The 72,089-nt window shown below is 39.7% G+C and overlaps 2 protein-coding genes across 2 annotated transcripts in view; both read right to left on the bottom strand.

Moving 5' to 3' along the window:
- Positions 1-2,776, bottom strand: part of Snx24 (sorting nexin 24) — a 131,943-nt gene extending 129,167 nt beyond the window's left edge. Inside the window, exon 1 of the mRNA XM_051200743.1 lies at positions 2,359-2,776. Coding sequence (XP_051056700.1) covers positions 2,359-2,418 — 60 coding nt within the window. The 5' untranslated portion in view covers positions 2,419-2,776. The remainder of the gene's footprint in view (positions 1-2,358) is intronic.
- Positions 2,777-17,131: 14,355 nt separating this feature from the next.
- Positions 17,132-57,124, bottom strand: Snx2 (sorting nexin 2). The gene is made up of 15 exons (XM_051201180.1): positions 56,956-57,124; positions 46,869-46,986; positions 42,543-42,706; positions 39,772-39,838; positions 39,475-39,518; positions 37,970-38,111; positions 36,277-36,355; positions 28,703-28,778; positions 27,892-28,005; positions 27,535-27,628; positions 25,266-25,471; positions 20,354-20,497; positions 18,620-18,704; positions 18,447-18,514; positions 17,132-17,587 (listed from the first exon to the last, which is right to left on the bottom strand). Coding segments are annotated over exons 1-14 (1,443 nt in total). The 5' UTR covers positions 57,064-57,124; the 3' UTR covers positions 17,132-17,587; positions 18,447-18,512.
- Between the last annotated feature and the right edge of the window lie 14,965 nt (positions 57,125-72,089).

The following is a 72,089-nucleotide window of genomic DNA, read 5'->3' as shown; positions in this document are numbered from 1 at the left end:
CATTTGGGGCAATGTGAATCCATGTGTCCCAGGGCATAGTAACTCATGTTTAGCACAGAACACACTATTCCCTTTGGAATGAGAGCTGAAGTTTGATTGGCCATATCTGTATCCCCAGAGCATTCATCCTTTCTACTTAAACTCTCTCACTGAAGTAGTTAGAATTGAATGTCATGTTCTCCTACTATAAAAATACAATCATAATCACTAAGTAAATATACTGCAGGGAGGAAAATCAGGTTCTCTAATGAAAGAGAATCTGGCCAGATATGGTAGCACACACCTGTAAACCCAGCATCAAAGAAGCTGAGATAGGAGGATTACTTTGACTTTGAGGCCAGCCTAGGTCACACATGGAGACATGATCTCAAACAAACAGGGCCAGCAGGATAGCACAGAAGATGAAGGCATTTTTAGCTAAGCCCAAAACACGAGCTCAATTCTGGGAACCCACGTGCTGGAAGGAGAGAACTGACTCCAAGAATTATCCTCAGACTTCCACATGTATAAACTGTGGCACATACAATACACATAATCATTCAAGCAAGAGTGTGTTTGCATGTTAGCACATGTACACACACATACACACCACACTCATACACACAAACACATGTAATGCAATCTTTAACAAATAGTATGCAAAGGCAAACAATTTCAGTATTGGGCAATGAAGCTAAATTGCCATCTACTCGAAGATACTTATTTCTGCTGGTAATTAGGCTTTAGCTTGGGCTGCCTGAAGCCCAAAGCTCTTAACAAAGAAGTTATTTTACCTTTAAACCCCAAAAGAATGCCTCCGAAAGCAAGGTGCCAACAGAAGAGACGGGGTTTCTCAAATAAAATACAGCCAAAGTTTCTGCTCCTTGGAAGGAGCTGATATTTGGTGTTTGCAGTGCTGGGGACAGAACCCAAAAGCCTTGTGGATGTTACACAAGTGCTCTCTGCCACTGACCTACAATCTTTAAAAGAAGATGCAGAACAATTAATCATGTGTTATGTGCCTGGAGGATTTGCAGAAGAGAAGGTTACTGTGAGCCAGCACAGCTCCCTCTCCCCATTTACTGACCATGGCTAGCACTTTAGCCACTTTCAGAGGACACTTCTGCATCTTTTCAGACGGAGATTTAGTTTTCACTTTGAAAACTCAGGGTTTAGATGGGCTGTCACAAGACACCAGCAATATTTAGAGGAAGGAAGAAGGATTAAAACGCTGTGTCAGGATGGACAATGGTGGTGCACCCCTTTAACCCCAGCAGCCAGGACGCAGAGGCAGGTGGATCTCTGTGAGTTCGAGGCCAGCCTGGTCTACAGAGTGAGTTCAGGACAGCCAGGGCTGTTGCACAGAGAAACCCTGTCTTGAAATACAAACAAAATGCTGTGCCAGAATGACATGTTTAGTAAGTGAATAAGACGGTAATCCATCCAGGCTGTCCTCTACAGTCTTCCTCCAAACCTAAACATCCCTACAGATCCTGAAGAGAACATTGTATAGCACACTTATACAAGAAACACCAGGACACACCTTCCATCTGCTAAAGACTGACTACGCTAACCCACAGCTGACTCAGCATCTCACCTGGACAAGCAGCAGAGTGCATCACAACTATTGTTTGGTATTTCACAAGAAACTGGCCAATGACAGAAAACACAGCTGCTAGTCAACAAAGAAGAAACTACGTTTGTCAGTCTGGAATGATCTCTCTAGTCTGCTCTCCAACAACTGCAAAAAGCTAACAAACAAAAGAACAAAACAAAACTCTTGAAAGTTCTAACCAATTCTCCCGCTTGCAATGGCTATCTAACTGAAGGAGCTTAAATTTACTAGGAAATCAACCAACACTTAACTCATTTAACTTGTTACTATAAGGGTCCCAGGCTGGTCTCAGCAGTTCTACTCAGAGCAAGCCACCTGTCTCGAATTTCTAAGCAACTCTACTAAGTACAGGACACGTACTAAGGTAAAGCACCTGACTTTGCCAGTGCAGAACTAAAAAGAAGCAGTCTAAAAACCATCTTTAAAAAAATATCTAAAATTTAATCTATGTGTTACCCTGGCTAATGAACAACCAAAAGGGTTTTTTTTCTTTGCCCCCCCCCCCTTTCCCCTTTGGTAGCACGTTTTCCATCTGAACGAACCTTAGGGAACTTGCAAATCATGAAGAACCTGCAGCACAGCAAGCAGAGCGGAGGACAGCCGGGCCGCTCCGAAGCTCCCGGGGCCGTGGGCCGCAGAGGGGGAAGGGATGGAGCCCCGGGAGGCAGGAGGGGGGCTGGGGAGGGACACCCGTCTCCATGACGACCGCGCTGGCGGAGTTGGGGGTACCGCGGGAGGAGGGGGGATCCACGGGGACGGCCTACCGTGTAGCCGCGCTCCAGATCGCTGTCCTCGTGGCGAAAGGACGGGATGTAGACCTCCATGGCTGCGGCGGGGCCGCGCCACTCTCTGCTCTGCCGCACCGTGCAGGCCGCCCCGCCTCCCGCTGCCCTCCCAGCGCGCGCGCGCGCGCGGCCGGAGGTGCACGGCCGGGACCGGGGTTGGCGGCGCAGGGGGCGGCGGGCGCGGGCGTCGTGGGGCTCGGCGGGGCCGAGGCGTGGGGCCTGCAGGGCGGCGCGGATCAGCTGGGCCCGGGAGGCGGGGCTTGAGGACCGGAGTCTGCACCGGCGGGTGTGCGCGGCCACGCGGGGCGCCAGCCGGGTCTCTCTTGCCCGGCGGGCTCGGGGTCTGCGGGGCGCCACCCGAGAGTGGGAGCCAGCGGAAGACGGAAAAGGATGGTGCTTCGAGATTCAGCGCGGCTAGCTTGGGCTTTCGTGCTGACCGACGCAAACCGTGCGGACTTTCACCAGGACTCGGCTGCTGCTGCACCCCATTCAGCTAAGCCTCCCGAGCCTGGGGATGGGACTCGCATAGCCTCAAAGTGACTAGTGCTGGCTCTAGTTCCAAGACATTCACTGCCTCTAAGGAGCAGTAAGTGAACCAGATAGAAGAGGTGATTGCATACAAGCGTGGTGTCCAGACAGTGCCTTCCTCATAGTTCAGGAAACTGGTTTATTAAGTTACTCGAGGAAATCGAGTTTCCTTAGGATAGCGCAGAATAGAATTTGGAAGAAACTGTGGGACGCTCAGATGGCACACCGGTGGTGGGTTGTCAGAAGCAACACCTATCAGCTTGAGACTTCCTGAGTTTACAGTAAGTAAACAGTTGCACTCAACTCATTGTGCCCTTGAGGACAGAGGGCATTTCAACTTAAATTCTACAGATGAAAATGAAGCCTAAATCACACAGAAAGTGATCTGGCTTTAATTCCAGAACTAGAGAGGCCAAGGCAAGCAGACATGTTTGAGGTCTAGGACAGTCAGGCTTACACAGTAAGACCCTGTAAAGGGGGGAGAAAAAAAAAAAAAGAGGAGGAGGAGAAGTGTTAGAGCTAGTGAGGTGTCTCTGTGGGCCAAGGTGCTTGCTACCAAGCCTGATGACCTCCCAAATTCAATCCCTGGAACCCACATGGTAGCAAGAGAGACCTGCCTGCCATTGATTGTTCTCTGACCTCCAACATTCCCCCACCTCAGCAAATAAATAAATGCATTTTACTCCCTTTCCTCGTCAGCTTTTTGTGGACTTGACATACACTAGAATCCAAGGGGAATCCATCAGGTTGCCTGTAGAGAAATCTGTGGGGCATTTTCTTTGATTGCTAATTGGTCGCACTGTGGGCAGTGCCAGCCCTGGGCAGGAGGTCCTGGGTAGTATAAGGAAGCAAACTGGCAAGGCACGGGAGAGCAAGCCAGTAAGCAGCTATCTTTCACAGCCCTGGTCTCTGCTTCAGTTCCTGCACTTGAGTTCCTGCCATGACTTCCCTTCAGGATGGATTGATTACAACCATAAGCTGAAATTAACCATTTCCTCTCCAAGTTGCTTTTGATCACAGTGTTTTAATATGGCACTAGAAACCAAAACATGACACCTTTCTGTGGCACTATATCTGGTGCATTTCTCTGGAAGATTCTATATAATCTACACATGTATACAAAACGTATATCCCAGTAAGGAAGTGTCATGTGCACCAGTTTGCAGTGGGATTTATAGTCAGTTGTGTTTCTGGATTGTTTGTGTTTTTGATACCTTAGGTTTGGGGGTTTTGTTTGTTTTCGTAGTCAGGCTGTTTGTTTTTTAAAACAGGTTCTCACTAGGTAGCCCAAGCTGACATCAAACTCAAAATCCTCTTGCCTTTTCCCTCCCCTCTTGTGTGACAGGGATTGTAGGTTTGCACCCCCACTCCCCCCCCCCACACACACACACATAGGAGACTTCCATTACAAAGAAAAATAACCAATCTACCCCCCCTTTTTTCCCCCTTAATTTCTGTAGCTAATACTCAGGTGCTTTACCGAGTAAGAATAGAAAGCGGGCACCCTTGTCTCCTTCCTGTTCTTTGAGGAAATGCATTCACTTTTCCACTGATTATTATAGAGTTGGCTGTAGGTTTATGACTGTAGCCTTTACTGTGCTGATCTATGCCTGGCCATTGTTTATTCAGGGTTTTCACCATAAAGGGACATCCAAGGCCTTTTCTGTATCTATTGGAATGACCAAATGATTTGTCTCTTGAGTCTAATAAAACTACTGATTTACATAAAGTAGAATATTCTCATCTCCCAGATTAAATCAACATGATTGTGGCACATACTTTTTTTTCTGTGTATTGTGGTGAATTCAGTTTGCAGGTATTTTATGGAGAATTTTTGTATCAATGTTCATCAGAGACAGTGGACTATAGTTTTTTTCTTCTTTTGTTCTCACCTAGTTTGGGTCTTAGGGTAATGACAGAATACATGTTTGTTTAATTGTTTGTTTGTTTTGCTTGAGGTGGGAGGCAGAGTCTTAAGGGGCCAAGGTTAGCCTGGACAGACTCCCGGTTCCCTTGCTGGGCCAGACATGCCTGGCTTATATAGTTGGCAGTGCAGATGTCTTTCATTTGTGGAGTGAGGTGAAGAGTTTGTCTTAGTTGCTTTTCTTCCTCCCCTTTCCAACCCATGCAGCAGCTTGAGGCTTGAGGCATAGTAGTGTTTGCTCTTCTTTAAAGGTGTCATAGAATTCTTTGTCAGGAAACTGGGACTGCTTCAACCACACTGCTTTTTGGAGATCTATTTAACATGTGTCCTCTTGCTTGAATTTTGCTAGATCATTTGTGTCTAAGAACACACTAATTATTTCTAGATTGCCCACATTTTTAGACTCTCAGTTTTCAAAGTACTCCCTAATGTCCTTCTGGAGTTTGTTGGTTGGTATCTGTTCTGGTGTCCCTCCTCCCTTTTCTATGTTTATTAATTTGAGCTTTCTCTTTCTTTTGATTCATTTGGGCAGGGGCTTGACAATCTTGTCCCCCCCCTACACACACACACACACACACACCCACACACACACACCCACACACACCTAGCTTTTCTTGTGTCCTTTGCTTTGTATTGTCCTTTTAGCATCCATCCCTTAATTTCTACTTGGCTCATTATACTTTTGTTCTATCTGCTACTTTGATTCACGGCTTGTTCTTGTTCTTCTAAGACATCATTAAATTATTTATGTGAGATCTCTCTCTCTTTTTTTTGCATGTGTATATGTGATGTGCAAATACCTGCTTAGCCCCCTTCCCAGCATATCTCTACTTTTTAATAGAAGTTCTCACAGCTATAAGCCTTCTTCTTAAAACTGCCGTGGCTGTTTCCCACATGCTCTGATAAGTTGTACTTTACATCTTCATTCAATTGTAGCAGTTTTTTAATTTCTCCTCTGATTTCTCCAATTCCAAAGTGGTTTGTTAAGTCTCCATGTATTTGCCTATTTTCTGTGGTGCTTTCTGGTTCTGTTCCACTTTAATCAAGCAAGATGCAGGCATTATTCTGATTTTTTATTTGTTACTATTGGCTTTATATCTTAAAATGTGAACCTTTTAGAGAAAGTTCCTAAAGAATGTGCATTCTGCTTCTGTGTGATGGGTTATTCTGTAAACACCTATTAAGTCTATTTGACCTATTATGTCAAATAATGTTAATGTGTCTTTGTCAGCTTTTAGTTTGATTGACCTATCTGTTGACTAGATAAAGGCATACTGAACTTACCCACTATTATTATATCAGAACCTATCTGTCTTTTTATGTCTGGCTGTGTTTATGAAACTAGGGCCTTCAATATTCAATGTCTATATACTCAAAATTATTCTATATCCTGCAAGGAAGCAGATATTTCCCTTTATTAATATGTTGTGCCTTCTTTGTCTCTTTGAGTTAATTTTGGCTTGAAGTTTGTTCTATCTGTTATAAGAGTAGTGATAGCTAGTTCTAAACCTAGAATACAAGGTAGCTCTAGGTTCCCATTTACTTAGCAAATGGAAATTTACTCACTGCCACCCTTTAACATTCAGTTTCTTCATGCATCTTTGCCAGTGAGGTTTATATATTTGGAGACAACCGATGGTTGGATTGTTTCTTAATCCTGTGTTTTTTGTTTTTAACAAGGTCTTGCTCTAAATGTGTTTATGTAGTCCACTTTGGTCTCAGATTCCTGGCAATCCCTCTCCTGGGTACTGGGATTACAGACTGAGCGACCAACCATGTCTGCTAGTTGGTGTTGTCTTTTGAACTCCATATTTAGATCAGTCTGGCCTGGAACTCAAAGAGGTCTGCCTACCTCTGCCTCCCAACTGCTGTGATCAAAGGCTTGCACCACCACACCCAGTCATGATGACAGCAGTATACACTGGCAGAGCTAGCTTCATGTCCTCCGGCACTTCATTTTCCAGATGTCCAAAATGTTCTAAAGCAAGAAGACATTTTAACACGCGCCCTTGTGAAGCAATAGCCCCTGGAGGACTGCCAGGGGAACAGCACTGAGGCCTGTAGCCTACCCTGTCACAGCTCCCCTTCCTCTCCCACCCCTCCCTTTATCCTTTCCCCCTCCCCTCATCTCTTCTCCTCCCCTCCCCTCTCTTCCCTTCTCCTTCCTTCCCCTCCCCTCTCTTCTCTTCCTCTCCCCTCCCCTCTTCTCCCCTCCCTCACCCCTCCTCTCTCCTCCCCTCCTCTTCTCCCCTCCCCTCCTCTCCTACCCCTCCCCTCCCTTTATCCTTCTCCCATCCCTTCTCTCCTCTCCCACCCCTCCCCTCCCTTTATCCTTCTCCCCTCCCCTCCCCTCCCTCCCTCCCCCATTCCCCTTCCCTTTTCAGATGGAATCTCATTGCCAGCCCAGGCTGGCCTCAGACTGGCTGTCCTCCTACCTCCCCACTGCTGGGGCTACACAGGACTTTGCCATCGTGTCTAGTTTACAGTCTCTTTCTCCTCGGCTGAACTTTTGTTTTCACAGCACAAGGGCAGGCCTGTAGGTTTTTCTGTCAGGGGCCATATGAAGAAACCCAGACACTGAGCAGTCGTTCCTAACACACCAATCCTAGCCTTACCTTTACTTCCCTTGGGGGAAAACAAAAAACTTTACATGCTAAGGAAGCCCAGTCTAAAATCTGGGTAGTTCTCTACTATAAGCTGTGGGCTCAGGTGTTAGGCCTTGTCTCAGCTGTTCAAAGACTCTGGGCTGTTTTGTGTTATTTCTGTGGGCCCTGGTTTCCATGTGTGTGGAAAGATCCCTTCCAGCTAGCAATGTGAACGACTCCACCCACACACTGCTTTGGAATCTCAGCAGTCCCCACTCAAGGGAGGTCCCAAAGCCAACATATCTAAGATGTCAGTGTGGTCCACAGCCAGCTCTGGTTATAGGTGCTCAGGGATAAGAGTTAGTTGTCTGGTGGTGACAGGGCTGGTGGCTATAAGAAAAAGCTGGTCCGCTCACTGCCCACCTGCACGTTGTGTATCCTGACATGTATTCTTTCCTGTGTTCTATCGATTGAGACTTCCTTCTGTATGTACGATCCCTGCATCTTCTGCAGGGCTGGTCCAGTGGCCTTGAATCACTATAGTCTGTACTTGTCTGTTCTCATAACTTTGTTGAAGCAGATCTCACTGTGTAGCAGGATTTACTGTGTAGACTAGGCTGGGGAACTGTGAGCATCCCGCCGCTGACACATCTGGGATGACAAATGTGTCCTACTGCACCAGGCATCTTCAACCCTCTTAAAGGAGCCGCCCCTTCTTTTTCTTCGAGGTAGGTCTCATGTGGCTTAGCCCTGGCTCTGATCATCCTACCTCTTAGCATGGATATTATTGCCTCTTTCTTTTGTCCATCCTCCTTTAGTGACTGAACCCAGGGCCCGGAAGGCAAGAACTCTACCATCGGGTTCTGTCTCCAGCCCTCTCTTAGTGCTCTGAGCTCTTCCCCCTCATGCTGATCAGCAGTCTAAAACACTAAACTCAACAATCTGTTTTAGGTCCCGCCTTTCTGGTAGTTGGAGAAACTGACACTGTTTTTGTGTGTTGGCTTCATTTTTTGTTGTTGTTTGAGAGCCCTGGCTCTCCTGGACTCCCTAGGCAGACCAGGCTGGCCTTGAACTCACAGAGAAGCTACTGCCTCTGCCTCCTGGCATGGCTTCATTGAAAACTCATGATTTCCAAATCCTCACACTCAGCACTCATCCATTACTAAATGGATAGAGAATGGTTCTGGCTGCAAGCATTTTTGCACACCTGATTTCTTACCCTGAGGACAGTCATAGCAGATCTCCTGGGCAGACTGTTCTGGGAGGGAACCCTATTGTTACCTGTCATAGTGTGCTTGCGGTTGCTTTGACAAAGAACCTCAACCTAAAACAGCTTGGGGAGGAAAGGGTTTAACTGGCTTACACTTTGAGTTGTGCTTTGTTCAGCCTGGGTATGATGGGGGATGTCCTTCTGTATGCTATGGATATATGTTTCTCTTATTGGTTGATGAATAAAGCTGTTTTGGCCAATGGACAGGCAGGATTTAGTGAGGTGGAAATTCTAAACAGGGAGAGAAAGGTAATAGGCAGAATCAAGGAGATGATGCCATGTTTCTTGCTGCTGAAGAAGCAAGAGACCCAGGCATCACTAGTAAGCCAAGACCACGTAGAGATAAAAAGAAGAATAGAAATTGGTTAATAATTAAGAGAGAGCTGTATGGCCTGGCTTCTGGGAACTGAACTCAGGTCCTTTGCAAGCACATGGTATGACTGCTGAGCCATCTCTCCAGTGCCCCTCCTCCACCCCCAGCTCTGTTCCTAACAACTCTATTATGTTGTTTGGGCTGTAACACAGTGTGCTCTACAAGACCAAGAGCCTAGTCATTCCTTAAGAAACATACAGACAGTCCAGGCAGTCAGGCCACACAAGTGTGATGTGAACTACACACCAACGGAACAATCTGAATGAGCAGTTCTCAGTGCATGTAGAGACCTCTAGACCCATTCCCTTCTTCCCTTTGCTGTGTGTTTCCTGTATGTTCCTAAGAATGTCTAACTGAAATTTATGACCCAAAGTTTAGTTTCAAAGTTTACTGTCAAACATGTACATACATACACGTACACCCATAAACACATACTACATACATACACAGTGAGAAGGCTGTGAGTAGAGAGCTAGAGTAAATCTAGATTAAAATCAATGACTTGACTATGGAATAATAAGAAGGCAATTAGATAAGTTTGTTTAGTTTTATTAAAGTTACATATATATTTAAAATAGAACATTTTTCCCCTTCAAAGTATTCCTTTAGAATAGTTTATTATGTTAATTGACATTAGTAAAAATAAGTTCTGTTTATTAACAAGTAGGTAAACTCAGGTGTAGTGGTATATACCTGTAATCTCAGATTTGGGGAGGCTGAGGCAGGAGGATCACCTTGAATTTAAGTTTGATGCTGTCCTGGGCGACATAGTGAGTTTCAGGCCAGACTGGGCTAGAGAGTGAGGACCTATCACACGCAAACCAAAATGGAGTGAGTAGCTTCAACTGGATTTGTCTTTAATTAAAAACTCCCCATTTTTCCCAAACAAGGAAAATACTTAACAGCATTTGTCTTTAGTACATTTTAGACGCATGTAATAAAAAGGAAAATATACATTCTAAGTTTCATATGCACTGAAAAATTAGATGTCAAGCCACAACTTCCCTGTTGTCTATAGCCATTTATTCTTAGCAGCTTCTGAGGCAATGGTGTGAAGAAACTGGCTCTGGATCTGAAAGGACTTCCTACAACATCTGACACTTAGAACAGGAATCTTGAAGAGCTTGCCACATATCAAGGAAAAGAAATGTTTTCACATGGTTAACACACAAATTTAAGAGGATGTGCAGTCCAGCCATGATGTAGGGTTCCAAACTGCTTATCTATAATGAAAGCTGAGCAGCCCATGTCTCCTTCTGGCAGTTCAGTGGTATGTGTTACTCATAGCTGCTATTGAGTACCCAGGGCATGCACACCCAAAAGCTACAAAATCCTGTGCCCAAACTGTATCTGACTGGAGGGTAACTTGGACTTCCTTTATTCACATTCAGTTCTTTGCTGGATTCAGAGTATCAATAAGCTCCCTGTTGCACTAGTTACTCCTATACACATGACCTAACCTATGCTGTCCATATCATAGCCGGCAGCCAATGTGAGAACTGGTAAGCTATGACTAAAGATGGGATGATGGTATAAAGTACACACCAGATGTACCTTGATGCCGAACACAACATAAAATACCTCAACATCCAATATGCTGGGCCACATATTAAAATATTTTGTACAGTATGGATTAAATATTAATCTTACTTGTTACTTTTCACTTTTTAAAAGTCTGGCTATAGGGAATATAATCCTCAGTTTCCATGTTTGGCCTCCATTATTACTTAACCTTCTTTACTGCAAAGGTTGGCATGATCTTATTTATTGAGAATTTTAGGTAAGAGATAGCAATTCTGTTTGGTCTTTTATCTGTATTTTGAAACAAAGGTCACATATATTTCTATTTTCTTCATTTCAGGTTTCATGTGTATGAGTGTTTTGCCTACATATGTGTGTTTTCTTGTGTGTGTTTGTGCACTGTGTGCATGCCTGGTACCTAAGGAGGCCAGAGAAGGTGTCAGATCCCAACCCATGGAGCTAGAGTTACATTTGGGTGCTGGGAACTGAATCTGGGTCTTTTGTAAGAGCAGCATGTGCTCTTAACTGCTGAGCCATATTTCAAGCCCTGTCATATTTCTTTTAAAAAATTAATATTATGTGTACATGTCAAAGTGAGATTACTGATGTCAAAGTGAGGTTACCGGAAGAGTCCAGAAGAGAGTACCAGATTCTGGAAACTGGAGTTATAGCCAGTTGTGAACTGTGATGTGGGTGCTGGAAATTGAACTTGGGTCTGCTGGAATAGCACCAAACACTCTCAAGTGATTGGCCATCTCTCTCGTTCCCCCCCACCCCTTTAAAGTTTCTTGAGACAGCATTTCTCTGTGTAGCCCTGGCTGTGCTAGAACTCACTCTGTAGCCCATCCACCTGCTTCTGCCTCCCGAGTGCTGGGATTAAAGGTGTGCACTGCCACTGCCCGGCTCTCTAGTCCCTTTTTAAAAACAAAACTAATGTTTTACAATTCCATCTTCTAGTTTTTAATTAGTGAATATTACCTACAAAAATGTCTCGCTGTCCCTAAGTTTGTGACTGGGCTTCCTTGTCACTTTCCTTCCTTCCAACCACCCTTGTTCAAATAGGTGAAGCTTGCTCAGCCTGTCTACAGTTACTACTAAATATTTGCTGCCTCCCGGATTCAGATATGAGCACATGGATGCCCATGTGGGGAACCATAACAAGAATGGAAAAGCTGCCATTTAGCTTAGTCACAACTCTTATTGGGGCAGACGTATGAAAGTTTCTGTAATTCTTTTAGAAATCTGGATTAAGAAATCAGTTGTAAGGGATATTCAACACATTTAGACAATGAGGAGAATGCAAATTGAACTCTGCTGAAATTCTGTCTTACTCTAGTCAGAATGGTCAACAAGAAAACAAGCAGCAAATGCTGCTGGGTGCATGTGTACCCTTCGGCAGCTGGTTAAATGTAGGGGAGTCATTGCGGTTGCTTAAAAACCTAAAATGAGAATGACCACATGATCCAGCTCTACCACCCCTGAACAGATATGTCAGCATATAACACATATATACACTCCTGTTCCTCCTAGCAGTAATCACATTACACAAATTAGCTAATCAGCCCAGGTGCCCATTGATGAAGGAAGCAAGACAATGTGTTATAAATAAAACACATGTAAATAAATAAAAAATTATTCAGCCAGGAAGAAAAACGAACTTGTGAGACTTGCAGGAAAATGGACAGAGCTGGAGAGCATTGTTTTTAGTGAAATGTCAGACCATAAACACAAATACAGATATTCTCTCACATTCAAAACCCAGGTTGAAAAAGACATGAACATAGAAGCGAGGGTAGGGTGGGGTAGTTGGGTATTTGGGAATCAGAGAGGAAGACAGTACATGAGGATAAAACATGATCAACATGTATGCAAATGTCATAATGAAAACATACACTGTATGCAATAAAACAATTTTAAAATGAAAAGTCATTGAACTTCTTTAATTCTTCTGGCTTCCTTCCTTTAGAGAAAGCCAATTTCATTTGGAGGCTTAATTTACATTTCAAACCTCAAGTGAAACGCTTCAGACTCAAAGGCTTTATTAGGTCAGGGCCATGGGGAGAGATCAGCAATGGTGAAAAGGTATTTTGAAATAAATATGTCTGTGGGACAGGCTGTCTTTGATCTGATAGCTAAAGATGGCCTTGAACTTCTGGTTCTCCTATCCCCACCTGATGAGTTCTATGCCACCATATCCAATTCATGTGGTATTGCGATCAAACCCAGGGCTCTATGTGTTCGGGGCCAGCACTCTGCCAAATGATCCCCACCCCTAACAGAGATCAGTCTAAGTATGGAAAACACAAGTTGAATGGTTGAAAATAGTTCAGAACTGAAATTTAAAAGTATTTTTTCCTAGGGCTGCAGCTCAGTGATAGAATGCTATCTTGCCAATGTGATACCCTGAATTTGATTCCCTGCAATGAGAGAGAGAGAGAGAGAGAGAGAGAGAGAGAGAGAGAGAGAGAGAGAGAGAGAGAGAGGTGGGGGTATTGTTAAGACAGGATCTTGACCACAAAACCCACGCTTCCTTTAAACCTGAGGTCATCCATCCCAAGTGTTAGGACTTCAGGTGTGTGTTATCATGAGTACAGTCTGAGATACTGTACTTTTATGTTAGAAATCAAGATCACAAGCTGGGTATGGTGGCACATGCCTATCTCAGCATTTGAGAAGTTGAGGCACAAAAATCAATGTCAGCTTCAGCTACATAGGAAATGAGACTAACCTGGGCTAAATAAAAACCATTGAAAGCAGGACATCATGTGACATGCCTTTAGTCTCAGGCCAGGCAGGGCTATATATAGTGAAATCCTGTTTCAAAACAAAATGTCTGAAAGGGGGGTGAAGAGATGGCCTGAAGACACAAAACTGATTCCCAGGACCCACACTGTGGAAGAAGGGATTCCTGCAAGTAAGTTGTCATCCGCCTTCCATACAAGTGCTGTGGCACTCACACCCACACATGAATACCTAAATGAAATTATAAAAGGACTCATAAGTGTACTCATCTACTTATTTTACTTCATTAACAGACTATTATCTTTGATTTCATTCATTCATTTATTTACTTTTTTGTGAGGGAGATGGGGTGGTAGATAGGGTCTTTAAATTTGAAGCAGTTCTGTGTCTCCTGGCTAGGATCTGATTTGCTTATCAGATCATTTACACTTAACACATAATTTTAAAAAGGTTAACTATACTGAAGCTTGAGTATTTTAAATAAAATATGTAAGAAAAATATTCATGAACCAAGATTTTATTAATTTATATTTTTAAGGGTTTTATTTTTTAATTGTATGTCTGTGTGTGGGTGTATGCTTATGATGAAGGTGTCCTAAAGGACCAAAGCTGTTGGGTCTCCCTGGAGCTACCCAACCTGAGTACTGGAAACCAAATTCAGGTCCTCTTGTACAGTAGCCAGTGCTCTTGACTGATGAGCCATCTCTCTAGTCCTTTATTTATACTTCTTTTCTTTTTTAAAAAGATTTATTATGTTTGCAGCATTCTGCCTGCATGCCGGAAGAGGGCACCATATCTCATCACAGATGGTTGTGAGCCACCATGTAGTTGCTGGGAACTGAATTCAGGTCCTCTGGCAGAACAGTCAGTGAGTGTTCTTAAACTCTGAGCCATCTCTCCAGCCCTTATTATACTTTTTCTTAAAAATTATTCCTTGAACTTGTTTTAAATGTAAGAGACATACATGGGTGTGGTGGCGCACACCAAGTTACCCCATAATGCAAGAGACTAAGGCAAGAGGACCATAAGTTTGAGGTCACCTTGTGATGTATAAAAAGATGCTGTCTCAAACACACACACACACACACACACACACACACACACACACACACACACACACACACTTTAAAATCTTAAATGTAAGTGGCATGTGCAGTCATAACATAGGCCCTAAGTGACAGAAACAAGACTGGGTTTATCATTTACTGCACTGTTGTGTTGGTCTTTTTTCAAGTTTACTTATGATTACAACATTTTTAAAAAATCATTTGGAAAGAAAGCATTTTATTTTTAATTTTATGTGTATGGGTGCTTTGACTGCATGTATGCCTGTGTATGCCCACAGAGGCCAGAAGAGGGTGTTGTTTCCCTTGGAACTTGAGTTACAGATGGTTGTGAGCAGTTACATGGGTGCAGGAATTGAAACCCAGATCCACTGAGCCTGCAGCAGCCATCTCTCTAGCCCCAGGAACAAACTTCAGAAATATCCGGAGGAGATAAGATCAGTAAGTGAAGTAATTAGTGTTACAACACACTAATAGTAAATTGGACCAGAGGAGTAAAGTTTTAGTTATTTTCTAAAGCTTTGTCAAAACTGAAAACAATTGTTTGGAGCTACATAATATTCTAAATATGAAAACTTAGATATGAATAACAGTTACCTAGCTATATATAAACCATGTTTGGAATTACAACTATGGATATACTACTAGACCATCATTCGAGTGAAACCATATTCCCAATAGGTTTTTTTTTTGGTTGTTGTTGTTTTGCTTAACATTTATTTTTTTTATGTATGTGGAGGCATGTATGCCTCAGTGTACATATGGTCAGAAGACAACTTTTGGGAGTCTATTTCATCAGGTGGGACCCAGGGATCAAACTAGACTCAAGCTTGGTGGCAGGTGTCCTAATCTGCTGAGTCATCTCACTGGCCCCTGGGTTCAATATTTAGGTAGAAGAAATCTGATATGTGTTACTACAAACCACTCAAAGCTATTTTCAATGTAAGCAGTGATGTGAGGTTGCATTTTTTTCTGAAGTTTTCTTAAAAAGCAAACATTATTTTCTATCTTCTGAGATCAGTTTTACTGTTCAGTTCATTAAGCCTTTATTAGCACATGCTGTGACAGGTATTCTCCTGGGTTCTAGCAGTCCTGTGTGAATAGCACCCACCGTGGTGTTGATATTTCAACTAAACCCATACTCAGGACATGGTGAGACACTTCATATACCCAGTAAAACACAAGGTAGATGTGGTCAAGTCGTTCCAGAAAGACTTCCTTTATGTGCATACTTTTGATGGGATGGATAGAGGGTTGGAAGTGAGAGATTTTGTAGATAAGACCATCCTCAAACTCATGACACTGCCTCAGCCTCTCAAGTGCTGGGATTAGATATGTGCCACCATGTCCAACTCAAAGAAATGGATGTTTTTAGTAAGAATACTTGTTTTTTTTTTTTTTTTTTTTCTGTTGTTTTTGAGATAAGGTCTTTCTCTGTAGCCAGGCTGACCTCAAAGTCCCAAGCCCCCTGGCATAGTTTCCAAAGTTGTAGCATTACAGGTATATACCACCACACTCAGCTTAAGAAAAATTAGTAAAAACTAAAAATTAGGAGAGCCAAAGGCACTGCATGTGATCAGAATGCAACTCTTCACAAACAAGTAGAGAATCAAGAGAACCCAGTTATGATGGCATAAGTAATCCCAGGTCGGTCCTTTAGCATATGGAAAAGTGGCTGGGTGGTGGTCTGCTGATCTGCTTGGAGCCCTAGTGCTAACTATCCCAACGTGCCTGTAATAATACCATTGAACAAACACAAGGCAGTGAGAGTCAAAGGGCACTTCAATGTTTAGCTGGAAGATGCTGCAAACAAGCTCACCATTTCAAGACCCTGTGATGAGTTGACAATTATCAGCTAAATGAGCAATATATTGAACAGGCAATCTTAGAGAAGCCCAAAGAATTGTGTCATTGTCCTCTCTCCATGCACCCCTCCTCTCCTTCATGCCATGCTCTTAAGAGCCTGGCTTTGTACATGGCCAAAGACCAAGAATACAGTTTGACTGGCCACGTTCACACACCTCTTTAACAGTATATTGCTGTTACCCGATTGGGGGGAAATTAATGGTGCCAGTATAACTTCTAATTTCATCATCATTAAGCACTGCATATCAGTCATCTAATAGGACACACAAGAACTGTGAGAAGGCAGCCGAAGACACAGTATGTTTCATTTTCCTTCAAAGTTGTTTTTGCTGTCCTTGGCTACTCATTAAACCCAGATGTTTCAATAAGGTACCAATTCCTTGTCAATCATGGCTACAGATGACCTGCTTTTAGTTTAAAATAGAAATAGAAGCAACAATAAAACATTTGAAGATAACAAGATGAGCTAAAGAAAAAGAAATCCATGACACATGACTGAAACACAAACACTATCCTTTGTTTGTTTTGACTCTCTAGCTCAGTCTAGCCTCGAACTTGCAATGATCCATTTATTCCAGCTTTCCCAAGTACTGTGATTACAGGCACGATGGCATGCCCAACCTCTTCTAACTCTTAAACTGGTCATTGATAATATTCTCTTCTTTACCTAAAATGACCAAGATAACTGTTCCCTGATTTATGGTGGTTTTATAAGACAATTTGTAAGTTTCATTTAGCTATTCAATATAAGAACTTGACATTTCCTATCAATTAAAGCATTTAAGGAATGACAGTATTAACTATATACATTTAGAAGTATTTCTTCCTATTAAAAAGATCCCTAACATGTTTATATACTCAAATAATTTATTACTAATATTTCACAAGTAATATTTTATTACTTTAATCACAAAATCATAATTTCTGTACAGGAATGTATAAGTGAACATTAATCAATGCATTTGCTAATTTGCTTCATAATGAGGGTAAACATACTACAGAACATAAAAGACAAGATTGTAAAATTTCTGGCCTTGCGGTGCACTTTTTAGTGCAATTATTTAAGACACAATAGTGTTCAATTCAGCAAAATATTGCAGAATGTCATGCCACAGTCCACTTAATTCAAAGAGGGTCAGGACATGCAGCTTGTAATAAAATGTCAGAGCATATGTTTTTATATATAAAAAAACCACATGTAATTCATAAAATATATAGTGGTTTATTTAGATGGTTTCTAGATGATCTCACAGAGGAATCCAATGTCTCCTTATAACATTATTGCTAGGCAATGGCTTTGGCTTCAGGTAGGAATGCCTCCCAGTACTTTATCAGCTGTGGGCGATAATAAAAAGATATTTTCATTACGTTTTTGTCATTTGAATGCATATATCCTTTTTAAAAAGTATATACATAAACAGCTAACTCTAATTTAGTCTTTTAAAACTTATACATATAACTGTATGAACTTATGGGGATCACCTTCTTTTTCTTACTTGTTTGGGAAACGGTCTCACAGTTAACTCAGACTGGCCTTAAGTTTCAGGTTTTCATGCCTGAGCCACCCCAGTGCTGGAATTATACGTGGAGGACCACATCTTGCCTGTGTGTGGGTTTTGCTTTGTTTTCAATGACTTTTTCAGATAGGTTCTCCCTACTGTGTAGAACTGTCTGGCCTTGACTTTGTGAGTACTAGGCAGGCTGAGGCAGAAGGACATCAATTTGCAGGCTACCCTGAGGTATATACAGAGACTATCTCCAAACCAGAATGTACAACTCCATGAGTAGGTGTGTGGTATGAATGCATGTGTACCACATGTACACATCACATGTGTTCTGGGAGGCCAGAGGTGTTAGATCCACTGGAACTGGATGTGACTGCTATGTAGGTGCTGGGAATTGAAACTGGGTTCCCTCTAAGAACAGGAAGTATTCTTTAACTGCTTATATACCTCTCCAGCCACTCTGTGACCTTTTAGGGCCTAGTTTTGGGAATAGTGTACCTCTGTGTATTATTCAGTACAGGCAAATAGATCTAAGACAGTTTCCAATTACTTTAGCATTTGCCCCCCCCCCTTTTTTTTCCAGCTTTTCTCAGTATACTTGTAATTTTTCCTCTAGGTTAAAAGCCTATTAATCATCTTTAAAATAACTCTAAGAGAAACCTTAGAAACTATAAGGAAAAGGAGCTTACCTGTTGCTGTGTTTGTACTAATGACTCCAAGTACTTGATGATAACAGATTTAAAATCTTTCACTCTTTCTTTCTGTTAAAGTACAATACATTAAAAAGGACATTAGTAGAAAATTAAACTTAATTTTACCACAGAGCTGTAGCAAAATTAAGGAAAGTACAGAATTAAGATACATGCCTCAAATCTTCCCACTTCTTTTCGAATTGTTTTAGAGATCTGCTCAAAATCTCTCTCTCCTTGTTGTACTTTCGCCTCCCACTAATGAAAACAAACAGAGGGAAAATGCTTATTTTTGCCTGGAAACAATATTGTACTGTCATGATTACTCATTTAATTTAGCCAAAATACCTAAAAGAACCAAGAAAGCTCAATATTAGAAAACCCAATCTAACATAATTCAGTGGTTGAGGACAGCTTGATGGGTAAAGCACTGCTGGGTAAGCATGGAAATCAGAATGAGATCTCTAGCACCCACATAGATGCTGGGTGGGCATGGCAGCTTGCCTATAGTCCTAACACCCTGCACGCAGAGACTGAAAAACCTTGGGGAAAGTTGGCTAGCTAGGCAAACCAAATCACCAAGTTCTGGTTCAAGTGAAATAGTGTGACTCAATACATAAGGTGGAGAATGATGGAGTAAGACACCTGAACATGATACTCTGGCTTCCACATGCATGTACACACATATATGTCCATGCACATACACATATGTCCACACACATTACATATGCATACATGCATCACACACACACACACACACACACACACACACACACACACACGTGCATTTTACTTCCTCGTGGTAGAAACACATGTTAGCTTAAGTTCCATTAATAGTTCACTGCTACATTTAAGATTAGGATAATCCAATATTTAATGAACTATAATTTACTGCCAGACATGGTAGCTCTTGCCTATAATTCTAACACTGAGAAAGAGGACTGTGAATTCTAGGCCGGCCTAATGTTAAACTCCATCTAACATGGTTAGATACCATCTCAAAACTAACAATGAAAGAACTACCTTACGAATGCCCATTATACATATCTGGAGGGATTTTGAGTATAAAGTTCACTATCAAATAAATTTAAAGTCCTACAGTTCAATTTCTATACATTTCAAATATACCAACAATACTAATTCCAATAATACATGTTTATCACAATTCATATGGTCATGGAAATACTTTGGCATATGACAAACACTTCAAAAAAGTTTTTGTAATGATAAAATGACTAGATTTTTTTAAAGTGGAACTATTTATTGTCTACTGAAGACTCATCAATAATCATTAAATTCAATATGGTAACAACAAAATGTGACTAGTGACCAATGAAATAGCTAAAATAAAAATTTAAGCAATGAAATGGTATTTTCCACTATGTAACCAAAACACTGGCCCATACTCTGCAAAGAGCAGGTGTACTTATTTGTAGTAATATAAAGGTTGTCCTACCTCTTCAATTTCCTTATTGAAGCATGGCAAAAAAAGTGTATAAATTATAATAAACTTATACAAATTTATTAAAATACCATATATAATACATATATATGGGGTATAATATTGCCCAGAGAACTAAATGTGGGTAAGTATACCTTTAAAACCATTTTAGACACAAAATGAGTAACCATCTGAAGCCTAAACTATTTGAAAAGAAACGTACAAAGGTTAACCTTAGATTGCTTCCTTGCATGCTTCCTCACTCATTTCACAGTTATGAGAGGTAACAGAGGGCCCTGGAGACTGGGATGATGATAAAAATGTTAAAGGCTTCTAACTAACTCACACAACTCATAAAAATTTATGGAGAAATAGCTAAGTGCTGAATGATTCAGAAAAAAATATGAAAAATTATGCATATATGAATGACATGAAAAATCTGAGTAGAGAAAGCATTCTTAATTACCTCTCTTATTTCATTTTTAGCTTGTTGAATTTTATCTGGTTTGTTTGCCACCATCATTTTTGCCTCAGTTTCACGTTTTTTGAGCAAAGTGATTTGAGCATCTTCCCATTTCTGCCAGCATTTCATCCGATGATCAAACACACCCTGTAAGTCAATGGCATAAGGCTATTAAGCAACAGTGTAAAAATACTTTCATTACAATGTAAGTATATACTAAAATCTATAAAGAAAATGAAAATATGCATGCCAATAGCAATTTCACTAGCTTTTAGGATTTTAAATGTGGCTTGCAATAAGATGTAAAAGAGTTGTATGGCCTAAAAAAGATATATTTAATGAAAAAAACCTGATATACATTAGAAGTTCTTCTATTGAACAATACACAGAAAAGATTTAAATATTGAAAAACCAGAAACTGAAAACATAAAATGGGCCAGGCCAGCCCTACCCCTGTAATCCCAGTACCATGAAACAGAGGGAGAAGGACTGTGGCTAAGTTTGTGACCAGCTTGGTTTATATGGTGAGTTCTAAACAAGCCAGGTCTACACAGTGAGACATAGTCTCTCTCTCTCTCTCTCTCTCTCTCTCTCTCTCTCTCTCTCACACACACACACACACACACACACACACACACACACACACACACACACACGAGAGGAGGGGAGATCTCCAGTAACAGGAAGTGAAGTACAAATGTCATAGATGACTAATAGAAAAAAAAGCAAACAATACATAGCAAAGGTAAGGCCTAATAAAACGGGGAAGATGTAAGTCCTGCACATGGTGAAAAGGGACAAAGAATACAACCAGAAGGCAGAACTAAATGAAGAAACTGACAGAGGCTCTACCACAACAAGTCAACCAAATCCACACCTATTTTCAAGGGGTAGTCAGAGTAAGGCAAGTGAATGAAGAAGTGAGTGAGAGCAACTAGGGTGTGAACAAAAAGAAATGGGACAAGATGGGGCAGGATGGGAAAACCCACTATGAATTCTTTTTCTAGCTTGACACTGGATGTTAACATAATTATAAATATTTACTAACTCAGCAAATGAGCCAAATATTAACAAACTAGATGAATCAAAAGGCACTATACCAGAGATATTTTAATTTTAAAGCATATTTTAATCAAGACGCAACAAATAGTTGGGTATTGTGGTTCATGCCTGTAATGCCAATAACTGGTAAGAATCATGAATTCAAGGCTACCTTAGCCTTGATCCTACCTCAGAAAAACAAAACAACAGAACATCAGGGACTGGGCCCTAAAGAAGCACAAATCTTACTCAGTTCAAGCCTGATAAGCCTGACTTTGTATCTAGGAAGTGCCTCTTTTGTACAGTACAATTTGTTTATTTGTTTTTTTTTTTTTTTTTTTTTTTTTTTGAGACACAGTTTCTCTGTTTTGCTCTTGCTGTCCTGAAACTCACTCTGTAGACCAGGCTAGCCTTGAATTCACAAAGATCCACTTTCCTCTGCCTACTGAGTGCTGGGATTAAAGGCATGTGCCTCCACTGCCTGGAAAAATCAATAAGTCTTAAAAATATAAAAAAGAAACACAAAGAAGGGAAGAAGTAAGGTAGCAATCTGACTGTAAACAGAAAAGCCATCATTAGGCAGACAAAAGGAACATATGGTAGTTGAATAAAATAATTCTACTTTTTTTGTCAAAACACCTTATAAAATTAAGCTTGAATTGCTTGAATATGCCATGGCTTTTAGTTCCAGCACTATTTAAGCAGATGTAATGACACACACTTGTAATCACAACAGGAGGCAGGAAGCTTTCAACCATGGTTATATGGTTTCTAGGCAAGCCTGATATGTCTCAAACCCCAAAAATAAATAAATGACATATCTATGAATGTTTATCTGGAGAGTGCTCTAAAACGGACTGAGTGTAAGATGCAGGCCAAGAACAGTATGCTCCTCTTTGAGAAAGAGAGAAGAGAGGGACCTGGGGGATGTACTGACAAAAGGACAAAACAAGTAGGGATTGGAATAAAAATTAGTGTCATGTACATGTGTAGCTAGTCTTGGCTTCGGAGAGGGCAATGTGCCCTTTTGGTTATCTGAATAGTGCTGTGTGTCTAACTCTTGCCTGTCACTGGTTTTTATGACTCTGATCTCTTACCCTCCCTCAGGCAGCTGACCTGATCAACATTTTAGTAGAAGCTGACCTGAAGAGCTTTTCTGTCTTCACAAAACCTAACCACAGATCTGTGACTCTCTTAGTCTACCTTCAGCACTTCTCAGCAGTCCTTTGATACATTAAATGGAAAAGAGTTTTTGTATGAATAAAAAATTTTTTCATATAAATTTAGGTACTCCTGGATTAAACAAAGTTAAGTAACTCTTCCCATGCTCTGCTGATTGTGGCACATCTTTTGATGCCAGTATTCTCTAGAACATTTTGGAAAACATGGATGTAACTAATTTCAAAAAATGTAAAAACCTAACAAGATTTCAGGCACGGGAAGAAAGCTTTTTCCCTAGGGGTCACTACAGGCAGGCCTACCCTGGGAAGCTCTTCTCAGCATATTCTCAAAGACACTGTTAGCTTCCATCTTTGATCCACAGGTGTCTTTTCTTAAGCATTTTTATTTTGTTGCTAAAGATGTAACATTAACTTCTGTACATGTGATATGTGTGTAGGAGCATCTGTGGAGGCCAGAAGAGGGAAGGCATCTGATCCCTGAAGCTGGGTGTGAGACAGGCAGCTGTGAACCATCCAGTATAGGTGCTGCTAGGCATTGAACTCTGTTCCCCTGGAAGTGCTCTTAACTGAGAACCATCTCTCCAGCCCCCCTTTTGGGGGATTTGTTTGTTTTAAATAACAGCTCTTACATCTCTTTAAAGATAGTCAACACATGATGAGACAGAAATAGGAATCACCATCTGGTGGTGCATGCTTGTAATCTGAGTACACAGGAGGTCAAGTCAGAAGAATCCTGAGTTCAAGGCCAGCCTTGGCTATATAATACTCTCACAAACAACAATAGAATAATACCAGGTCTTGAAAACCAGGCCAAGATGAGGTTAAAAATAAAAGCTGCTAGGCTGGAGAGATGGCTTAGCAGTTAAGAGCACTAGCTGATCTTCCAGAGGACCCAGGTTCAATTCCTAGCACACATATGGCATCTATAGTTCCAGGAGAGCTGACAACTTCATATTAATGCACATAAAATAAAGTTAAAAATATATTTTAAAAAACGATAAAAGTAAAAACTGCCTAATACAATAAAGAATGCACTAAAACTGTAACAGCTCTAAACAAAAGAAAAAACTCACTGGAAGCATAAGAGGTTATATAGGTGTATATAAATTCGGTAATTTTTGTCAACACTAACAAAGCACTGTTTGGAAGTGTTGAATCCTCAAAAGCTAGCTCACAAAACATCAATAGATAGGCAGTGTGCCAAGAAAGGAGAGGAAGGTGGACTCATTAGCTCTATCAATGTTTGAAGTCAAGGTAAAGCAGAGGGTAAATAGCTGGATCTTCCTCATTACAACTTTCACCCATAACAGTAACTTAATGACACTGTGACATCACAAAATATCTTCTGAAAAATGCTGACAGACTGATAGCTAGTTTGAGAGTATGAATACTGAAGGCATTTGCAGAACACCAATTTGTAACTAGATTCCTTCTGCAACTATTCAGAAATAGGTTTCTTTAAAATCTAGTATTATATAATATAACCTGTGGTCTTAGTGTCATTTCATCTACAAATATGTGACTACACATTTGAGTGTACAGTCAGAAAATCCGTTTATTATCCAAATTCATGCTAAAGACCTCCTGAACCATTGAACCATTAAGGTAACCATCGTTCCTATTTCTCCTCCCCCCTCCCTACCTGCAGACCATGCTGGTCTTGAACTCATAGGGATTGGCCAGCCTCTGATTAAAGGCATCACCACAGCTTGGCTTTTATCCTGTTTTATTTCTTACTGTTTAGCAAGCTTTACTAACAAGAACAGAACCGATAGGCAACTTCAGTTACTGCTAGGATGAGCAAATAAATGTATGTAGTTACAATTTTTAATATGAATATGAAAATAAATGCATACTGTTTTTACTTCTTTTTTGGCAGTCCTTAGACTTCTTATATTTTTAGTTCTGAGCCTAGCCTTTAATGGCTGAACCATCTCTCCAGCACCCACCCTCCTCTTTTCCTTCAAAATTATTGGTGTTTTGCTTACATGTATGTCTATGTGAGGGTATCAGAAACTTTGGAACTGGAGTTACAGGCAGGTGTGAGCTGCCACGTGGATGCTGGGAATTGAACTCAGGTCTTCTGGAAGAGCAGCCAGTATTCAAAAACTGAGCCATCTCTCCAGCTGTCCGTCCTTAAGACTTCCAGTTTTGGCTTTGTTTGTTTGTTTTATGAGACAGAGTCTCTCTGTGGCTTTGGAGGCTGTCTTGGAACTAGCTCTTGTAGACCAGGCTGGTCACAAACTCACAGAGATCCGCCTGACTCTGCCTCCCGAGTACATGCGCCACCACCGCCTGGCCAGTTCATAGACTTCTTAAAAACTGTTTTATTGTACTATACATGTCATAAGAGAAGAAAATGCTATTTACAAGTACTCACCTAAGTTATTTCTTATGTAGTAGTGCAGTAGGATTTGATCACTTAAATCTGTATGTAGGAGGAAACCATGGCGGGGTGCCTGATTTTTTCCTACCCCCATGGGTATGAGTATGTATGTATGTGTTTTGCTATATAATCCAGATTGGCCTAGAATTTGCTATGTAAACCAGGCTGGCCCTGAACATATGATCCTCCTGCATCTGCTACCCAGGTGGTAGTATTACAGACCATTCTTATTGTGTCTAGTCTAAAATTCTAAAGCAAATGGTTTAAGCGAAAAGAATGTTAAGAAAGCTTGTAAAACAGGGCTTACTTTTACTGCAGCAATGAGCCGAATGTAATCACTAAGAAGTTCTGAGAACATGTAAAAGTCCGCAAAAGCTTGTTCTTGATGTAACTGGTCTATCTTCTCCTCAACCTCTGCAAGCTGAGACAAAGCTCTAGACAGGGCAGTGTGGTCCTCAGAGTTACCTAGCATGGCAGCACTCTTAGCGAAGGCAGCTGTGTTGGCTGAAAGCTCTGAAATTTAACAAAACAAAAACAAACAAACAAAAAAACAACAAAAATCACTTAGTATTTGTTAGTAAAATTTTAATAGTATACTCATTCTCTCTACTTTTATTTATTAGAATTTAGTAATACCTTAAATTAATATGAGACAGTTAATAGGAGAAGCTCCTTTGCTGTATGGAATCATGGCTGCAGAGCCCTAACTCAGCATGAACAAGGGCCTGTGTTTACATCCAATCCCAGCACAGCTCCACAGACCTCCAAAGAGATCACAGCTCATGTTTTCAGATGGTGAACTGTGTCTAAATAATTCAACAGCCTTCCTTCCCTTTTTTACCCCAAAGTGTTCATTTAATCTCTTTTGCAGTCTATTAAAGACCTAAGTATGTTTCTAATATAAGAAGCATGAAGATAAAAATTAAAGGGGCTGGAGAGATGGTTCCATGGTTAGAGTCTATACTGCTGTTCTGGAGAGCCCAAGCTGTAAACCCACACACGGGTACACACATGTACATATAATTAAGTATAATACTTTTTAAAAGATCACAATTAATTTATAATATACTCTTTGGCATTTAAACATTTGTCATTGAAAATAACATCTCAATTTTTCATGAAAATATTATCTACCCATAAAGAAAAACTAGATAAACTTGTAAATACACAATTTATATCAAATTAAGTCATTTTTGTTTGTTTGTGTAATGATGCTAAGAATTAGATTCTTTGAATCTTTTTTTTTTTTTTTTTTTTTAAGACAAGAGCTGGCCTGGAACTCATTATTTAGTCCAGGCTGGCCTCAAACACTTAATTTCTCCAATCAGAATTTTTAGGTTATTTTTAATATAGCCAGTTCAAGTACTTCAAACGAAGAAAACTTAGGTGTTTAAAGGCTACTAACAATGACTAAGAATTATACTTTATGAAAAATGTGTCATTACTCTATCATATGGGTGCTGGAGAAATGGCTCCGAAGTTAAGAGCACTGGCTGCTCTTCCAGAGGACCCAGGTTCAATTCCCAGCACCCACATGGCAGCTCAAAACTGTCTATAACTGCAGTTCCAGGAGATCTGGCACCCTCACACAAGCAAACATGTAGGCAAAACACCAATGCACATAAAATAAAAATAAATTTTATTACTGTTACCTTAATGAAATCTATTAAACATCACATAGTATCTTAGAAAACCATTACGAAGAGTCTTGAACACTAAAATTACCCCACCTCCAAAGTTAAAGCAAAACAAAAAACAAAAATCCAACCCAAAACCTTGTGAATTAAAAAAAAAAATTACAACTCAAAATTTCCAGCAACTTTTTATTCCTCCCAAACCTAGTTTTAAATAACATGGTTTGGACTTTGTAATATTTTTCTGTCTCTCTAGCCCAAGCTGGCCCTTCGCTTCACATATAGAGGCTGACCCTGAATCCCTGACTGCCGGGTTTATGTGGTGCTGGAGCTCAAACATGGGGCCTTCTGTTTGTTCACCAACAACTACCAAGTAGGGGACATATCCAGCCCCTAAATACTTGGAAACATAAGCAAAAAATGTGTTCAGAGTTTTTCAAGAAATAGAGGCATAATACAAATACCTTCAAGAAAAGCTATAGATATTAATTTTTAATCCCCCATGGTTCAGAGAATTGAAATCAGGGTCTAATGTATGCTAGACAAGCACTCTACCACTGAGTTAAAACTGAGCCTTATATACAAATTTTAAAATCTCAAATTATAATCAGTTACTTATCTGTTAAATTATAAATGTATCAAGAGTTGACCAGATGAGTAATAATTCTAAGGTTGAAATGAAAAGTTTTATAAGCTTTTGGTTTTTCTAATTTTAAACTAGAAATTAGCTCAAAGTATAGCAGAAAGTTTTGACTATATTGAAACAGTATTCTCCTTCTGTCTTGTGACAGTTTCACTATGTACTCTGGGCTAGTTTCAAATGCACGGCAGCTCTGCTTCAGCCTCTTAGTGCATCACACACAACCCAAACTATTCTCTACAACTACTGCCTTATCGCCCCATGGCCACTGCAGAGGGTCCACCCTAACAAGGCAAACAAACCTTTCCTATGACAGACCAAGGCTTCAACACTGGCATGAAGTTTTCGAAGTTGCTGGTCAAGATTTTCAAATTGTTGCTGCTTTTCTTCAAACCACTAAGGAAAAAAAAAAAAAAATGAGAAATGGAGCTAATTTAGGAAAAAACGAACCATTGTAAATTAGGTTACCAATAGCAAGCTACCTTCCTTGGTTTAGAACAGCAAATTAGCCATATATAACCATGGTGGTCAACTGATGTAGCTGAGAACTGAACTCAATAAGCAAATTAATATCCTATTTTCTGCTTGTACAGCTTTAAAATGCAATTGTTGGGCTCATTAATTCATTTCATTATTCAAGTCGAAAAATCAGCTCTTACAGCATCCGATTCATTCATCTTGATTGTCATTTTGTTGACAGCGTCGGCAGCCTTGTTCACCATCCTCAATATTCCTGCTCCACTTAGAGCCTGTGTATTAACTGCTCTCGGCAGCTGGAATTGAATGACAAATAAGGGCAAACAAACCGGTTAAAAGCCTAGAGATTTAACTGGGCACAAAAGGGATCCCCCTCCTAAAATAAAGAAAAGAGAGGGAAGAAAAGAGAAAAGAGGCTGTATTTTCTTCATGCTCATACATTTCAACAGTGAGATCTAATTTCTCAAATGCACTACTTGTACATTCTCAAAGGAAAACTTAAAAAATAGACTTTCCATTTGCTTTTCTTCTGCACGTTTACATTTAGATAGAACAAACGTCAAAATACATTAAGAAATTGCTAAGCTTTACTACTGGCCACCTGTCTTTGAGCACAAACAAGCTGCTGGTGAGCAAAGACGCTCCTGAAGAAACCCCCCCCCCTCCCCGCTCCCATGCTCTGTTAGGGCTATGCTTGTGAGTTTCTAGAAAATTCTGAGACTCAGGTAACGCCTTTTTAAAAATCTGCAGCAGTAACAATCAGGGCAGCAACAGCAAAATTATTTATATTTATAATCATTTGATTAAATCCAGTTCAAACTTTTTAAGAAAGGAACTATCACTAACTGAAGGTGTTTGATAGTAATTTAGTTCAGCAGAATCCAAAGTCCCAACACACAGTCTTACTGTGTTCACTGAACTAATCATTTACTGAATAGCTACTCTTGTATTAGTTATGACAAAGGTGAGTGAGTCAATTTAAAGGAGAGATACCTCTGAGCTTTCCAAGAACTGCCTTAAGTCAGGATCCTGTAGCAAGGTCGGATGCTTTACTGTTCTCTGAAGATACCTATATATTTAAGAGTTGAATTGGATCCAATTTTAGTACAGTTTTAAACTGTTTCAACAAATGAATAAACATAACTAGGTAAAAAGTATCCTCAATCTATCTCTTACTAGTCTGCACTTACTATTTAGTTAGAATTTTATATAAATTGAATAGGGTACAGTGGTACACACCTTAATCCCAGCACTTAGGAGGCAGAGGCAAGCGGATCGCTGTGAGTTTGAGGCCAGACTAGTCTAACATAGCAAGTTCTAGACCAGCTAGGTCTATATGTGAGATCCAATCTCATTTTTTAAAAAAAATACTGTGTATTATGTATACGTCCAAGTGCCTACATGTGCCACATACATGCCTGGTGGCCATGCTGGACTCAGAGGCAGTTGTGATACACCATGTGAGTACTAGGAACAAACCCACATCCTCCACAAGTGCATCGAGTACTCTTAACCTTTGAGCTATCTCTCTAGCTCCTTTGCTCACCTTTTGAAAGTGGGGACAAAATAATTTATTTACTTCTCACTGTGACATTTGAGTTACAAAAGGATGTATATGAGCTTGTGTAACAATTTGCCTTTGGGAAAAGTTAATATGTTTCCAGCTACAATTTTAGAGAAGTTAACATGACTCTCTATGTCTACTTTCTTGTCATCAAGTGTAATTACTACTATCTCCAAATCAGGAAATTGCCTATCGATAATTCTGCTTGGTGGTAAATTTAAATAACAATCAGCTTTTGGTTCTTGGTTCTGATTTGATGAAGAGTAAATTTTCTTCATAGTTTCCTCTTTTTGGGGGAGACAAATTCTCATTAAGTAGTCCAGGCTGGTCTATTTGCTATCTTCCTGTGTTAGTTCCCAAGGGCTAGAGTTATAGGTATATACTATTATGCATAGCAATTTCTCTATTTTTTAAGGTTTTATTTAATAACTAACCCAATTTTAGTCATTCTCTTCCTAGAAAAGCCTATATTTGCTTGCCATCCATAGTACATTAGCAATCATGATTTCACAGAAATGAAAAAGGTTAACCAGTTGATTTTCACTTATCTAATCCAATTTTGTTACACATGTTTTGCTCCAGGCTAGATGATGACTCAGAAGTTAAAAGAGCACTGGCTGCTCTTCCAGAGGACCTGGGTTCAATTCCTAGCACCCACATGGCAGCTGACAACTGTCTGTGTCTCCAGTTATAGGAGATCCAACACTCTCTTCTGGCCTCTGTAGGTACCAGGTACACACAGAACTGCATGTAGGCAAAACATCCATATATAGTTAAAATAAAGTTTCCCTATATTATAGTAATGTTTCTATTTTATTTCAAAATCTTCAGGGCTTGCTGGCCAGGCACTCCAGGATCAGTGAGAGACCCTGTCTCAAAAAATTAAGGTAGAGTGTGGTTTAGGAAGATACCTGATATCTCAACCTCTAAACAGACACACACACACACACACACACACACACACACACACACACACACACACACACACACACACACACACACACAGAGTTATAAAACATGCTTAGAGTTGGGCCTGGAGAGATACCTCAGCAATTAAGAGCACTGGTTGCTTTTCCAAAGGAGCTGGGTCAATTCCTAGCACACACACTGTAGCTCACAACCACCTGGAACTCCAGCTCCAGAGTATCTAATACTCTCTTCTGACATCAGCTAGTACTACACACACACACACATATGATGTACAAACATACGTGCAGGCAAAACACCCGTATACATTACAAATAAAATTTAAATTAATTAGTTTAAAACATAAAATAAGAAGGCTTGGAGTTAAAGTTTTAAATGTTATTTTTATATAAGACTCTGACTCACAATTTTAACAACAAAATTATCTTAATACTATTGATAAAGTTATTCAATTTAGACTCACACTACATGAAGCAGTCTGTATAGATTGTTGATCTCAGTGCCGGAAAACAGTAGGTGCTCACGTACAATGACAAGACATGCAGCACTCAATCTCTACAAAGCATTCCAGCCAAGTGTGGCAGCAAGTGTAATTAATCTGCAGCATTTTGAAAGTGGCCAAATGGCCAGCCTGGCCTACATAGTGAGACCCTGCTTCAAAAAGAAAAGAAAGTGGCAAACATTCTATATTTTAAGCCTAAATAAAAATACCTACCACTACTTACACTCTAAAACAACTTTCCAAAGCACATTTCATAGTTTACAAGCCTCAAACAGTAATAAAAGGACTAATCTATAATTAGGAAAGTTTGAGACATATCATATATGTACTTTCTTCTTTTAAAAAAAAGTCATCTGGGGAGTAGGGAACACATGTGCAAATGTCAGAGGACAAGGACAACTTGCTGGAGTCAGTTTTATCCTTCTATCATGTGAATTCTGAAGACCAATCTCAGGTTGTCAGGCTTGGTGGCTATTAGCTTTACCTGCAGAGCCATCTCACCAGCCCACTATTCCTTTAAGAATCACTCAATAGTATTAAACTGACACTGCAATATAATACATAAGTCTTAGGAGACTTAATTGTTTTGTTTGTTTTTAGAATAGGGTCTCATTATATAGCTTCGGCTGATCTGTAATTCGATATGTAGTCTAGGCTATCCTTGAACTCAGAGATCCACCTGGCTTAGCTTCCGGAGGGCTGGGATTAAACACACTTGGCAAGATTTAACTTTTTTTACCTTGCTAAATTCTGTTACCAAAATTCAGTTGACAGTGGATTTCATTTTTATCCTGGCACATGAAAGTTTTCTGAGGAATTAATTTCAGGAAATAATATTTGAGAAAAATACATAAAACTTTTTTCTTAAGGGCTATAGGGAAGTAAATAAGTAAATAAAAGATAGTGCCTTTTACAATGTTAAAATTAAGAACAAGGTTTTAAACAATGAATATAAACACAGGAAAACTTAGGGAGAGCATAGTGAAACCCAAGTTCAAGGGAAAAGAAAAAATAAGATACAAACAGAAAAAGAATATGATACAAAAACAAACTGAAGAAAGAAAACCAGGCAATCTCACAAAAAGAAGTGAGTATAAAAGCCAACTGAAGTTGATGCTAGCTAGCACCACACTCCTAAGAGGTGGCCAGCAGCAACTCAGATCTGCTTTAAGCAGAATGAGTTGAAAAGAATCATTTGGGCTTTCCAGTTTCTACTTGCATGTGAAGACAAAACAAAGATGGCTACATAAAATCTTTAAGATGTATAGTTAAAATCCTTCATGGAATTTACAGTTGTTATCAGAAGACAGATGATGTGCTATAAACATAACAATCATATAAATCACATAATATATAATATGGGACAAAGTGGCAAGTCCTGTGAGAAAAGAATGGGGTCCCCCCACACATGGGCACCAAGTACTTAAGATGTGGTCATGTCAATTTAGAGAGGTTACAGTGAAGCCAGGTGTCAGAACAGGCTTTTCTTGAACATTTAAACTTGAAAGGATAATGAGATTTAGGTGGGTAAAAGTTAGAAATGCCTGAAATTCAAAACAAAAGGGTCATTGTTGCTCAGAGCAAAGTGGGTGACAAAGAGACATGGAAAATACAGGTAACACAATAATGAACAGTGCAGGTCAGGTAGGGATTTGCAATCATTGTGAAGAGCTTTGGTTTTGCTGACATTAGATTGTGCAATCTGCCATAGGGTGGTTTTGTTTGTTGTGAAACCAACCGTCTCATGTAGGCAGGCTGGCCTCAAATTCTGTACCTGAGAGTGACCTTGTACTCTTGATCTCTCTCTACCTCCCAGGTGCAGTGACTATAGGCTTTTGAAACTACATCCAGCCCAAGTTGTGTTTCTATACATGCAGTATTAAAAAAAAAAAAAAAAGGAAAAAAAGGAAAAGAAAGAATTGTGTCAAGGATGGAATCAGGGAGCCCATTAGGAGAATCTGTAGCTAATTGTCTCTGGACTGTAGCCACTAGACTTGAGTCCAGGCTTCAGAAACAAGCAACAGAACTTCCTGGTAAATCAGATCACCCTGGGCAGTGACTGACCTCCAAATTCCTTGATGTTGGAGAGTAGGATTAATCATCTTAACTGTTTGGGTCTTGAAAATGAAGTTTTTTTAGGTGCTTGAAATGAACACTGATCTTAACCAATTCATTTAAAGATAACTATACACTGAAGTTACTTCTTGACCAAGGTCACATAAATATTGCAGTACAGGGCAGATTTCAAATGCAAAGTCATTCTAAATCAAACCTCTTTGAATGTCTTTGTGTCTGTCTGGCTTAAGATATACTTGCTTGCCTTTTGCCCCCACCCCCAAACCCAATTTTTTCCATACAGCCTAGGCTGGCATCAAAGATGTAGCAATCCTCCTGCCTCACTCAGACTCCCAAGTAGAATTACAAATATGAATGCCCACCTATTATACTCTTAATGAAAGTATTCTCTGCTTACTTTCCTGAATATGACAGAAGGGATGTTTGGATACTTAACTACTTTCTCTTTCTAATTTTATAAAAAAAGTTTTGTTATTGTGATTTTAGTCAAGCATACAAGTGTATGACAAACACATGGAGATGAGAGGACCACTTTGTAGAACTGGTTCTCTCAGTCCACATTTATGTGGGTTCCAAAGGACTGAACTCGGATTGCAAGGCTTACATAGCAAGCACCTTTATCTGCTGAGCCATCTCACTGGTCCAGGCAAAACAGTTAAACTGAAATCACTTCCACTTCATCTATTCTATAAATCAATTAATTACACTTAAGGTAGCATTCAACAAGTCACATTTATCAGTAAAGAAAGTGACTGCATGTACAAAGGGGATGAATTAGGGCAAAGTATGACAACTCATGAAATGACATGATACCTACTTTGTATGCTAATTTAGGAATTAATTTTCAGATAGTCAAATGAGACTTTTAAGGGACTACTGAAATTAAAAGACACATGAAGCTACCTTAATGGACTATATGATACAGTCAAACTAGAAGGACACTAAAGCATCAAATTCCACGTTGGCACAACAAATCATAATGTCTAAGCCAGCATGCCAAACTTTTCAAACTTCCTCATAGGGTGTAGGGGCACACACCTTTGACACTAGTTAGCACTTGGGAAGTAGAGGCAGGCAGATCTCTGAGTTCAGGACTTGACCTGGTCTATAGAGTACTAAGATAGACAAAGCTACAGAGACTCTGAAAAAACAAAAAAAAACTAACTAAAAGAAAAATAAAAAACAAAAGAAAAACCCAACTTACTCATAGGAAAATCAGATTAAAATATCTCTCCAAGGGTGTGGTTATAATTTCAGAATTAAGAAAAGCAAGAAAGAGTATCACAGGCCTTTATTCTTTATTCTTCCTGTGACTTCTCTTACAATGCAATCAATTCCAGTACTTACTTAAACTTCTGATATAATTTAGATTGTTTTGAGTAACTAGATTCTCTCCGAAATAATCCCACTTTTCAGACTTTCAAATTTAAAATTAGTAAACTACATATTCTTTAGATATTAAATTTATTTATTTTTAAACTTTCAAAAGTATAATTTATACTGGGCAGTGGTAGTGCATGCCTTTAATCTCAGCAATCAGGAGGCAGATCTCTCTGAGTTCGAGGCCAGCCTGGTCTACAGAGTAAGATCCAGGACTACTTGAAAAGACCCTGTCTCAAAAAAAAAAAAAAAAAAAGAATTGTACTTATTTGTGCTTTATGTTTTGTCTGCCTGTATGTTTGTGCACTTTGTGCATGTAGTGCTCACAGAGGTCAAAAGAAGGCATCTGATCCCCTGGAACTGGAGTTAGAGTGATTATGAGATGCTGGAAATTGAATGGGGGTCCTATAGAAGAACAGTCAGTGCTCTTAGCTGCTGGGGTTCCTCCTGCTCTCTTCAGCTTAAAAAAAAAAAAAGTTTAACCTGACTTTATTAAGGAATTTTCTTAAATTGTGAAAAATTTATTACTGAAGCAAAGTTGTAAGAATTAATTTGTACCACAAGACACACACACACACACACACACACACACACACACACATTCCTAAAAGCCCATTCTATCTACCTTAGCTACTGATTTCAAGGCCGAAGGTAAAATGAGAAGCAGATAAAATTAACTATGCCATTAGAAACTGTAAAGCTTCAGTGACCAGGATCATGCATGGTTCACACCTTTAATCCTAGTATTTGGAAGGCAGAGACAGGCCAACCTGGTCTACACAGTGAGTTCCAGACAAGCCAAGAGTACACAGTCAGACCCTATCTCCAAAAAAGCAAACAAAAAGGCTTGTTGTACTATAGAGTTGACTTCTAATAGCCTCACTTTTATTTTCACATTTCAGCAAAATAAGGAAAAACTATGTGTTAAGAAACTGGAGTGGGAATGTTCTAGTGTGCCATTAAAATGGTAAGCTTTAGGCCAGGTGTGGCAGTACATGCCTTTGATCCTAGTAGTGTAGGAGGCAAAGACTGATCTCTATGCTCAAGGCTAACCAGGACTACACAGTGAGACCTTGTCTCAAAAAGGAAAGGAAAAAAGCAAGTCTTTAAATCTATAGGACATGTATAATTATATACTCTAAAGGAAAATATAGCATATTATAATTAGCCTTTAATTATATAATGAATAAGCAAGGAGCAACATCACTGTCACTAAAGTCAAAATCAAGTACACAAAACTGACAGCGCACATGCATGCAGTTTTCACTGTTTAACAGTGCTTACACCAAATAATTATTCAAACAAAAATTAACTTAGGGCTAGAGATGGCTCAGTAATTATAAAAAAGTTGTACTTTGAGAAGATTCAGAACCCACATGGTGGTTTACAACCACGTGTAGCTCCAGTCTCAGGAGATCCAATCCACTCTTCTGAACTCTACAGGTACCAAGTTTCCATGTAGTGCATAATTTACAATCAGGTAAAACACTCATATATGTATGTATGTATGTATGTATGTATGTATGTATAAATGCACATATGTGTGTATATATATATATATATCATTTAAAGATTTAATTTAGATAAACTATAACTAAATTATTAGGTAAGATAGGTAAATATGGCACAATTAAAATAGTAGATATGGTGTAACTTTCTAAGCATCTAAATAATTTATACCCACTGTATTTGGAAAGGGGCTGGGCTGAAGGTATGGTTCAAGGCCTCAGAAATGTTATATAAGCATTTCACCATAGAGGACCAGTTTCCTCCCTGTTTTGCTTTTGTGTTTTGAGACTAGGTCTTTTTACGTAGGCCAGGGCATGCCATGGCTAAAAGTCCTTCTGCCAGTTTATTGACTACCAGGGTTGCAGGAATGTACACCACACACTGCTTCTCCAGACATTTTACCAGAGGTTTCTGAAGCACAGTTTCCATGTTTTCCACTTACAACTATAGTCATTTTTGGGCTCTTGGTGACTATGATATGGTCCTAGCATTAATTAATTCATTGCTTTAATGTCCTGCTTATAACATGACCTTGAAATGTGTCATGCTATTAGACAGAAGCTGAGACTAATAAAGCATGGCAGCAGAGGTGTTGTGACTTGGAATTACCTCTCCAGCGCCGCTCTTCGTTTTTCTACAAACTCAGTGGACGATGAGTCTTCTTTACCTACTTTGACTTTGGTCATACCTGTGAAGAAGTTGGATGAAATTCATAAGAATTTTAGATTATTAGGAAACAGATCATCATAATATCTTCATAATCAAAATATACTTTTAACTTTATAGTAATGCCTTATGTTGGTAACTGGGATCTTATTTAAAGAGAAACCTACTTTGAAGAATGACATCTCATGATGTGTTAATACCACTAATGAATAAATATTTACAGCAGGAACATGTAAAAAAAAAAAGTATAACTTGAGCTGTATTTGTGGGTTTTGAACTCATACTGTAAATTTATATAAAAGCTTACATAAAAATTTCATTATTTGTGGTACTTCACACTTTAAAAACAGTAATGCTTTGATATTTCAAGACTATGTTCTCCCTAGACCTGGGCTTGAACCCAAGGCCTTATGAATGCTAGATAAGTAAATACTCTACCTTTGACCTAGATCCTCAGCTTCATTTCTGCCCCTCCCCCCATTTCTTTTTAAAACGATTTCATTATTTACTTCTGTGTATGGGTGTATTTTGTTATGTACACATGCATATAGGTAATGCAGAGGCCAGATGAGGACAGCAAATCCTCTGGAGTTGGAGTTACAGGCAGTTGTGAGACAGGCGCCTAATGTGAGTCCTGGGAAACAAACTCTATCTCTTTGCAAAACTAGCAAGCTCTTTGCTGAGCTTCTCCTTAGCCCCCATTACTATATTTCAACATATGAAAAGGAGTTTAAAAAGCTACAGTCAGTGAATGTCAGTAAAGGTCTTTATGAAATGATGAAACATAGTAAATTTAATTGATGAATTTGCTACATGCTTTCCCTACAAATTTAAAACATAAGTCTTAAAAGTAGAATATAGAATATTTGGGGTCATTGAGATGGCTCAGTGTATGAAGATGCTTGCTGCTAAATATGACTACCCTGAGTTCAATCCCAGGGATCCACATAAAAGGAGAGTACCAACTTCAATAAATTTTCTTGCCCTCCATATGCACATGGTAGCAAGAGTAACACCGCCCAACACACACAGTAAATGAAGTAGCAAAAAATTTATAGTGAAGATAACAAAGGCTTCTGCTTCTTTTGAAATTTTCTGAATTTTGAAAACTAAGCCCTTACTGCTGATCACAGTAATGATTTTTGTTTTATTTCAGGCACTTGGGAAGCAGAGGCAGGAGGACCTGTGGGTTTCAGGCAGGATCCCACTAAATCTGGCTGGAAACTCAATAAGCTAAGAAGAATTTAAATAGCTCTTATACGAGCAAAGCTAAACTGAACTTCTCTTTGAGTAATATATAGCTGAGCACCAAAATAGCACCTGGCTCTTAGAGAAAACATCATTTTAACATAAGTATCACTAGGAAAGGACTCAGTAAATTGGTATTCTAATGACCCTAGAAAGTTAGTTTGATCAACTGATCAATTTCAACCCAATATTCAACAATCAGATATTTATATTTTGAACTAAAACTACAAGCTACATGTTCTTCAAGGATACAGAAGATCATCACAACACATATAAACCTGTACCTTTAGACAGGAGCCCTGATTGGGGATGATTAAGGGATACATAAACCACAACAGCTAAAATTGAGTTAGGAACAGTAAAAAGTAATGTTCTGACTTACGCTTACCTACTATACTCTTTTCTGGAGCTGGAGGCACAATGTAACCAACATGTAAATATTTGCTTGCTAATTTGCTATGCAAACCAAGAAAGTCACTGAATCTTCTTTTGACTGAAAATTCACTCTTACTGAACATGGAAAGAGAAGTCTACAAATGAAGAACAGATATTTCACATTGTTAATATAAAGTGATCATTTACAAACTAATACTGCATATAATTGCAAGTGTAGTCTGCTCTAATTTTTGAATGATTGCAGTATGGCTTATAGATAATGGCAACAACAAAACTAAAATTTAGGGTCCAAGACATAGTTTTTAAAAAGTGACTTATGGTTAGAAAACACTTGCTTTATTTTATGTTTGATCTACAACACCCTCTCTACTGTACTATTGCTAATGATTTCCCCCTTTTCTGGTTTTGAGACAGGTCTTGATATAGATTAGCTTTGAACTCACAATGCATAGGCTATTGATTCTTCAATATTTACCCATGGCCCAGACATCCCAAAAGGCAGCTCCACACAAATCGGACTGAGATCAAACTCACCAAATTTTCCCTGCTGAAGTCCCATAAGGACAGCACTTTCCTCTACTGTTTACTGCTATTGCCAGGCGCTTGCAAAAGAGCCCGAAACCATCAATTAATAAATTTCACTATGTCCCTCCCCATCTTGTCTTTCTCTAACTACAAACTTTCTGTATCATATATATATTCATGATTCCTTATGCTCAAACATTATTGATTCTCCTACCTACATTCAGAAATAACTTATTTTGATTTACTTTCAAAACTGTTTCTTCAGTATCAAGTATCAATGCCCTCCCTGGTTGTAGCTGCTTGTGTTTCTCAAGCTGGCTTAGAGCTCACTATGAACTTCCTCCTGCTGCACCTGCCCCTACCCATCTCCTGAGTGTTGACATCACAGGTGTGCACCACTTCCCGCTTGTTCTGTACACTGGAGAGTGAACCCAGGGCTTCACGAATGGTATGCAGGCACTCTACCTAACTGACCTACACTCCAGTGTAAAGTTAAGATCACTATGACAGATGGGCTTTGTGTGTCAAGACTTAATCCTTTAGTAACTGCAGTGGTCTTTAACTGAAAGTCTGGACCTGTGCTTGGGATCTTCCCAATTCACATTGAGTTAAAGACAGAGCTGTGCTAACAAATCTAATAGTGCCATACTTTTGTTTGACCCTCTCTAACAGTTCTCCTGTATGCTAAGGATGAAATCAGAAGTCCTCAACATGGTTACGCTAAGTACATAAGATGATGACTCAGTCAGGAGTCACTTACAGACAGAACTCTGGAAAGCCCAATGCCTTGACTCCTCCTTCGAGTTCCTACTCACTCCCTCACACATGTCTCACCTTACAACTACTTTGGCCATGCCTAACCTTCAGGTCTACATTAGTTCACTGCCTGCAAACTCTCGTTCTTATGCTCACATCCTCTCTACCACACAGAGTGAGGGGGCCAACACTTTAATAAAGAAGCAAAAAGCTCACCTTTGTTGTTACTCTATATGCCATGTAAGCATTCATGCCATCACCTATAAAGAAAGAAGTCAAAGAATATCATTAAAATTCATGTGCTTGCACTAGAGGAGGTAAAAGTAGACTGCTTGCCTAGTGTATATAAGAACCTGGGTTTAATTCTTGGTACCACCAAAATAATTACAAATAAATTGATTGAATTAAATGCTTTAAAACACACAAAAAAGTTTAAAAGAAAAGCACCATAACCATATAGGATATAACAATCAAGCCAATCAAAAAGAAGAACAGAAAATAATAATGACTCACCAACTTTTTCTGGATCTGACACACCAATTTCTATATCAAAAATATCTCCATTTGCTTCTTCTTCAATCTATAAAAGTATATTTTGGTGTTAAAAAGTCCATTTCTCTTGAAAGTAACCAGCAGCTGTCTAATTGGATTCATGGCCCTGTCAACAGGAGGGAATTTATGCCTAGTACTGCAGTTCTGGTCGTCTATCTGTGTCTAGAGAGGGCCTGGGCCCTAAACAGATCATACTGCTATCATTTCTCTAAACCAATATAATTTCTAACTGTATTGTAAATACTTATCCTTATACCACAAATAGGTGTAGCTCTCACCCATCATCAAAGAAGCTTCTTTTTGCAAAAGATGGAGACTATTATAGAGATCCACACTAGTCAACATATAGAGGAGAGACTGCCGCATTCCCAGCCCAACTGATAGATTACAAAACTGTCATTAGAGCCCCTGCCCTATAATTTCCAATCCTGAATAACTAAAAAGAACTCATTATCTATACCAGCAGAAGCTTACATACTTGAAGAAATCATATGTAAAACAAATTTTAACAGAATGATTTCTCTAGTTATCTAATAAAAATAAATACATATTTTCCTCGACAACAATAAAGGTCCTGTAAAACTCAATTTTCAAAATTAACAAGCGAAAAAATTAACTTGATGGGACTACATAAAGGACCTTTTGAAAGCAATTTAAAAATAAATATTTTGGGGTCAGCAGTTAAGACAACTGACAGCTCCTCCAGAGGACCCGGGTTCAATTCCAAGCACTACATGGCAGCCTCACAACTGTCTTTAACTCCAGTTCCAGGTTACCTGACACCCTCATACAGACACACACAGAGGCAAAGCACCCATGCATATGAAATAACAATAAATATATTTAAAAAAATTATAAACAACAATAAAAAATTTCAGCCAGGTCATGGTAGTTGATGCCTTTGACCCCAGGACTTAGGAAGAGGGGGGCAGGTGAATCTCTGAGATAAAAGCCTCTTTTATATAGTGAGTTCCAAGACAGCCAGGCTACACAGAGAAACCCTGATTAAAACAAACAAACAAACAACAAAACAAACAAAACCCAAGAATTTCAAATATTTTTGTTACAGAAAGAGTTTTTAGAGAAGTCAGCCAGGAGTATAACTCAGTGTGCCTGCCTAGTGCAAGCAATGCCTGGATTCTATGCACAACACTAAACAAAAAGCAAAAATCAAAGGACAAGAAATCTCACAGTATTAAGTCTCCAAAATGTCAAGGCAATATTAGCAATATAAAGCTGTAACAAAAGCATGTTTCTCTAGCCATCTTCCTTTTCAGAGTCACTTTCTTATAGACACTGTGATTCAGAAAAATGTATTAACTGTTAAGTGGACAGTTCAATAAACTCTCACAAAATGAATTCACCTTTGTATCCAAAACCCAAATGAGAAATGCAAGCAACAAGTATATCCCCAAAGGCCCTCTTAAGAGCCTGCCTTCCAGTCACACCTTCTTTATCTGGCCAACATAGCTGACAGTCTGATACCTAATTTACATATACTGTTCACTAATTTTATCTGTTTTTAATGTTCATATCATGGAATCAGACATTGTGAGTACTCATTTATTTATATCTTACTACTTTTCATTTGTATTATTTTGGGGAAGCTATTCACCTTTGTATATAGTCAGTATTTAATTGTGATTACACTGGCTATAAATTTCTACTTGAGAATAATTTTTAAATACCATGATTTTTTAATTCTTCTCTAACTGTCCTGCTTCTTAATAATTCTATCCTTTATAAAGTAAAAGAATTATCAGGTCACAAGGAAACAACTTTTATTACTTTTATTGATATGTACCTCTCTCTTTTAAAACTAAAAGCTTGAGGCAATTCAAAAAGATAAAGTCTTGGGCTAGGCCTATAGCTCAAAGGTAAAACAGTTGCCTATCATGCAAGAGCCCCTGGGTCCAATCCTCAGTGCTGTAAAAATAAACAGATGCCAGATAGCAATCTTAAGTACCAATAGTATTCACTACATGCTCTGTCAAAGAAAATTACTCATAATGCCACTTTCAGTACTTTCCCCCATCACCTGTCCAACACAAGAACCCGCAGAGGCCTATACTGTTATCATAAGACCACAAATGACAAAATACCCCAATTTAATCATCAAACAGCCTTCTTTTTTTTGGTAGCTCTGGGGATAGAATCTAGGGTCATGAGCATATGAGGCAATCACTCTACCACTGAACTACACTCCCACTTCAAACTCTTTGATTAAGAAGGTTAAGTGGTAGAGTTCAGAGGGGTGGGACATTTAGAGAAGCTAAGACAGGAACACTGCTGTGAGTTTTATAGCCAGCTGAGATACTATTGAGTCCCAGGCCAGCATGGGCTATAGAGTAAAAAGGACCCTGTCTCAAAAATCAAACAACAAAAACAATGTACATAATATGCTAGGTCAATCTCTTGAGAGAAAGAGATTTAACACCAGGTGCCCCTATGCTTCCCGCCCCCACCATCCCCCACCCTCTGTTTTAACACCCGGTATCACTATTGTAGAAACAGGCTGTCTTCTAACAAACAGAGATCTACTTGACTCTGCCTCCCAAAGACTGAGATTATAGACATGTGCCACCACAACTTTCTTCTTAGTATAGTTTTGCCATCTAAAATGTCTGAAAGGCTTTAATTAGGAATAATTTAATAAGAGAAAAGTTCTGGAAAACGAACAAAAATATGTATTCTTTCCACAATAACCTAGAATTATAAACATCTCTCCTTACCTCTTCCCTGGATCTATCAAAGATCACTGGAGCAGAAATACTCTTTGATTCCATTCTAGGAGCAATGAGTGCAGTAGGTGTGACAGGGGTGACTGCAGGAGAAGGCTCAGAGGAGATGATAGGCTCTCTTTCTGGACTGTCCAAAGAAACTTCTTCTGTGGCTTCTAGACATAAATTAAACAAGTTAATCAAGGAAATTACAGCATATGGCAGTTCATGAAATATAAAAAACATACCTACAAACAAGTCTCAAAAGTATCATAATTTATAAGTTATCACTACAAGGGACTTTATTGTACCTAATTATTTAGTTGTTTATGAAAACTTTACAACAGGAACTATGTTGATTTTATAAAGAATTATATTAAGTCAGCTTAATTATCTATACTAGGAGAAAAACAATGATGTGACTAATTCCATATTCATTTGTGTTTGAACTGGTAATACAGCTTACATGTAATAACTTACCTTTATTTTATTCAGGTTAATATGATTGTTCATATATGAAAACAAATTTTATGTAAGACTGCCTTTAACTATCCCAATTGGGATTAAAAATCTGTTATGAAAAACACTCACCAAGTTAGTAATCTAAAGCAATTAATTGCCAAAGATTACTGAGTATTAGTTGAATATACAAATATGGCACAAAGCAAAGAGATGTTTAAGTTTTAATTTTAAATGCTCATTCTCTTGAAATATTTAAAATTAAACATATTTAAAATCAAACCACATCAATAAACTGAAGTCTACAGACTAATACTGTGCTAAATGCAATGAAGAAACACAAAGAAATGGAAAAAAAATCATACCTGCCCTCAGGGAGTTTATAATCTAGTTGAGAAAACAAGACATGTGGAATGTTAAACAATAATAAAAGACTTAAGAGAATAATAAAGAATGTTATAAGACACTCAATCACTATATGAACAGTAGAACAAACACTTTAATTTGAGCAGACACAGGAGTAAATACTTCAGGGTAGGGAAAATCAGAAATAGTCTGTGACTCTGACTTGAGATTGTTTAAATAGATACAGGAAGAAGTTGAGGAAAAATTCCATGCAAACAGAATAATAGCATAAGTAGAAAAAAAAAAGAAAGATAGAAAAGACTAGGACAGTGAAATTTAATCAGTGAGCCTAAGACAAAACAGCACAACAGCCCTGCTGGCTTACAGAACTGATACCAAGAAGATGAAATTATAAGGCAAACAAGGGATCAGACCAATGGTTTTCAGCCTTGGTTCCTGGATTCTTGGAATTTGGAGAAAGTACTAATTGTGGTCAGTGAGTCACTTTAAGCAGTCAACTTGAAATTACACAGCTTGACATGCTATCAAATTACTTGGACTGTCTACATAATATTGACAAGATAACTAGTATGGATCTCTTCATATTTTTGTAATAAAAGAAAATTATTAATAACTAAAATCTTCCAAACTATGGTAACCAAAGGGGAAACTACAAAATACAGATACAACAGACTACACATGCCCCGACAGTTTAGATCCACTTCAAGCTTTGTAGACTGCTAGCATTTGCATTTATTTATCTATTTATTTATTTTAATGAAATGAAAACAGGGCAAGAGAATGGTTCATTGGGTAAATGTGCTTTTCATAAGCCTGATAACCTGAATTTGATCCTTGGGACCCAGATGGTAGAAAGAGAGCTAACTTCTACAAGTTATCCTCTGACCTCCGTGCACATGTTGTGGTATGTGTATGTGTGTGTGCGCACACACACACACACACAAATGTAATAGGAAAAATTTTAAAGAGATGAAAGTAAACAACAATAAGTTTGATATGGTGGTGCTGGCCTTTAATCCCAGCACTTGGGAGACAGAGATCGGTAGATCCCTATCTATGAGTTTGAGGCTTGATCTACATAGTAAGACCCCTGTATCAAAAACAAAAAAAACAGTCAACACTGTTTGAAAGTAAAAAGTAGTACATCAAAAGTAGGTGTGACGGGCTGAAGGGATGGCTCAGCAGTTAAGATCACTGGCTACTCTTCCAGTTCCCAGAGCCCCCATGGCAGCTCATAATCATTCATAACTCCAGTTCCAGGGAATCTAGTGCCTCTGTAGGCACTGCATGTACTGGTGCACATATACAAATGCAGAAAAATTACACACACACATGAAAATAATCTTTAAAGAAACTGAGCTATGAGAACAGAAGTAGCAAAGGCCATCCACCCCATGAACCCAGAAGGGTTGTGATACAGCCACAACGCACAAATAATGACAAACCAACAAAAGATTCCACTGACACTGGTTTAAACTCAGTGGTTCTCAACCTGTGAGTTGTGACCATGTCATATATTGAATATTTTTTACATTAGGATTCATAACAGTAGCAAAATTAGAGTTATAAAGTAGCATTGAAATAATTTTATGGTTGGGAGACACTACAACACGAGAAACTGTACTAAAAGGCCACAGCATTAGGAAGTCTAAAGCCATCCAATGTTTTTCAATAACATTTTACTATACTGATAAAAAGTTTTCTGTGCTTGTACTAGTAGCTGCTTCAGCTACAAAGGACCAGAAACTTAAGTAAGGTTAAGCATAATCTAAGCAATTAATATGGGAAGATAAGAAATCAAATGGACAGGCTTAGATTAAGCATACTGATGATCTGCCTTAAATTTGTTTTTTTGTTTGGTTTTTCAGACATGGTCTCAGCAGGCAATGGTGGCGCATGACTAGGGAAGCAGAAGCAGAGGCAGGAAGATCTCTGTGAGTTTGAGGTCAGCCTGGTCTACAGAGCGAGTTCTAGACAGGCTCCAAAGCTATAGAGAAACCCTGTCTCATAAAAAACAAAAACAAGATTAAAAAAAAAAAAAAAATACCACAGTGAAGTTAAACTGTAAAGCATAAAAATTATTTTATTTAAAATTTTTGTTGTGTGAGTAGTGCATGGCGTATGTATGTATGGTAGTGCAGGATACGTGCCACAGAGTACATGTAGAGGTCAAAGGGCAATTGTTTTCCTGAGGGTTTACCAGCTCAAACTCAAAAAAGTGTTGTACAGAAAGAACTTCATCCACTGATTCCTTCTCACCAACCCCAAATTATTTAGTATTTTAAACAAATACTGACAATTCACTGTTGCCCTTTCTTCCTTCCTCTTTCTTCCCTCCATCCCTCCCTCCCTCCCTCTCTTCTTTCTTTCTTTCTTTTCTTTCACACAGGGTCTTGCTATGGATCCCTAACCTTGTTATTCATTATGTAGCCTAGGCTAGCCTCACACTATTAACAATCTTTGTCATAGATTAGTTGTCAAATACAAAAATATTTACTATTTTAATTTTGTGTCAATATTAAAATTTTAATTTTTGCTTTTCAATATTAAAATGTTAACTTAAATCTTATTTATTTATTTATCTGGTTTTTCAAGACAGGGTTTCTCTGTGAAGCTGTCTTGGAACTAGCTCTTGTAGACCATGCTGGCCTCGAACTCACAGAGATCCGCCTGCTTCTGCCTCCCGAGTGCTGGGATTAAAGGGGTGTGCCACCAATGCCAAGCCCATTAACTAAAATCTTAACTTAATTTTAAGGCATAATTACTTATAAAAGTCAAGCATTTTTTTTCTAAGTTAGAATGGATTACACCAAATTCTATCCTTATAACTAGAACACATTCAAACACCAACTTATCTAACAGCAAACCTGTAACAAGGTGATTTTTTTTTTAATTTTTTATATGTATGGGTGTTTTGCCTGCAGGTATGTCTATTCTGGCCACCAGAGGCCAGAAGAAGGCATCAAATCCCGTGGAACTGGAGTTAACAAATGTCTGTGAGCCACCATGTGGGTGCTAGGAATCAAACCTAGGTCCCTTTGGAAGAGCTGCTGAGGCATCTCTCTAGCCCCCATATAGCGATTTTTAAATTCATACTCTGATTTTGCTTTGTGACAACTTGTAAGTAACAATAACAACCAAAACAATAGTCACTGCTATCTACTAAGAATATGGTCATTTCAAATTCTTAAAGCTAAAGGGAAGTTTTGCTTCTCTTAATGGTCTGTGTGTATTTCTTACAGAGTGATCTAACTACATAGTCCCTATCCTGCTAAGTTTTTGTTTTGTTTTGGGTTGTTTACTGATCTCACCTTACAAGCTAGGCTAACCTTGAACTCACAACAATCTTAATGCCTCAATATCCATAATGCTAAGATTACAGGCACCAACTATGCTCAGATTCACTTTTTAGGGTGGTACAAGAGCTCCCATTATGACACAGAATTTCAGTTGCCATAAGGAGTAATCTAATAGCATATAATATTATATAATTGCCTATTACTGTGAAATTACCTGCAAAAAGATCTTCTCTGTCATCGTCTAGCATGACTTCTACAGGTTTGGAGCCATTGGAGTTTGCACTAAGATCTTCTGCAGGAAGACTGGCTGGTTCAGGAGATGATGGACTTGACTGTGAAAAGAACAATAGTAGACAATGGACTAGAATGTTTCTTTGCTTTTTCACTGTATCTCATAAACTAAAGAAATACAGAATTCCCTTGATTAGGGAGGAAAAGAACACCCACTTAGATTCTTTTCTAAGGTTCAAAATACACTTTAGTTCATCCCCTTTGCTCAACAGCCACTTAACTCAAGTGTCATCCCTTTTAGAAGCACCAATTTATCATATTTGTTATAATTACAAATCCATAGTATCCAGAATACAACCAAATTCCGAACAAGTCCCTTGATTTTAAGAGTCAATGCTTTGGGGGCTAGAGAGATGGCTTAGGGGTTAAGAGCACTGATTGTTTTTCCAGAGGACCCAGGTTCAATTCTTAGCACTCACATGGCAGCTCAATGTAACTCTAAGATCTGACACTCACACAGACACAGGTGCTTGTAAAATATCAATATATATAGAATAAAATGAATAGATTATTTTTTTTTAAAAAAAGTCAGTGCTTTTTTTATGATCATGGTTGTTTTTTCCATCACCTCTGACCTCTAAAAGCATGCTATGGAACACACAGATCTAATACTAGATGAATTATGAATATAGCCATTTCTAAGATTCTATACTTTCAAACTAAAGCTATGCCATCTCTCAAAATACTCTTTTTTTTGAGACAAGGAGTCTCATATGTAGCATAGCCTAGGATAGCCTCGTACTCTCATGCCTCAGCCTCCCATGCACTTGTGTGAAGGTGTGTACTACACTCATCTGGAAAATTAATGACTCTTATCTTTTTTAATTAGGTCCAGTTATGTAACCCAGGCAAATCTAGAAAACACTCCTGCCTCACCCTTTCAAATTCTGGGAATATTAGGACTCTATCAAACCCAGCTGTTTTGCCTACTTAATGATATGCCTATATGAAACTCGTCTGTACTGGTCTGTATAGTAAATCACTCATTGTAATATATTTTCCCAGTTTTATTAACCTAATATAGATAAACCAGCAAAGACATGCCCAGAGATATGGTTCCATGGAGTGACAAGACTAACTGACACAGGTCTCAAGCATTTTGTAAAAAGAAGCAAACAAAATTAGTTGGTTTTTTTTGTTGTTGTTGTTGTTGTTTTGTTGCTTTTTCAAGACAGGGCTTCTCTGTATAGCCCTAAATGTCCTGGGACTTACTATATAGACCAGGGTGGCCTTAAAGTTGGAAGAAATCTACCTGCCTCTGCCTCCCAGGTCTTTGTACACCACCACCACCCAGCTTGCTTGCTTGCTTGCTTGCTTCTTTCCTTTCTTTTTTCAAGACTTTTTCTGTGTAGGCCTGGCTGTCCTGCAATTCACTCAGTAGACCAAGCCAGCATCAAACTCTGAGACTTGCCTGCCTCTGCTCCAGAGCAATGGGATTATCACCCAGAGGTTTGTCTAGGAGGGAGAGTCAGATTTAAACTACAGATATTTCCAGCAGTCTACATTAATAATAGACCTACAATAGAAATTCTTAATTTCATATGGCAATTTTTTTTTCTTCTTTAGTAATAAGTAAACTTTTTATGGGATAAGTATCTTTTTGTTTTTGTGGTGGTACAGACTGAACCTAAAGCCCTGTACTCATACCTGGCAAACACTCTCCTATCAAACCTCACCTATATTCCTCTAATCATCTTTTGATATCATTCATCTTCTGGACATGGTAGTACATGTCTGTAATCTCAGTACTTTGTTGAGGCAGAGGAAGGAGATTAGTAGTTTAAGCCATCTCTGACTACAAAGCAAGTTTGAGGCTAGTCTGAACTACATGAGGTCACATCTTGGAACAGAAACAAGTAAGCTAGAAAGATGGCTCAGTGGTTAAGAGTTTTGACTCACATTCAATTCCCTGTATCCACATGGGCAGCTGGCCTCTGTGGGCACCCACATGCACATGTGCATACAAACACTACAATCAGTCATGTGTGGTGGGGCACTCATACCATCCTAACACTGGGAAAGCTGAGGTAGGATTACTAGTTTCAGAGCAGCCTAGATAGACTACATAGTGAGACAGAAATAGAGTTAAAAAAAAAAAAAAAAAAAAAAAAAAAACCCCAAAGCCTTAATCTTTGTGACTCTGCATTCTGCAGATACCAAGCATGACACCAAAAGCATCAGCATGGAAGTAGAAGCTAGGCATACTGACAAACTTCTGAGACTGTAGCATGGAGTAAGACTAAAGCTATAGGGTCACAAGCTAAAGTTCTCTCTGGGCCACGAGGCAAGACCCTATTTTTATTTATTTACACTGTCATACCTGCAGACAATGCATTATGATAACACACCTCCAATGCTGAGTAGGAAAAAAATAAATATGCACACACATGCACACACAATTATGATTCTACTCATTCAAACTCCAGAACAGGAACTCTAGAGAGATTAATTGCTATACTAAGGTTAGAGGCTCAGAAAATGGAGGGAAAGCACCTGAAGTGTACAAGATATCTTTCTAAAATAATGAAAATATTCTAAAACTGACTATGGTAATAGATACATATATTTCACTATCCTAAAAACCACTGAAATGTACATACTAATGGGTGAACAATAAAACACAGAAGCTGTACCTTCACAATGCTATTCAGACAAAAAGGTATAGGGAAGCATGGTGGCTCATGCTTGCAATACCAGAACTTGGGAGGCGATGGCAGGAAAACCAATGAAAGCCTATGCCCAGCCTGGGCTATGTGAGACCCAGAAGGAAGGAAGGAAGGAGGGAGGGAGGGAGGGAGGGAAGGAGACAAGACAGACTCAGTGGACAGGATGCTTGCTGTCAATCCTGATGACCTAAATTTGATCCTTAGAACCCACTTAATAGAGACAACCAACTCCCATAAGACACACACACACACACACACACACACACACACACACACACACACACCACAGATTGTAAACAAAAATAAAAACAAGACTTCTAGGTGAGACAGAGGATTAGAAGCCCCATTAGTGTGATAGTAAAAGAAAAACAGAGCACCACATAATAATGTCTACTCCTTCAAGATACAATTGTTATAAAATAATTTCTTAAGCCGGGTACAAAAAAGAAGCAGGTAGAAATGACTGTGACCAGTATCCAACTGACCCATACAATTCTCAAAGTCTGTGGTAAACACACACAAATACAAATTTTGTTAAAGCTTAAAAATCAAGGCTGTAGAAAGATGACTTGATGGTTAAGAGCACTGGCTGCTCTTGCAGAGAACCTGGGCTCAGTTCCCTGCATCCACATCATCAAGTAGCTTACAACTACCTGTAGCTCCACTTCCAAGAAATCCAATGATCTCTTCCAGTCTCTGTGGACACAAAGCTTGGATGAGGTGGAAAACACCCATACACATTAAAATAAATAAATTAAATAAAGAACAACAAAGCAGGATCCATCTATTTGCTACCTCCAAGAAATGTGCTTCACCATCAGACAAATAAAATATTAAAGTAAAAGAATTGGAAAACCATTCCAAGGAAAGAAAAGCAGGAAATACGTGTTAATCTGTTAACATATGACAAAACAGATGTCAATCCAGAAGATAAAGTCACTTCATACTGACAAGGGAGCAATCCACCAGGATCAAACATATGCACAGAACATGGGTGCATACAATTCATACAACAAATACCACTAGATATAAGACCAAATTAACCTCAACACAGTAGTAGTGACCTTAACACCCTAGTCTCACCAATAAGACAGGTCATCCCACCAAAACAAACAAATAAACAACAAACAAACGAAATAAAGAACCAATTCCATGCAGTTGTTCACTTACCTCTCTCTACGTTTGTATTGTTGCATATGCAGCTGCATACACACACACACACACACACACACACACACACACACACACACACACTTACTTTAAAAAATAAAAATAAAGCCTGGGGGGGGGTGGTAGTGCATACTTTTAAGTATATCTCTGTGAGTTTGAGGCCAGCCTGGTCTACAGAGCAAGTGCCAGGACAGCCAGGGCTGTTACACAGAGAAACCCTGTCATGGGGGGAAAAAATATACATGCTTTTCAGTAGTAACCCATGGAACTTTCTCTTGAATAGATCCTATTAGAACACAAATTGGGAAAACTAGAATAGCTTTTTGTTGTTTCCAACCTGGGCCACAATGTAATGAAGCAGAAATCAATAGCAAGAGAAAGTACAGAAAATACATAAACTCATGGGAATTAAACAACACCCAACTGAATGATAAATGGGTCATTGAAGAAATAAACATGGAAATTTAATAATTCTAAGAACTGGATGAAAATGTAAAGAACATGTTAAATTATGGGATGTAATGAAAGCAGTCCTAAGAGCAAAGTTCCTAACAACCAGAGCCTATACAATAAAAAAAAAAAAAAAGAGAGAGAGAGAGGATTCTCACATACCCTAAATACCCTGGAAAAACAAGAACAAGGCAAATCCCAAAACAGATTGGAAAATAAATAAATCCAAGAAATAAATAACAGGAAATTTTGAAGATTAAAAAAAAATCAATGAAGAGTTGATTCTTTGAAATGATAGCCAAGATTAACATTTAGCCAACTAAAAGAACAAGAGAGATTAATAAAATTAGAGATGAAAAGGTAGAAATTACAACAGAAACTAATGAAAGTCAAAATTGGTGGTGCATGCCTTTAACCCTAGCACTCAGAAAGCAGGCAGACTAAGTTTGAGGCCAGCCTGGTCTCAACAGAGCAATTTCCAGGACAGCCAAGGCTACATATGGAAACCCTGTTTTGAAAAAAATTAATAAAAAAGAAAGTCAGAAAATCTGGGCTGATGAGACGACTCAACAGGTAAAGGGGTTCTCAGGCAAGCCCCAAAACCCATTTCCCAGGACCTACATAATTTGTCACCGTGTATGTAGCATACATCCCAACCCCAAATACAACGGAAAAGGATTAGCCATAAAAATCATAAGGATATACATTAAGAGCCACAGCTCAGCAGATAAGAGCATTTTCTGCCCTTCCAGAGGACCCAGGTTCCATTCCAGAATCCATTATCAGGTGGCACATAAGACCTGTAACTCTAGATCCAAGAGATCTCATGTTCTTTCCTGGCCTCCACATGAACCCACATACATGGAGTTCACTCATCCACACAGATACACATAAAAACAATAAAAATAAATACTTTTTAAATTTAAAATATTTATATTCCAGTCTGGCGGTAGTGACACTTGCCTTTAATCCCAGCACTTGGGAGGCAGAGGCAGAGACAGGCAGATCTCTGTGAGTTCAAGGCCAGCCTGGTCTAAAAGAGCTAGTTCCAGGACAGCTAGGATACACAGAGGAACCCTGTCTTGAAAACCCAAGGGAACACAAAACAAAACTTATATTCCACTAAAATTGAAAATCAGGAGGAATTTATTTCTAGATGCCTATGACCTGATTGTAAAACTAAGAAGAGATAAATAACATAACCAGGTCTGTAACAAGCAAGATTTAGACAGCAACAAAAAAAGAAAAAAAAAAAATCTTCCAGCTAAAAGAAATCAGCCCCAGATGTATTCACTACAGAATTCTACCAACCTTTTAAGAAGAATCAACAACAATTATTCACAAAGTAGTCCATAAAATAGAGAAGGAAAGAATGCTTCCATACACTTCTTATGACACTGGTGTTATGTTAGTGGTATAACCAGACAAAAACACAACAACAAATTATAGACAAGTCTCCCTGATGAACACAGAAACAAAAATTCTCAGTAAAATAATTGCAAACCAAATTCAAAATCACACTGAAAAGGTAATTTGAGGATTGGAGAGATGGCTCAGACAGAGGCTATGAGCATTTGTTGTTCTTGCAGAGGAACCTAGGTTCCACCAGAACCCACAACTACCTGTAACTACAGTTACTCCAGATGCCTTCTTATGACCTCTGAACATATGACCCACACTCAGTACACATACATGAATGCAGCCACCCCCTCAAAAAAAAAACTCTAAAACCCTCATATACAAAAAGTAAATAAGATCAAGTTAGTTTCATTTCAGACAAGCAGGGATGGTTCAATATATAAATTAGTAAATGCTGTGTATAGCATGAATGGATTCAAGGAAAGAAATCGCATGATTAACTCAATAGATGTAGAAAAGGTTTTTGACAAAATCATCCATGATAAAAGAGATTAATAATGGAAGGAATATATCTCAACATAATAAAAGTTACATACAATGCGCCTATAGCCAACATCATGATAAATGGAGGTAAACTCAAATAATTTGCACTAATATCAGAAACAACAAGGATATTCACTAACATTCCTGCTAGAGCAGTAAGTCAAGAGAATGAAATAAAATGAATACAAATAGGAATGAAGTCAAATTATCTTTATTTGCAGGTGATAAGCTTTTATGTAATAGACCCTATCTAAAGAATCCACCAGAAAATTTCTGGCTCTGACAAATACTTCTAGTAATGTGCCAGGATAAACTGATGACAAAAATCAGTGGTTTTCCTATTTATTAATAACAAACATGCTAAGCAAGAAATCAGAAAAACAGTCCCATCAAAAATCTCTAAAAATTAGTAAGTAAATGTAAACATATCTTAGAATAAACCTAGCCAAGAAAGTAAAGGACCTCTACAAAAAAAAAAAAAAAAAAAAAAAAAAAAAAAAAAAAAAAAAAACAAATTTGAAGACATTAAGAAATGAGATGGCTTACCTCAAATTTCAACAGAAGTACTATTATGATCTATCTTTCAAAAGGCAACGTCAGATACAATGCAACCCCTAATAAAACCCCAGTAACATTCTTCACAGAAATATAAAGAACAAAGAGGTTCAAATGGAAGCATCACAGACTGGAAAGCAAGAAAAGAGCAATGTTGCAATCATACCTGATTTCAAGTTATGCTACAAAACATGGTAAGAGCACAAAACAAGCATGTAGACAGATGGAACAGAATAGAGGGCCCATGAAACTACAGCCTCCTGATTAATATTTTTTTTAATTTACATTTATTGAGCCGCCAATATGGAGGTCAAGGGACAATGTGTAGGGAGTTGGTTCCCTCCTTGGTTCCTGCCTTGGGGTCACCAGGCTTGATGGCAAGTATCTTTACACACCATCTCACCAGCTCCTAGCCACCAGACTTTCAACTAAGATGTCTAAACTACATACCACTGAAGACAACCTTTTCAACATGTGAGACTGGGAAAATTGGCTATCTACACATGAAAGAACAAAAGTGAATCTGTTACTCATCTAGAACAAAAACTGACTCTCAATGCATTAAAGACCCAATACAAGACTGAAGCGCTGAGACTATTAGAGGAAAAACACGGGAAGTACCAGCACAAGGATTTTCTGGAAAGGACACCACTAACTCAGGAAACAATGCTAACTTTACAAATGGGATTTCAGAAAATTTAAAACCTTCTGCACAACAAAGGAAGCAACTGAGTGAAGACACAGCCTACAGAATCAGAAAAAAAAAATCTTTATACACCAGACAGAATATACAGAACACATACACACACAAAAAAAATCAAACATCTCAGTCAATAAATGGGTTGATAGGCCAGGCCTGGTGGTGGCACACCTTTAATCCCAGGACTCTGGAGGCAAAGGCAAGAGGTTCTCTATGAATTCGAGGCCAGTGTGGTCTACATATTGAATCCCTGATCTATACATTGAGTTTTGAGACAGTGAAAGCCTGTCTCAAAGCAAACAGACAAACGATAGGCTTCTAAATAAACTGTATCTACAATTCGAAGACACTGATCTGGGGCTGGGAATGTTGCTCAACATGTTCAACCTAAGTACAGGGAAAATGCCACTCTACAGCCAGGAGTGGTGGTACATGTTTGTAATGTTAGCACTCAGGCTCCGCCAAGAGGAGTTCCAAGCCAGCCTAGGCTACAAAGGGAGATCTGGTTTCAAAAGAAAAAAAGCATTTGTTAGACATATAGAATTCCAGTCAGGTGCAGGCATTTGTGCATGAATACTGTGGATTCTTTTGCTCTCAAAGTGTAGGAAGCACTATGTAAAAGAGAAGCAAAAGTAATGACACAGGATCCCTCATAATCAGTGCCCAAACATTTTGAAGAGGGGGAAAATGAACTTTGTATGCTAACCTGAAAAATTTTAAAACATATCTAGAAATCTCAGTCACACCATTTTCTTAAAAATCCATGAGATTTTAACCAAATATCAACTTTACTTACAACTTTCAGTGTATTAAGCAAAGTAAGTATATTTATAAAACTTTGCAGACTTTCTTTAAAAAAAATGGTCAAACATTATATTCAGAGATGCAGCCTACAGTTTTTATGTTTTGTTTTTGTTTGTTTTTTTTTTTTTAACTCGGAAAGACAATGCAGGTTTTAGGTCTCTGCAGACATGTTCACATATTAAGCTATATAAAACATATCAAAGTATACAAAGATACAAACTCTCCCTACCTAGAAAAATATATTCTGCAAAGTAATTTTAACTAATTTTAGGAGATAGTGGTTTTGACAATTTAACCAGTATTTGCTGCATTAAGCTACAAATACTCAGGATTTGGTTGAAGGCACCATCCAAGGAATTTAAAATCTGTGGGGAGGTGGGGTTTGGCTTCACCACTACAGATAAAATTAGTAGAATTCAGTCAGTGGTGAGTGTTTCCTCAAGTTTTCAGTTTCAGGTCAATGGAATTCAGATAAGGGTGTTTTACAGTTAGTTCCAGTTGATTTGGTGCAGAACTTAACAGGGGAAACAAAGCTTACACTAGAGAACTTTATAAGAAAGGAGAGAGGAGGTGAGATGCTCAGCTGGTAAAGCTGCTGACAAGGGGAGATGAAGAGAACCAACTCCCAAAAGTTGTCCTTTGATTTTCTTGAGCAAGTGCCCGCACTCACACACACAAGTACACAATAACTGCATGTAGTTTAAAAACAACAACTACATCTGAGGTAAACAATCTTCCGAGAAAAGGGCTTACAGACTTAAAATTAGGATTTCCGCTGTATGCACTCTCATCCAATGTAAAGCAATTCAAATGTGACTAGAAAAAGGCAGGCCAACACTGTTCAACTCATATATATGTGTTTCCTTTGACAAAAACAGGAACACTCAGCTACAGAGATCGCTGACCATGCGAAAAAAGAGGAAAAAGGAGTGGAGATCTGTTTCTGTTTCTCTCCTGAGTAACTAAAAACGAAAAAGAGAAAGTTTCTTGAATTATAGCATCCTTTGATTTTGTATTTTCCAAACAATATACCCCCCTAAAAAGTCTAAAACCCAAGCGGTGGCTCCCATCAGCTAATCTCAGCACTTGGAAAGAGGAGAGGCAGGAAGATCACAGGTTCAATGCCATCCTCGGCTACACAGAGTTCGAGTCCAGCCTGGGCTGCAAGAGATCTCGCCTTAAGAAACATCTACTAACTCAAATGCATTTACCTATTTTTTTTTTTTTTTTAAGGAGGTCCCTGTCTCCAAGAGAACTAACAGTCCATGAAGGACAGACACTACAGTGAAAAGCGCACCCAGACCTCCCCGGGGACCCTCGGCCACTGAGCGTCCACTTCATGACTTCAGGGCTCTCCCCTTGCAGGGCACACCCTCCGGTGGGCAGAGTAACAGGCCCGTCTCCCCGGGGGATGCGGAGGTGCTGGGGAAGCCGGGACAAGCCTCCCTCCTTCCTGGAGGAAGAGGCGCGAATGACACGGAAGGCCCGAGAGCTTGCGAGCCACACGGCTGGGTCCCGTCCCTGGGTCCCGGCCCCCGGAGGACGGAGTCGCACCCCAGGCCCGCAGGCTGCCGTCCCGCCGGCTGGCCGCCCAGGCCAACCCCGGCCCCCCTGACAGGCACCTGAGGTGCGGCCGGCGTCACAGGTGTCACCGGACCTGGCCTGGCGAACCCGGGAGTGGGGAGGGACAAGTCGCGGCAGGGAAAGGCGGCGTGGCGCGCGACGCCGACGTCGACGCGGCCTGCACGGCGGGGCCGTCTCACCTCAAGGGTGGAGACAGTGCTGGTGAACAGGTCCTCCCCGTCCTCCAGCTCCTCAAAGTCGGTGGGCTTCACGTCCCCCAGCGGAGGAGGCTCCCTCTCAGCCGCCATCTTCGCCGGCCTGGACGACTGCAAGAGCCGGGCCTCGCGGACCTGTCACGTGAGCACGCAAGGCGGGGCCTGCGCGCCGACCCGCTGGCTGGCCCGCCTCCGGGCCCGCCCCTTGGGCCCGCCCCCTCGAAGCTCCGCCCCCGACTGGAGCAGTGCGAGCCCCAGAGCTCTGATCCGGCCTCGCCCTCCTGCTACCACATTTGGGTCTTGGCATCCTTACTTAGTTACTTCCTTCCTGCTTGCTGACCAGACTTAAAAATCTTACACTTGTTGCTACAGGACTAGGAAGTAGAAGAGCTTAGACACCGGCCTTCGAGCACGGCTTATACACAGATTCAGGGAAAGAATGATTATTGGTGGATAAACAAGCTCAAGTGTGGCCAGAGTCGTCCATAAGAAACTTCTGACACCATGAAGTGTTCTCTTCCTGTACTGTTTGCACGAGATTACTGGGCGCTTGAAATGTGGCTAGTGTGAGAAACTGAGCGTTTTTAAAATTTCATTTTATTTACGGCCAGTAGCTAGCTAGCTACCTGTTAGTACATCCCTACATAATCAAAAGGTCCTAGGGTGGGCATGTAGCCTCATTAGCAGAGTGCTTGCCTAGCCTGAACAAAGCCCTGTGCGGTCACTAGCACCACACAGTATAAAGCTGAGTATAATTCCAGCAGTTGGGAGGTTGAAGCAGGAGGATCAGAAGTTTAAGGAGTTCAAGGCCAGCCTGGACTACAGTAGCTCCTGTCTCACAAAATACAGACATAATGTAAAAATTGGACTCTGAGTGAGTGATTGGTACATTGCTGCAATTTCATTGACTATACAATATTTTATTTCAGCGTTCGGGGAAGGTTTGCCTTTTTCTCCCCTTTGGATTATAAGCTATGTCAATGTGAAGCCCGGATGGCCCTCAATTGCATGCTATGTGTCAATATGCCAAGAAAGCCACGCAATATCTTCCCCCACCCCCACTTTTTTTCCCTTCTCCATACAGGGTCTCTCTATGTAGCTCTGGCTGGCCTGGAACTATCTATGTTGACCAGGTTGGATTCAAACCCACAGGGATCTCCCTCCCTGCCTTTACCTCTGAGTGTTGTGATTAAAGATGCATGCCACTGTGCCTAACCACCACATTTTTAAACAAAATCAGAAAGACTGAAGTTTGAGGGGAGGTTATCTGTGTAGCATGCTTAAGAACTCCAGCAGCAGGGCTTGCTCTGTCTGGCTCATGCCCTGTGGTGGTTTAAATGAAAATGTCCCCCATAGACTCATAAGAAGTGGCACCATGAAGAGAGTCATGGAAGTCACTCCAACTCCTGAAAAATCAAACCAAGAAAATCCTTGTTCTTTCCCTTCTTGCCCCCTGCCTCTTCCATCCAAAAATGCCCAGAAACAAAACCCTTACGTTATGTCTCTGTCATTTTTTTCCTATTGCCCAAATGTTCCCATTTTCCTGCTCAGAATTCTTCAGGCATTTGCCACTATGATCATGGCTCATGGCTCTATGCCTCGGTATGACGCCTGCATAGCCACACAGGACCCACATTCAGAATGACTTGAACTAAGTTTGACTCTGCTGTCACCATCTCAATTGTCTTAATAATTTCAAACAGCGAGTCTCAAATTTTCATTGTACAGCAGATCTTGCAAATAGCAGAGCTTTCCCAACTCCATTCTGCCAATTATGAAAAATACTAGCGGACAACAGGGAGCTGGGGCAACTCTTCCCCATGGCTGTGGACGCTGGCTTCATTCTTCTCCACTAATTTCCCTAGAGAACTGATCGGGTGGCTTTGGTTTCCTTAACCCACAGCTCTCGTCTCTCTCCTTCTGGGAACAAGAGGGGTGAATGTTGTAGACACATGTACGTTATTGTTTTATCCTGTGGGCATTAATGTGCTAATGATCTCTGTATCTCTGTATGTTTATCTTCACAGAGAAGGAATCCTCTTTTTTTTTTTTTTTTTTCAATTTTTTGAGGCAGAGTCTCACTGTGTAACTTTGGCTGGCCTGGAACTCAGTCTCTGTAGATAGGTGAGGTTAGCTTAGAAATCCATCTGCTTCAACCTTCCAAGTCCTGGGATTAAAGGCATGCCCCTACCATGCCCAGCCTGAGAATTTGTTTTGGGCTGGGTTCTGTTGTTGTTGTTGTTATTTTTAAGATATTTCTTTTCCTTTTAAAATTATTTTATTTCAGGTGTGTGGATGTTTTGCCTGTATGAATGTCTGTGCATTATGTATGCCCACAGAGAACCAGAAGGTGTTGGCCACTCTCGAACTGGAGTTACAGACAGTTGTGAGCTGCCATATGAGTGCTGGGACTTGAACCTGGATCCTCTGGAAGAGTAGCCAATGCATTACAGCAAACAAGAATAAATAGAACTCAAACCTAAGCATATAAGTGCATACCTTTAATCCTAGCATTCAAGAAGCAAAGGCAGGTGGCTCTCTTGAGTTTGAGGCCAGCCTGGTCTACAAAGCCAGTTCCAGGACAGCTGGGACTATACAGACAAACTCTGTCTAAAGCAATCAAAGAAAAAAGAGAACTTTTCCTCTTCTTTCATAGTCAGGAATGACCATATAATAAAGTTCTGGCAAGCCTGTTTCCTGCACACAGAGTTTTGTTAAATAAAAATTCCAGGAAAACATTGCCTTGGATTGAACTTTATACTAGATTGGAACAGACCAGGGTAGAAGTTAGGATGGGAATAGTGTTAGAGCGTTTGCCTAGCATGTGCAAGGCCCTGGATTTGGCTGTAACTATGAGTCCTATCATGACATGTGTTACCAGGTAAATTGACTTCCTTTAGGGTTATAAGTCTCATTAATAAAAAGATTGAAGAACAGACACAGACAAAAAAAAAAAAAAAAAAAAAAAAAAAAAGCCCCAGGACAACTTTAGAGTATTAAAAACAACAATCAAAACAAAACAAAAAACCTTCAAAGCAGGCAAGCTGTAACTTTTAGCAGCTGCCTGGAGAAGAGAGACAGAGTTAAGCACAGAGGTTCATGGAGTAAGTAGCCACATGGCTTCAGAGAAATAGTGGAAAAGCTCAAAGTACCAGAGAAAGCATATTGGCCTCTGACCAGCATCAAAATGAAAAAGAAAGAAAAGAAGAAAATGTGAAATGTATGCCATTTTCATGGGGCCATCTTAAAACATCCTGGTGCTGGCCCTGTAGTAACTGCACAGAAGGTTGGAATTCTGTGAAAGGAAAATACAGTGTCTCCCTAAAGGAATGATTGTCCCCCCCCCCATTTCCTTATTGAGTATTAGAAAAATCTGCTTTCCAGAAGAATGATCTTTTAGCCAAGTGACTGATAGACCCAACTGGGTAACACTTGTGTTTTAGGAATCCGGAAATATTAGATCTCCACCCAGGCCAGCAGTAGATTCCATTCCCCCAACTTAGCCCTGATCATAGCAACAGCAACATTATCTCCAGTATAACAAACAAATCAAGCACAATCAAAAGTAGAGTCATTCACATCAACTTGCCCTACACTAAAACCAAACTGTTTAATCAGGTGTCCAAAGGATAAGTAAGATAATAGCTCTCTGCCTCAATGCTCACACACAAGAAAAAGGGTAAACTGAAATAAGTAACATTAACCAATCCATGAGTTTTCTATTGTTCTGTCAACACCAAGTTTGAGATGATTTGCTTTGGGTTCTTCTAATAGGAATTAGGAATAAAATAACTGTTATAGCTAGCTAGTGAGTCAGGGTTATACGCCCTAGGAAAGCAAAAATATCTACATATCCTGGCAACTTCTAAGAACACTGAAGTTATACAATGAAATCTGCACAAGCAGGAAACTCTGGAGCTAAAATCCACAAAGGCCTTGACTCAGCAAGATGTCAGCTAACCACCAGCATCCTTCTTCCCACTTCCTGGCTCTTCTTCCCACCAACAAACTTTTTTTGTTAGGGCATTTTCTTTGGCCGTTTTTTTTCTGCGTTTGCTTTCTTCCACCTGGTTCTCAACCAATCAGAATACTCACTCCACCACCACCATGCATTCAAAATGGCTGCTAGGGCTCATCCACACTCCTTGCTTGATCAAACCAAAATATAAAAGAGCCAGTGGTCCAAAATGCCACTCTTTTCCAGGCTCTGCCTGGCTGCAAGAGTTTTCTTTACTTTTCCACGCTTCAATTACTTCCTCTCCTATTATGGTTATTCTTCAAGATTGTTAGACAATGAACTTAGATCCAATGCAGGAAACCAGGAGCCAATCTACTTTTCCTTCCCTGCCACCCTTCCCTCTCTCCGTTCCTCCCTCCCTCCCTCCCTCCCTCCCTCCCTCCCTCCCTCCCTCCCTCCCTCCCTCCCACCTTCCCTCTAGTGTTTTTAGGAGTAACTCCACTATCCTTTAGCGCCTGTGATCTTCCTGCTTCTACCTCCTTTCTTGTCTGATTTCTCCTTTCCTTCTCCTCCACTTTTCCTTCTTTTCTGTTTTGTTTTTGTGTGTCTTCCTACCCGCCCCCTTAATTTGAGGGGGATCTGGAACTGACAGTTCTCTTGCTTCAGCCTCCTGAGTGCTGGATTAAACATGTCCCTGGCTTATTTCTTTTTCATTTAGCCCTTTTTCTGTCTGTCATCACAAAGCCAATTTTGGCTCAGATTGCTTGTGTAGATTTTGGGAGGCATCTCTAAATTTAGAGGAGATGGGTTTAGGAGAATAGTGAAGCTACTGCTTCATCCTACCTTGAGGCTGCTATATGTTAGTAATCTAGCTGATTAGGGAAGGTTCAAGATAGGCTATAAGGCATGGCTGTTTCCCTTTTCAATTTGGTATTTTGTTTGTGTTGTTTGTTGTTTGTTACATTTGGATTTCTTCTATAGTCCAGTAGGACTCAAATTGACTATATGTGGTTAAGGTAATCTTGAATTTCTCATCCCCCTGCTTCCATCTTTTAATGCTCAGGTTATATAGTTCTGGGGCTAGAGTCTTGGACCTCTAACATGCTAGGCAACTACTACCAACCAAGCTACACCCCAACCTTTGGGGTTATTTTTTTGAGATATGGTCTTACTGTGTAGCCTTTGCTGGCCTGGAACTTGTTTGTAAAACACCATCTTAAAAATGCTAGTTGGCTTTATTTTCATTTCCAAAATCAGGCAACATGCCATTCCATAAGACAGTTTTAGATTGAGCAGAAGTTGATTTTATGACAGAAAACAAATAAGCCAAGTATGATGGCACATGACCTTTCCCTTTCTCGTAAACAAGATAAAACCCTTGTTTGCAGTAAAAACGTCTTCACTGAAGCTAAGCCCTTGAGACCTAGGGCTTTATTTTATCTACTGGATCCTACGCAGTGCATTGGAATCCCACCCCAATGATCTCATTTAGCAATTTTTCAGGTATAGCTTCAGAAGCCACAATGCATATAGCTACTGTATATAGCAACATTTTCTTAGAACTCTCAGTTTGAGAAGCCCACACCCACATTCTTGAATGTGCCTTACTTTCTTCCTGATTGCCTTTCTATTAACTGTTGTGCCTAAGAACTATGGGCTACAGAGTGGGACCTTGTATACATACATACATACATACATACATACATACATACATACGTATATTAAAGGAATTCCTTTATATATCATTATATATTATATGTGTGTTATAATATGTAACATATATTAAATGAAATATATATATATATATGGGATATATATTCCTTTAATAAACTCCAATTCTGCTTCAAACTGGCTCATCCTAAAATCATTTTATGTGGGGCAAAGCCAAGATATAACTTTACTTGAATCAAAGTCCCCCAAAAGATGAAAGGAACTCCTCAGGCTATGGGTGACAGCATAGGACTGTGACACTGTCCGTACCAGCTCCATCTCCCAAGTGCTGGGCTGAGGTTGTACCTTGTGGGTAGTTTGAAGGAGAATGGCCATCTTGTGCTCCTATATTTGAACGTTTGGTCCCCCAGTTGATGAAACTGTGTGGAAAGAATTAGGTGTGGCCTTGTTAGAGCCAATGTGTCACTGGGGGTGAGCTTTGAGGTTTCAAAAGCCCTTGTTATTCCCAGGTAGCTCCCTCCACCTGGTCTCATCATTGTTGTCTCAGCATGCAAGCTCTTGGTTACTGATTCGATGCCAGGCCTACCTGTCTGCTGCCATGCTCCCTGCTGTGATGGTTATGGACTCACCTTCTGAAACTGTTAGTGCCAATAAACTCTTTCTTCTATAAGTTGCCTTGGTCATGGTGTCTTATTACAATAGAAAGGGAACAAAGATATGCCTCTTACATGACCCTGCATTACACCTTCTTACATCCTGCTCTCCCATTAGTTTCATATTACTTTCCTGACGTGACATCTTTCCATCTGTTCCCAAACCACTCTATGGCATTTTGCAGAATAGATCATGGGTATGCCTGAATTGCAGCCCAAATACTCATTAAGAAATAGTCAGTTCTGTGAAGAATAACCTGTGTGGGAAGCAGTAGGGGAAGAAACCAGAGACACGACTATCTTAGGGTTTTATTGCTGTGAGGAGACACCACCACCACCACTGCAACTCATATAAAGGGAAACATTTAACTGGGGCTGGTTTACATTTCAAAGGTCTAGTCCACTGTCATCGTGGAAGGAAGTATGATGCCCCACAGGCATATATGGCATTGAAGAGGGACCTGAGAAAGTTCTACATCTATGTTGTCAGACATCGAGAAGAAAGAGTGAGCCACTGGGCCTGGCTTGAGCTTTTGATACTTTAAAACCCATCCCCAGGGACATACTTCCTCCAACACCACACCTCCTAATCCCTGTCATGTAGAACCACTCCCTAATTCAAATATATGCCATTCCTATTCAAACTGTCACCATGAAATGCTATCTGACTGGAAGAAGCCTGAGAATTTCAGAGACCTCTCTGCAAGGAAGCTGGGATCCCTGGATGCTACAGAAATATGTTTTGGGATGAACCAATATGATGTAGAGTTGAAGTTTATTAAAAGGAGATTTTTAACATTGACTAAAGCACAGGGTGAATAGAAAGACAATGCTCAGGAAAAGGATAGTACACATTTATGTATGACTATGGGCTTCTTAAGAAAGAGACAAGTGTAAATGTCTTTGCAGAAGCCATGTATATAATTTCAGGGGCTTGTGAAATTACATTGCAAAAGACAGGATCATAGTGTGGCTCCAGAGATGTTCCTTCACATCCTCAAACAGCACTACAAACTGGGGACCAGGTATTCAAATACATAAGCCTATGAGGGATATTTCTCATTCAAACCATCATTCCTAGCTTGGCTTTGACAGTTCAGTATGTAGTAGAGGATGACTTTGAACTCCTAACCTTCCTGTCTGTATCTGCTAAGTACTGGTGTTGTACATTCACCCTAAGCTTTTCATTTTTCTTTGTATTATTATTTCTCCGTGTCTCCTCTGTCTGTCTGTCTGTTTCTGTGTATATGTGCACACATGTGAGGGTGGGTATGTGTGGAGGTAAGTCATAAGACACTTTGAGGGATCTGACCCTCTCCTTCCACTTTGCTGAGGCAGAGACTCTGATTGTTTCTGCCCTTCTGCACACTCCAGGCTAGCTGACCTGCAATCTTGCAGGGGATTCTCCTGCCTCTGACTGCCATCTCAAAGTGTAGGAATGCTGGGATTATAGATTAGTGCTACCACATCCAGCTTTTTCACCTGGGTTCTGTGGGGATAGAACTCAAGTGGTTAGGCTTGTAGTGATCCTGTCAACTTTAAAGTTTTCATTTTGGAAAACATTCACCTCATTTGTTAGGTTTACTCCTGAATAAGCTTCCCCCCCCTTTCCAAATCTGAAGGAATCAAGTGAGCAACACAGAGATTCTTGCATATCTGTGTTTGCTGTGGCACTATTCACAATATCCAAAGACAGGAAACCAATCTTGCTGTCCACCAGCATGAATAGATAAACAAAATGTACACAATAGAATTCTATTCAGCTGTAAAGAAGAGTGAAGTTATGTTATTTGAGGGAGAAAATAATGGAACTGGAGATCTTTATGTTAAGCTAAACAAGGCTCTGAAGAATAAATAACATGTTTCTTTTCTTCTACAGAATCTAGATTGAAAGGTGTGTGTGTGTGTGTGTGTGTGTGTGTGTGTGTGTGTAAGGAAAATGGGGGCTATGTGGGGAAAGGAAGATGTTTTAAAGGAATGAGAGAAACAAGGGAGGATAAAGGGGAGGAGACAAATAAATGTTGCATATTTTCTTTCAGAATCTAGACTTAGAATATATATGGATATGATTTGAAAGTTGAATGGGGGCTGTTTGGGTGGAGAGAGCAGACCATTGTGGAGGGGGGAGAAAAAGCAGGTAAATATGGGCAAAGTAAGTGATGTATGTATAGAAAAATCATAACAAAATCTACGATTTTTAGCCTTTTTAAAAAATTACATTCATGCTTGTTTGTTTTATTGTATGACTTAGTGTTTGTGTGTAGGTGCATAGAGGTCAAAGGACCATCTTTAAGAGTCAGTTCTTTCCTTCCATGTCTCAGGTCCCAGGGACTGAACTCGGGTCTTCGGGTCCTCGGGTTTGGCAGCATGTGTTATATAGACTGATTGTAGATAGACATTTTTTTCCTCCTTGGTTGGTGGTTTTCATCCCACCAGTAGCTCCCAAATAAACACATTAAGGCTTATATTAATTACAAATACTCAGCCAGTAGCTCAGGCTTGTTACTAATTCTTACTTTTAAATTAACCCGTATTTCTTATCTATGCTTTGCCACATGGGTTGGTACCTTTCTCAGTACAAGATGCCCATCTTGCTTCTCTCTGTGTCTGCTGGACACTCTCTGACTCTGCCCTTTTTCCCATCATTCTCAGTTTGGCTATCACACCTAACTTTATCCTGTTCAGCTATTGGCCAGTCTGCTTCTTTATTAAACCAATCAGTGACACTTATTCACATAGTGTAAAGGAATATTTCACAACTATGTTTATTTATTTATTTATTTTTACATTTACTTAATCATTTTGTTGTGGGGTGGGGCATATGCATGCCATGGTGCTTGTGTATCGATCAGAGAAAGGGAGATTCCCTCTTTCTACCTTGATCCCCAGGGACCAGACTCCAGTCCTTAGGCTGGGATGTAAGTGCCTATACCTGCTGAGCCATCTAGCTTTCACCTTTCCCCATTTTCTAAAAACCAAATTGCATGTAATTAAAGCTTGGTACAGAGTAAATGTTCGGTGAACTCGTAATGTAGATTACCGAGTTTTTTTTAAAAAAAAAAAAAAAAAAAAACAAAAACAAAAAAACCCAAAAAACTGTTTTCAATAAAACCCAAGTTTGCTCTAGAAAAAAAAGGAAAGAAAGGAAAGAACAAATGTCTGAAGGATAAATTTAGAAAGTTAAATTTCAAATTTACAAACAAAGACATGAGATACATCAGAACAAAGAAGGCTTACATGGCAGACATAAAAGCCACAACCAGGGAATCTATTCAACTAAATGAGGTCAGTGACTATAAAGTTATATCACAGGTAAAGATTAAATTGTCTAGAGTTGCTGGGCAGTGGTGGTGCACACCTTTACTCCCAGCACTCAGGAGGCAGAGCAGGTGGATCTCTAAGAGTTCGAGGCCAGCCTGGTTTACAGAGTGAGTTCCAGGACAGACTCCAAAATTACACAGAGAAACTCTGTCTTGAAAAACGAAAAATAAAATAAAATAAAAAATGTCTACAGTTATGTAAAGTTCAGTCTACTCACGATCATGTTTAAAGAATAAAGGAAGGTTCCCAGCAGAATGAAGAAAGTCTACAAAAATAAATTTTGCTCATCTAGTTTTCCTAAAATATCATGAATTTTTCCTGTGGGTAACACTTGTGCTACCTGCTTTATTGTTATGACTTTTAAAGAATAATCATGTAGTCATATTGTTAAGGGGTCTGAAGTGATACAAAAATCTCGCTATGTAGCGCTGGCTAGCCTAGAACTTCTGCTGGCTTTCAATTTCCAGCAATCTTCCTGCCTCTGCTTCTTGGGTGCTGGATTTACCTGATTTAGAGTGTTACTTTCAAAGGTTAGCTCAGTTAGCAAAATACTTGTCAAGAATCCAATGTTTTACTCCTCCCAACCCCCTGAGACAGGGTTTCTCTGTGTAGTTCTGTCTATCCTGGTCTCAAACTCATAGAGATTCACCTGCCTCTACTTCCTGAGTGCTGGGATTAAAGGCATTTACAAGCACATTTTTTTATTTACTTATTTTTGGTTTTTCTAAAACCTTTATTTTATATTTTTGGTTGTGAGCTTAGTCTTTAATGGCTGAGCCAACTCTCTAGCCCTAAACATTTATTTATGTATTTGTGTGAGGGTGGGGATGTGGCAAGGATGGCCTTGAATTTAGAATTTTTCAGCCCACAATTTGAAATGACAGGAATGCACTACCACCTCCAGTGAAGATTTATTTTTGACAGATAGAAATATGGATAACACCATAAATCATTACATTTAGATATCATTAATTGTAAAAGATATAGGTAAAAATATGTAAGGTTATATGCTATTGCAGAATATTAGTTGAAGATATGTTACATTTGTTTATAATGTGGAATATTTGTTTAATGATATAAAATGTGTTTCATTCTTTTATTTTGCATTGTTTAACTTTGTGAAGCTGTGTAATTTGTCTAAAATATTTGGTTGGTTTAAGAAAGAGCTGAACTACCAATACCAGGGCAGGAGAAAGGATAGGTATGGCTGCCAGGCAGGGAATAAATAGGAGAAATCTGGGAAGAGGATTGAGGATGGAGAAAAGAAGGGGACAGCCACCCAGCCACACAGCCAGACATGGAATAAGAAGGAAAGGAAAGATATACATAAATAGAGAAAGGTAAAAGTCAGAGGCAAAAGATAGATGGGATAATTTAAGTTAAGAAAAAGCTGGCTAGAAACAATCCAAGCTAAGGCCAGGCATTCATAAGTAGTAATAAGACTCCATGGGTATTTGGGAGTTGGGTGGTGGGCTCACAAAAAAAAAAAAAAAAAAAGCAAAGAGCAAAAGAATAAAACAACCAAAAACAGTAGGATGTATGCACCACGTATGGATGTTTTTGCCTTCAAGAAATTCACAGTGTGACATTCATAATAAATGGAGACAAGCAGCAACATAAAAATGTTGAAAGCTCTGGACAGTCAGTTTAAAGAGATAAAGGCTTCTTTGAGGAGCATTCAAGGAGAAGAAATGATAATGTAAAAGAGGTCCTAAGATAGTCAGCAAAGAACTTCAGGGCAACAGAGACAAGATGGGTAAACTCGTGTTGGCAGTAAACGACTCTAGATAAGGAGGCTAAAGGAAGTTAATATGTATTCAGTCCAGTCTCAAGGCCCAGGGTTTATATGTATACAAAACCAGGAGTTTCGAAAGATCTCAAAGTTCAAGTTAGAAGGTATTTTCAAGCATTTTTCAAAAAGAAGAGAAGTCCTATTTTTAATGAAGTTCCTATCCCATTAAGTTGTGTAACTTCAAGGCTTTAAAAGTAAAACTATGATGATAGCTTTGAGTCAGCATTTTTACAATGATTATAGTGAGGAAATACTTTTGTAAAAGAAAAGAAAGAAGTACAAGTTTTACTTAGTAGTCATTTTCTTACCCAAGCTCCGGAGAGCCTAAGGCAGTGAACATGTTAGCCATGGGCATCTTTCCCTCCCTGTGCAGGGGGTGAACACAGAGAGGAAACCACATTCTTCCTCAACATTGTCAGGTAAGGGGTAATTGCTACATCTTTCTCATGGCTTCCTGTGTGCCTTTCAAAGATGAAGCTGGAAATCTGATCTCAGTGCTACATGACTCTAACCTGGGTTGTCCCCTCGAAAACTCACAGTGAAATTTAATCCCTACTAAGGCCCAGCCCTCATAAATAACTAACCCATTTTATACAATTAATAGACTAAATAAGCTATCTCAAGAGTGCGTCTATAATAAAAACTAGTTTGTTTCTGTCTGATTTTCTGTGCTGCCTGGGGACTGAACTAGCAAAAAAGTCATGAGCAGATGTCACCCTTAGATCTTGAGCCAGAGGATTAAAGAGTAGAACCATGACCCCTGATTCTTTAGCACAAGACAGCTTCCCCTCTCCCCCATCTTACTCTTTCCCTTAGGGCCAGGATAAGGGAAAATTATTCTCTATGCGAATAAATTGTAATTGTCCCCACACTTCAAGTTCTTGCCTTTGTCAAATGAAATCTTATCCCCTAAACTGTGAAGGTCTGTATGTACATCCAGTATGTTCTGGAAAGGCAGAGCAGTAAGAAACTAGCCTTGACATAGCAGTACCTGACTTCTCCATAAGTCACATTCCTTTGGACAGAGTTAGTCACAGGGTCACACTTAAAAGCAAGGACTGAATCCCTCTCAGGCTCTGACACCTTCCTCTGTAAATGTACCTTGAGCCTCGTTAGCCTGTGGGCTGGTTCAGGCCTCAGATTTTATTTGGGATCAAGATGTTGGTCAGGACAATATTTTTTTAATGTTTATTTATTTATTTTAATTTCTTTTACAACCAAAGTTCTCCCTGCCAACCCTCCTCCTACCCCTCCCCCCAGCCTCCTTCCCAGCCCACCTCCCATCCACTCCTCCCAAAAGGTAAGGGCCCCTGTGGGGAGTCCACACAGTTTGGCACATTAGTTGGGGCAGGACCAAGCCCCTCCCCAATGTGTTAAGTTTGAGCATGGCATCCCCTCATTGAGAATGGGCTCTTAACAAGCGAGCCCATGTACCAGGGAATAGATCCTGGTCCTACTGTCAGCTTCACAACTGTCTCCCATGTATGGAGGATGGTCCCATGGATGCTCCACAGCGGTTGGTCCAGAGTTTGTGAGTTTCCACGAGCTTGGTTCAGCTGTCTCTGTAGATTTCTCCATCATAATCTTGATCTCCCTTGTTCATGTATTCACTCTGGCCAGGACAATATTAAGATTTTTTTTTTTTAATTAGTTGGTAGTACTTTAAACGGGGAGACTTTTACAATAGCAAAACCAAAAATAAAGCAAAACAACCATACATTTTGGAGTTTTCTCAAAGATCAGAATCTTGGGCATACTGGGCCTGTATTTCCTCACGGAAGCTGGCTTTAGCTGGCCACTGTTTACTTTCCAGTTAGCCTAGTTCCTTCTGGGAATCCTGCCTAGTCTGACTGGCTAGATCTAGTCCTTTGATTACCTGCTTTGTCTCTGCAACCTTGGAGCTTGCAATTGCAGAACAGAAACTCAGCTTCTGGCTTTTTTAACTTGGACTGAAAATGGGGGAGGGGAGACTTCTTTTGTTTTTTGTTTCCCCATATATGTTAGTTGCTATAACAAGGGCCACACACAGGATGCCTTATATTACAGAGATGTATCTTCTTCCAGTTTTATAGCTAGAAGTGTCAGATCAAGACCCTTGGTGGGAACTGAACATGGTGGTGCACCCTGTAATCCCAACACGCAGGAAGCTGGAAGGAACTTCATGAGTTCGAGTCCAACCTGAACTATATAGAGAGCCCTCTCTTTCTCCCAAATATCTTAAACAGATGCTGGGTGTTCTGAGATCTTGGAGGGAAGAATCTACACTGGCTCTTTCCTTGGTGTTTAGATGCTTATCTTCACAAATACTTACTTGGTCATGTTCCTTGTAACCCTCCCTTACATTTATCCATCATGTGTGTGTTTGTATATGAATGCATACGTGCCACAGTACATGCACGAAGGTCAGGGAACAACTTTCTGGGTCAGTCTTTCCTTCTACCACATGGGTCTTGGGGATTGGCTTTCCGGCTTGACTGCGAGTCCTTTACTGACTGAGTTAACTTGCTAACACTACACTTCCCCTTTTTAATAAGAATACAAAGTCTGGGGATATATCTCTGTGTGAAATCATTTTCCTTGTATGAATAATGTTTCAACTTCAATCTTCAGTACTGGGGGGGGGGGGGAAGGTCCACATTGATGTTGAATGGAGTTCTGTCATACTGAGCTTGCTTTCTTACCTCTTGTAATGGCCCTTTCTCCAAACCACCTAGGGGCTAGGGCATCAACATCATGAATAATTTTACACACAACACCACATTAACTCAGTTGACTTCACCTATGATTCATAATTACATAGAAACAGAGGGGAGGGGGGACCCATCTCAAAACATTTGAAATACAAAGCTGGACATCTCACCGTGGTGTTAAAACAACAACAAAAGGTGTGTCAGTTGTGGTAGCTTAAACCTATTACCCAGCATTTGGGAGGCAGAGAGGATCAGGAGTTCAAGGTCATCATCTTTTGCTACACAGCAAGTTCAAAGCCAGCTTGAGCTACAGTGAGATCCTGTCCCAAGAAAACAAAAATTGGCTGGAGAGATGGCTCAGTGGTTAAGAGCATTTGCTCCTCTTACAGAGGACCCAAGTTAGACTTCCATAACTCCAGCTTCAGGGAATCCCATACCCTCTTCTGTACTTATATATTAGTGCCATTTAAAGTAATTAAACCCGGACCTATCTTACATGAGCATGTAATACAGTTTCAAAGTGAATCTGTATTTGGTTTTGTTTTGCAAAGCACACCATATCTTTGGTTTACACCATGCCCAGACATGCTCAGGCATGGCCTGTACCAAGGTCCACAGTCTCTCCACTCCACAGGGAAAGTCCTTTTTGTGTGAACAGAGGAGATGCAGATGATGTTTCTTTGACAAAGCAGGGAACACACTTCCTGCTGTAACTTCATTCAGTCTTTCATGAACGTTCCTCCTCTCAAAGGCTGACATTCACATCATTATCCACCCACCTCCCTTACCCCCAAAGCGCTTGTGAAGCTGCAAGACCAGCTCTGTCAGCAGCAGCCAGCACTCACCATACTGAACGTGCCAGAAAATGTCACCAAAGTTGAAGTTGTAGTAAATGATGTTGCTCGAAAAATAAGAGACCCAGAGACTGATATTGGGGTTCAAACTTAAAGCTGAAGTTCAGAAAAGTGGGCCACTAGCTCTTCCCACTACCTCAGGCTGAATGGGGTGATCCTGCTGCCTCTCTTCAATGTGGC

Source organism: Phodopus roborovskii, unplaced genomic scaffold (assembly GCF_943737965.1).
Source record: "Phodopus roborovskii unplaced genomic scaffold, PHOROB, whole genome shotgun sequence".
Lineage (NCBI taxonomy): Eukaryota > Metazoa > Chordata > Mammalia > Rodentia > Cricetidae > Phodopus > Phodopus roborovskii.
This window is presented reverse-complemented; position numbering and strand designations above follow the sequence as displayed.

What these genes read in the sequence shown, in the direction of transcription:
- Snx2 (XM_051201180.1), bottom strand. Translation starts at nt 57,063, where the DNA reads ATGGCGGCTGAGAGGGAGCCTCCTCCGCTGGGGGACGTGAAGCCCACC. An exon ending in GTCAGATCCAGAAAAAGTTG is followed by an intron (nt 39,519 to 39,771) that starts GTGAGTCATTAT and finishes CTTTCTTTATAG; the next exon opens with GTGATGGCATGAATGCTTAC. An exon ending in CTAAAAATGAAATAAGAGAG is followed by an intron (nt 18,705 to 20,353) that starts GTAATTAAGAAT and finishes TGTTTTCATTAG; the next exon opens with TGGGAGGCGAAAGTACAACA.